General features: G+C 35.6%; 3 protein-coding genes, 1 non-coding gene and 1 pseudogene across 4 annotated transcripts; 2 read left to right on the top strand and 3 right to left on the bottom strand.

Moving 5' to 3' along the window:
- Nucleotides 1-4,094: 4,094 nt before the first annotated feature.
- LOC114376154 (pentatricopeptide repeat-containing protein At2g30100, chloroplastic-like) lies at nucleotides 4,095-7,362 on the top strand. The gene is made up of 2 exons (XM_028334119.1): nucleotides 4,095-5,289; nucleotides 6,157-7,362. Exons 1-2 carry the CDS (start codon nucleotides 4,531-4,533, stop codon nucleotides 6,928-6,930), a joined length of 1,533 nt encoding a protein of 510 aa, XP_028189920.1. The 5' UTR covers nucleotides 4,095-4,530; the 3' UTR covers nucleotides 6,931-7,362.
- Nucleotides 7,363-18,729: 11,367 nt separating this feature from the next.
- Nucleotides 18,730-23,222, top strand: LOC114376841 (ethylene-overproduction protein 1-like). Its single transcript, XM_028335135.1, has 4 exons — nucleotides 18,730-21,366; nucleotides 21,580-21,871; nucleotides 21,952-22,261; nucleotides 22,597-23,222. The coding sequence occupies exons 1-4, from the start codon at nucleotides 19,382-19,384 to the stop codon at nucleotides 22,815-22,817; spliced, it is 2,808 nt and encodes a 935-aa protein (XP_028190936.1). The 5' UTR covers nucleotides 18,730-19,381; the 3' UTR covers nucleotides 22,818-23,222.
- Nucleotides 23,223-23,306: 84 nt separating this feature from the next.
- LOC114376842 (inactive receptor-like serine/threonine-protein kinase At2g40270) lies at nucleotides 23,307-30,413 on the bottom strand. Its single transcript, XM_028335137.1, has 10 exons — nucleotides 30,280-30,413; nucleotides 30,022-30,163; nucleotides 29,211-29,349; nucleotides 27,029-27,100; nucleotides 26,787-26,933; nucleotides 26,558-26,698; nucleotides 25,429-25,979; nucleotides 25,053-25,243; nucleotides 24,837-24,969; nucleotides 23,307-24,472 (listed from the first exon to the last, which is right to left on the bottom strand). The coding sequence occupies exons 2-10, from the start codon at nucleotides 30,137-30,139 to the stop codon at nucleotides 23,862-23,864; spliced, it is 2,103 nt and encodes a 700-aa protein (XP_028190938.1). The 5' UTR covers nucleotides 30,140-30,163; nucleotides 30,280-30,413; the 3' UTR covers nucleotides 23,307-23,861.
- An 18,631-nt stretch (nucleotides 30,414-49,044) lies between these two features.
- LOC114377704 lies at nucleotides 49,045-49,151 on the bottom strand. Its single transcript, XR_003659143.1, has one exon. It is a non-coding gene; the product is annotated as a small nucleolar RNA R71 (small nucleolar RNA).
- An 11,467-nt stretch (nucleotides 49,152-60,618) lies between these two features.
- On the bottom strand, nucleotides 60,619-64,238 carry LOC114373065 (annotated as a pseudogene).
- Between the last annotated feature and the right edge of the window lie 7,851 nt (nucleotides 64,239-72,089).

Here is a 72,089-nt window from a genome sequence, read left to right as displayed (position 1 = left end):
TGCATATGGGTCTTCATTTGGTAATCCATGAAACGAATTATTCTGAATCAACTGAATCAATGATGGTGGATAAGTAATGGTTTGTGCTTGAACTTCTGGTCGTGCAATGCTGGTGAAAAATTGTGGCACATTAGAACTTGAATAATCTTCCAGAGTAACTCTTCTTGGCTCTTCAGCCATGATGTAGTCTTCACTAGGATCTAAATGAGAATGCTCTGCAATAGGAAAACTAGAAGATGCCTCAGAAGATTGAGGTTCTTCCTTTGGAATTGCTGCTGCCTCTAAGTCCTGCAAAAATTTTCTAATTCTCTCTTGATTACGCCTTCTACAAGTGGCGTTAATCTCCAAATCAATGGGGATCAAATTACCTGCAGAAGATCTTCTTTGCATACAAGAACAACACATCAGTTAATACTTTTGTTGACTCTCCATTGCAGTTACTTTTTGTTCATTTATGTCTCAAGGAAATTTCAATGGGGGTTTACCGGAAAGCGCACCGGATCGTCAAGTATTTAAAATTAAAACGGATGAATCCGAGTATCGAACACAGGGAACTAATGTTAGCCTGCATTAAGTTCAGAATCGAAGCATTGTTTGAGAGAACATGTATGAGTGATAATTTCAAATAGAATTTAAACTAAACTTTTATGCTAAAAACTATAAATGGCAAGGTAAATAAAATGACAGTAGTAGGTAGAAATGTTGGGTCTTTCTAACAAACAAGTTGATGCATAGAAATATATTTCTCTAATCAATCATGTTCTTGTATTCTATGTTGTAGCCTAAATTACTAAACCCTCGATCCCTCGTCAGACCGAATTAGTCCAACCTTCATCCTCAGATCCCTCTTGTTGGACTAGTCCCGATTTAGACAACCCTCTTAGGTTTAGACTAACTTAAACTGAGTTTCATCCGCAGATCCCTCATTTAAGACTCGACTCAGCTCAAGTAGCTTACGAAATTTTAGCCTAATTTAGCCTAAGCTTCATCTGCAGATCCCTCATTTAAGACTAGGCCTAAACTAAACAGCATTATTGTAACAACATAATTAAAACCAAAACTTAATCCACAGATCCCTCATTTAAGACTAAGTTTCGATCCTGCTTCAATCAAGTTCTAAGGCAACAATACATTTTCCAATGCTAAAGTCACCTAACTATGCACACAAATGGGTGATCAGACCAAAAGCATACACACATCAAGCATTGAATGAAGCATTGAACACAGAAAACACAATCAATTAGATATTATGTATTTACATCAGTTGTTCATTAGAAATCCCCAACTAGGGTGTTTAGCCAACCATTAAAAAGAAACCCTAACAATAAATGAGATTAAAAGCAGAGAATGATAGTTTCTTACACAAGAAGGGGGATTCCTCCTCTTCCTCTTCTCAGCATCTCACACTCACTCTCTACTTAATAATCTCTCTCAAATGACAAAACCTAGGCTTCAATGCACAAGTTGTTCCTCTTTGTTGCTTCTAGGGCTCTTTTCCCAAGATAGGCACTGTGGAATGTTGTGCACAAGTGCCTCCGAAAATTTTGTGCCCAGTCTCAAAAGGTGTGTACCCTAATTCTGCACAAAATAGACTTTAAAAAGGCTCAGAATTCGCAACCTTGCGCTTAACACCACCCTCGTGCTTAGTGCGAGTAAGTGAAATTGGGCTTAGCACCAGTCTTGAACTGAGCCTGGCTGAAGGCACCTACGGCGCTTTGCGCACTGATCTCGCGCTTAGCGCGCAGGTTTGATGCTGATGCTCGACCAGATATCTTTTGCACTAAGCGCGCTTACGATGGATATGCACTTAGCCCAACTGCTACTTTTTGCATTTCAAAACTTAGACTCTTTTTCACCTGAAAATACACAGATTTCATCATTAAATCCAATGGAAATGTTCTAGAGACAGCTTTAAACATAAAACAAGATTTATTTACAAAATTTACTCCAAAATAACCATAAATTGGGGAACTATACAAGCTTTGGAAAATGATTTCTATATAAAAGTTAGTCGTATAAAGCGACTAACAGATTGTCGTTAAACATAGATCAATACCAATTAGGTTATGCTAATTCTTACTCGATAATGTTGGTTATTTATATTAATTTGCCAAGACATTGGGATTTAATCTAAATAATTTAGGCTTTTTCACCTAAGACATTGGGGTTAGAATATATTTGTGTATTGAGGATAAATTGTATGAATAATTAAATTAATTGTGGTTACTACATTGAAATAAGGGAAACCAAGTTCAACCCTAGCTGTTGAAACCTCTCAATTCTCACAATAACACTATAATCAATTCTGCTACTTCATTTCACATTGCTTTTATTTATGCAATTGTTCTTTAGTTATTTATTTTACTGTTTGTTGGTCTTTAAATTGTTCCAAAAACCCTTTGAGAAAATACTTTTACAAAACCTTAGTTGTTTAATTAGAATTACCTAGATAAACATTGGTCCTTTGGGATATGACTTAGAAGAAAGTGTTGTTACTACTTCAAAACTTTTGGTTTCACTTGACCACACAAAAATTTCCTAACAACTCCCTAAGTTGAATCCTACACCCCTACTATTAAGTGAAAATATGATAATATCCTTAATAAAATTTCCACCTCCCATCTCTCAACCCTAACACCTCTTTTCTCCCTTCTATCAACTTGTGACGACATCTCCCTCGATGACACACCCACCATGATGACACTCCTCCCTCAACAACACCCATCCCTCCAGTGATGACTTCGGAATAGCCTTTTCAAAAATGCATTTTGTATCTTACAAAATGATCATTCTGAAAGCAATATTTTGCTTATAGAAAAAGTGTTACAGAAGGGTCATTCTGTAAGGGCATTTATACTATTTATACCCTTTCAGGATGCCTGTTCCGCAAACAGATCTAGAACTCAAAATAGGAATGCCTGTTTTGGGAAAAAGAGTTGAGTTGGAGAAAAAAAGAAGAATGGAAAAAGAGAGGGTTTGGACTTGCGCTGATTGCGGGAGAAAGAAGACGAAGATGGGAAGTAGAGGACGATGATAGAATAGGTAGGTTGGGGTTTTTAAAAAAAAAGGGAGGTGCATGATCAAATAAGGGAGGTGTAGAATTCAATTGCCAAATTTTAGTATTTGAATGAAAAGTTAAAAAATGATGGCCGCATAATAATAAGTTATTTATATATATATATATATATATATATATATATATATAGAGAGAGAGAGAGAGAGAGAGAGAGAGAGAGAGAGAGAGAGAGAGAGAGAGAGAGAATAAGAAGCTATTTTTAAACTCCTTTCTTTGTAGCATTTTATTTGACTATGATCAGTTTGTCCAACGATACGATTTTATGTTAATTTCAAAAAGTACTTATTATCTTAATTCCAAATATGAGTATCAATTGGAAGTAATCCTCTTCAAAATATTGAGAGATATTCGAATCTTAATATTAAATATAACAAAAAACTAAATTCATTGGCATCGTGAAAAATTAGTTATTCTCACTAAATTGAACTCTCCTTAGTTAAATACTCCTTTTCTTTATGTAGAGGAAAAGAAAGACAAAGCAGAAAGAGGAGACTAAATCCTAGTGTGAGCCACACCCATTTAAATACTCCTTTAACTGTTGCAAAATACAACTAGAACAATTAAAAGGATCCGAATGCAATCATGATAATAATTAAACTTAATTAAATAATATTAATGATCTACCTTAAAAAAATAGACATATGGTATCATTTTGTGTGTGTGAAGGATGGCAATGGCCCAACATATTGTATTATATAGTACTATTCTATCAAATCACTTTAATTCTTTTGGTCAATAATTCTACACTATCAACTAGCTTATAATTTATATAATCACACGTTAAATTTACATTATAATATAATAATGCAAACCAAAATAACATATTAGTAAGTAGTAACCAGTAACCACGTTATCCTAATCCTCTTTTATTTTTCTTTATTTTTATGTCCTATGGCTGTTCTATTTTGTTTTGTTTTGTTTAGTTTCTTAGACTGAAGGGTGGTGGTGAGAACTGTGTAGTAGCGGTTGGTACACGTATTATTCTAACCCTTATAAACCTCTAACCTTAGCAAACAAATTGCAACTCATGCTGTCTCTGTCTTTGTTTCAATTCCAAAACAGACACTTGACACCCCCTTTTTTTCTTCCTTTTTTTTTCTATTTTCTTTTTTCAGTTAATCTCTTTCGTTGAAATTTTATGGCAATGATATTGCCCTTTTGTTTTCTCTCTTGCCCCCGAAGTCACTTTCTTTCTTCTTAGTTGGATGGATTAAGTTTGAGAGCCATCTTGTTTGGATGCTGAGAAAATTCGTGAGAAAATCTCAAAATCAGGTTTTTTCTCTTTTCTATTTCTGGGGCTTAAATTTCACTTGAGAATTCACTGAACCCAGAAACAAAAATTCAATCTTTTCCCTCTTCCCATTATTTTTCTGTGTACATGGACACTTATCTGTACCACTGAATTGAATTTCTTGAACTAGAGAGAGAGAGAGAGAGAGAGAGAGAGAGGAAAAATGGCATATGCACACGGTTTTGCTCCAATTTTCAAATTGGGTTTTGTGTTTTCTTCTGTTTCACCATCACAAAAGAGACACCCTTTGGTGTTTCCTGCATCACACTGTGGATATTCCCTCAAATTCTATGATGGGGTGTTATCTGCCAGATCCTGCAAGTTCAAAAACCCTTCCTTTGTAAAACAAGGTTCAATAAGAGGTTTCAGGGCTCTGAAATCGGTTGAACTGGACCAGTATGTGACAAGTGATGATGAGGAGGATGAAATGAGTGATGGTTTCTTTGAGGCAATTGAGGAGCTTGAGAGGATGACAAGGGAGCCCTCTGATGTTCTGGAGGAGATGAATGACCGTTTGTCTGCAAGGGAACTGCAGCTTGTGTTGGTGTATTTCTCTCAGGATGGAAGGGACTCATGGTGTGCTTTGGAGGTGTTTGATTGGCTGAGGAAGGAGAATAGGGTGGACAAGGAGACCATGGAGCTTATGGTTGCCATCATGTGTGGTTGGGTGAAGAAGTTGATTCAGGAGCATCATGGTGTTGTGGGGGATGTGGTTGACTTGCTTGTGGACATGGATTGCGTTGGGTTGAGGCCTGGTTTTAGCATGATTGAGAAGGTGATTTCCTTGTATTGGGAAATGGGGGAGAAGGAAGGGGCTGTCTTGTTTGTGGAAGAGGTTTTGAGGCGTGGAATACCTTACCTTGAGGAGGACGAAGAAGGGCATAAAGGAGGACCAACTGGGTATCTTGCTTGGAAGATGATGGTAAGCAAGCAATTTGATGTTTGATGTCTAGCTTTTTTACTTGGTTGGATAGTTAGCTCTTGTTTGAAACTTTTAATCATTGATGGATGACTTAGTTAAATGAGGCATTGTAGGGGGTTTTTGTCATTTAGTTAGGTTCCCTTAAGTGTTTTGTTAATTGGAGCTTGGAATTTACATTTTTCTGGTTTGCATAACTTGGTTTGTATTGGTGGTCTTGTCTGACATTGCTCTGGTTTTAGTCAATTGATGACATTGTTTCTGGTGGGTTTGATTTATATAATTAGGTTGTTCTTTCAAGCAGGAGGAATGTGTCTGCTTCCACTTGTGTTTTTTATTTAGAATATCTAGTGATGAGTGGAATGGAATTGAATTAGATGGAAAAAAAACCAAACAATTTTCGGTTACTTTTCCCTTGCTTTCCCTTCTCTACTATTCCCCTTTCAAATGTAGAATTGGAGCTCCTAGTTTATTATCAAAAGACTTTTTGGTAACTAGAATAGCTTGTTTTTGGTTGTTGGGTCAATTTCATTCAGTCAAATATACTGCCTTGTTTTTAAAATTCAAATTTCTAAGTCATATTTGTGGCAAGAGAACCGTGTGACTTGTAGCTGAATTTGTTTTTAGTGTCTTAAGCCTATGATGTCCCATATGCACTTAATAGCAGTTTATTTTCCCAAGGGGCAAAAAAGTTCAGGGGATTTCTTTTCTAATTATCAGTTCTATTATTTAGCCTGGTTTGTGAAACAATATGAAGATGACTAAAATGTTTTTTCCCAATGTTTATTGCTCTTCTTGGATACTTGTTGCAGTTTCATTTCAAGACTATCTTCGCAAGTGTTAATGTGACAGTTTTTTTTTCTTTTGCAGGCTGAGGGTGACTATACAAGCGCAGTTAGATTAGTAATTCATTTTACAGAATCTGGTTTGAAGCCAGAGGTCTACAGTTACCTTGTTGCCATGACTGCTGTGGTTAAGGAGCTGAATGAATTAGCGAAAGCTCTGCGCAAGTTGAAAAGCTTTGCAAGGACTGGGTTGGTAGCTGAGTTAGACCTAGAAGATGTTGAGCTTACTGAGAAGTATCAATCTGATCTACTAGGTGATGGAGTGCGCTTGTCCAACTGGGCGATTCAAGATGGCAGCCCATCACTTCATGGAATCATTCACGAGAGGCTCCTTGCTATGTATATTTGTGCCGGTCATGGAATTGAGGCCGAGAAGCAGTTGTGGGAGATGAAGCTTGTGGGTAAGGAGGCTGATGGAGATCTGTATGACATTGTCCTCGCCATTTGCGCATCACAGAAGGAGTCCAATGCCACGGCAAGGCTGCTGACTCGGTTGGAGGTTGCGAGCTCCCCACAGAAGAAGAAAAGTCTGTCGTGGTTGTTAAGAGGCTACATCAAAGGCGGCCATTTTAACGAGGCGGCAGAGACGATCATGAAAATGCTTGATTTGGGATTCTATCCAGAGTACTTGGACAGGGCGGCTGTATTACAAGGTTTGAGGAAAAGAATCCAGCAATATGGGAATCTAGATACTTATGTCAGGCTCTGTAAGTCCCTCTCTGATGCAAACCTTATAGGACCTTGTCTTGTACATTTGTATATAAGAAAATATAAGCTTTGGGTTGTGAAAATGCTCTAAGGCCTATGTATGGATTGATAGAAAGGAATACAATAGTGTGAAATGAAAGGGGGATGATACATAGTTCCATTGTTTGAATTGCTTAAAATAGGATGAAATGGAATGGAACATTAAGGAATATACATTACATTCCACTAAATATCCCTTTTTCTTCCCTTCAATTTGGTGATTATAGGATGGAACCATCTATTCGTTTCACTCTATTATGTTCCATCGCATTCCACAATCCATACCATTAGATAGAAAATGAACTGATACTGTGCCACGTTTACAACCTTTGGTTTTGGAGGCATATTTTTATACCTCGAGCACTGATTTTCTTGGTGCTTGCTTACGTATATAATTTTGTATAGTTTTAATGTACAAAAATGGACCAATACTAGTAGAAGAACAATGTTCTAATGAATATGATGATTAGTATCTTCTCCAGAATGAGTTACTCGTGCATTAGGTGGATGGTGTCATAAGATTTTTGAGAGTGCTAGTAATACACTTTGTAACATAATTTTGTAATTTTCAACGAATTTCAATTTATACTGTAATTGAAAATATGTTAGCAAGAGTGTTTTAGAAAACATGTTGCTAGCATTTCTCTAGTGTCAATGCTTCAACTTGATGTTATGAAATAAGCAGATACACGTGTACTTTGATTTTATGAAATAAGTCTATAGGTGTTATGTATTAGAAATTTAGAATGACCTACCCTTCTATTAGCGAGAGCATGATTTTATCTTGAGAAATGCTTAATAATGATAAGAAATTATTAGTATTATTTTTAATGAAAAATATTGGCCGATGATGAATCTGTGGTGTATTGTCTAAAACAAGTTTGCTTTTACAGGAGGGTGAGGAGACATATATGTATGTGTAATTTATTAAAAATTAAAAATTTAAAAGTGTTTTTTCATTTCAAAGTTTGTTATTGTTACAATTGTCTTCTTTTTTTTTTTTTCTCCGAATAGGCTTTGAGCTTTGTTACTTGGGACACATCACACATGTACGTGCAAGAATTTCGCTATTCTCATTCCTCTTTTTTTATTTCTAAGTTTATCTTCAACTTTTTAATTAGTTTTGACAAAAACATATTTTTGTTGTGTAAAAAACTTCGTACCCCATTGTCCAGAGGCTCTTCGCTATGCGAAGGTATGGGGGAGGGATATTGTACGCAGCTTTACCCTTGCATATGCAAAGAGGCTGTTTCCGGATTCGAACCCATGACCAACAAGTCACCAAGGCACAACTTTACCGCTGCACCAGGGCTCGCCCTCAAAATAGGAATGTCAAAATAGGTTGAACTCAACATGTTTATCCATATAAATGGGTTGGGTTGCGTGATTGAATTCATCAATTCATGTAACTCAATCCAATGCAATTGAGTGACCTGGTGGGTTAACGACTGCTTGGGTTGGGTTAACTTGTCATGTTAATTTGTTTTTATAAATATTTTGTGATTTTAAAATTGAAACATTTAGATGACTATTATACTACTAGCATAATTATTTTTGTATTTGCCTTGTGGTTGATGTATATAATAGTGGTTCATGTTTGTAGTTTTCTAAATTTTTATTTATTTAGTGGGTTAACTAATTAGTTCTTTCTAACTAACTGACCATCAGTTGGGTTGGGTGGAAATTTCTAACTTCATGAAAGAATAAACATAATCCGAACTCATTTTTTAGCGGGTTAAGGGCGAATTGGGTTTGGTTGATTGATTTGGCATTCCTAAACAAAAAATATTTTTGTTGTGTATTTTGACAAAATTTTATTGATTTTATTGTGTATTTTGAAAAGATTTGGTGTGATATGCAATGAAATATACTTTCCTTATGCAATTGGATAAGATTTGTCTAGATGCAAAAATGAAACACATTTCTACCAAGGATATTTTTGGTAATCTGTTTTTGATTTTATATAAAATTGGAAGTGAACTTAGCAAAAAGAGGGTGAGAATACCAAAGCCCTATCTGTAATAGTAGCCTCATAATAGGTTTCGGATTTGTTAGGGACCGGGACACATGTTTGTGCGTGTTGTCTTTTTGTCTTATTCTCTCTTTTGTTTTTACCCCAATTGGTTTTGGGGCTATTAGGTGCCTGCTTGGTCATGAGGGTATTGGTGTTCAAGCAACATAAGCGTGTGTATTCTTAATTTAATTTAATTTTAAGAACGCTGTAATTTTAATTCATTAAAAATTAAATAATAATATTTTAAAATGATTTTCAATTTCAAAGTTTATTACTAGTGAGTTTTCTCTTGTCTTATTCTCTCTCGCACTCACGCACTCACTTTTTCTTTGTTTATTTTTTTATTTTTTCTGAATGGGCTTTGGAGACCAATAGCCAATAGATGTATGCTTGTTCACCGCTCACCAGGTAGTTGGTGTTCAAGCAAGATGAGGGGCTTTTTTTTTTAACCATGGTATATCTACAATGACAATTTTTTGTTAGGAACTTGAGTATAGATAAGGTGAGTATTCACCTTTCAATATGATTTATCTCATACACAAAGATCAATCAAGATTCAAATCTGTTTGGTATATTTTCTCTTATTCCCAGATTAAACTTGTGGTAACCTTGTACATTTTTTTAAGTCTAATAATTCATTTTATAGTAATTTTAATTGAACTCTGGTAACATTTTATAAGAGAAAGCAACGTTTATTCTAACATCCATTCATGAGACTTATGCATTCACGCCTTTTCTTTTTAACTTTTATATGATTGTTTTTATGTTTCTTACCATTTTAATTACTTAAATTAAAAATAAAAGGTAAAACAAATTTCCCCTTTGAATTATCTGTTTTGTAATATATATTTTTTTTTATTTACAAATATGTAAATATCACATTGTCAAATTGATTGTTGTTGTTAAGGGGTTTAACTTAGTTAGTTAAACAGAGTGTGTATATTATTGTAAATCTCCTAATACTTTTTTTATTTCTACGGATAAAAAAAATGATTAGTGTTTCCAAACTAATAAAAAAAGATTGATTTGAGGCTAAAGAAAGTAAGAAACTCTTGTTGGCCTTTTTGACATTGAAGCATTTTTTTTGGAAAGAAAGTCATGGCTTGATCTTCTTCATCAAGGTGGTGCTAGCACAACAATTCATTTTATAAAACAGATGTATATGACACGTGAACTTTTTTTTTTCTCTCATGCTCCTATCATTGCTTGTCTATTCATGCTTTAAAAAATGAGTTGCTCCATCAATTGTGTTTTCTTTTTATGAAGAAAGAAGAAATAAAAGCTAAACTTGTTGCACTTTCTAATAAAAGTCTTCTGAATTAGCAAATTTTAAGTTGCCGCAAAGTCATGTTAAATCAACTGTATCATACTATTTGATTCCATACCCGACTTGCATATAGTTTAACATTGATTTCTACCTTACTGCTCCAGTTTCATTATTTCAATGATACTTCTTTCATTTATTAGTTGTTTATCTTATCTCACATACAATATGCTAAAAAAATAAGAAGTGGGATTTCTTAAAAAGAAAAAAAGCAAGAAGAAATGGACGAAAGTAAATGGGAATTGGGAGACAAAATTAAGTTCCTTATATGTTTTAAGTGTCCTTCAATTAAAATTAAAGTCAGATAGAGTTGATTTTCAAGGTGCAATTTCAACATTCAAGAGTTTGGTCTTTGGATCCTTAATTTGCAACTGTCTTGCTTCTCCCGCAAAGATATGCACCTTTTATAACCAATTATAAAATATCCTATTCTAATCTTTTATAACTATATATATAAAATATACAATCTAACGTGAATATCTTTGCAGTAAAACTTCAATTATGATCGAATAACTATGACACTTTTATATATTAAATATTTTATCTACACCTATTATTTTTTTATCTTATTCTTTGAATCATATTAGGGTGAGTTTGTTTAAATATATTTTTAATTTTTCTTTTAATAAAATAAATACTTTTTTAATATATTAGTTTAAATTATTTCTACTTAAAAAAATTATTTTCTATTTATTTTAAGAAATAAATCTTATTTGCTTATTAAAAATGTATTTTTTTATAAAAAAAATTATTTTAAAATTACTTTTTTAAAGTTTAAACACTTCTCTCTCTTTTTTTTTATTTTTTCCTGCGTCCAAAAATTATTTCCCTATATACATCTAACATCTAACTTTAAAAGTACGGTTGCTACCAAACTTTCCCCCCTAAAGCTGGTACATCTAACTTTTGTCAATAAATGAAAACAGAGAAATATCCCATCGGGCCATTAGTACTCCGAAGCAAGCATGACCACATCAGAGGTCTGATGAAATTAATGAATTAATTGAAAGTTCATGTTCATACCAAGAAACTATCACCTGATTGATATCATGCACCCACTTGTGTATAACACGTGATCATGTACTACATTTTCTTAGCAAGACAAGACATATTACGGTTGGATACTCTCTTACAAAAGAAAGAAAAAAAGTGATAATTTGTTAGTTATTACTCTTTAAATTTGGCAGCTTCTGTTCCTGTCCACTGCACAGAGTTTGTTAGGTGCAGTATGTGACATTTTTTATCTTTACATCTATATAAATAAATAAAATATATATAAAAAAATTGATAAACAAATTCATGTCAATAAAAAATTCACAATTACTTTACTATTATTAATTAAAACTTATTAAAAATATATTAGGCTCAAAATAAGGTCGTCAAAATTTATAAAATGTTTTGTTAAATCAGTGAGATAAAATGAAATAGACTAATATCATGCAATTAATATAAACTTATGTCCCAATATCATATCCTATCAGAACATTGTGTCCCGATGTTCTTCAGCATAAGATTCCTTAAAGCGATTCACCTAGTCATGTGTTCCCCCGAACACGAACACAAAGTTCAAGATCATCACAGAATTCAAATACAAATAACACATAGGGAGTGAGTTATCACATTTCTAACTAATGGAGAAAAACAAGATAATTAGATATACATATCATATAAACAAAATAAAACTTACTTAAACATAACTTACGTAATTCCACCACTTTGTCATTCAAAATTCACTTTCTAATCATCAATCACACATTTCAACCATCAATCACAATACACACAAGAATCACACACTCCGATCAAGGCATAATAACACATCAATTTCATAATAAACAATTAGCAAGCGCATGAGACAGTTATGTTAAGACTCAAGCCTATATGCAATGTGGAACCATGTCAGTGAAAAACCACTCTGGGACGCTTAGGAGTACATAACAAGACACACCACACAATGTATATGTTAGGTCACTCTCACTAAGTAAAATCATAGGGAAACCAGTCAGGGTCACAGTGTTTTGTGAGAATGCTCCAACCATATGGAATCAACATAAGCTTAAAGGAGCGCTCAAACCGGGTGACCCCCAAGGCCTACACTCCGAAGAGTCCGTCAGGGCCTCTCCCACCTTATTCAGATCCAACCCCTAAAATTATTTTAGCACACAAACTCTATCTATGAACTGTACAAAACACACGACTCCTCAATTATTCTCAAAATAGTTTTAACTCGTCGCCCTTTAAGGGTCTTAGCATTAATTCGTCGCCCTTAAAGGGAATTAACATTAACTCATTGCCCAAAAAAGGACTTAGCATTAACTCGTCACCCTAAAAGAGACTTATAGTTGTGTTGTAACGACCTGTCTCGTCGCTACGATATCAACACTCTATTATGCGATAATTTCAATTTTTATAAAAAGAACTCCTTTAATTTTGCTTATGAAAGTATCAGTAATTTTGTCACAACATACATTCACCAATCAACACGCCATTACCTAAGTGAATATACATAATTATATAGAAACAGTAACTCGATACACGTCATACACATAACGAAAATTAAAGTTGTTCATAAATATAATTAAAATCCAAGTTTTACATCTTTGATTCAATAAAATAAAACTTGAAAACCAACTAAGGAGGAGTCGATTACAAAACACGACTCTCTCCCAAAATAATGTCGACGTCATCATGTCGGCTCAGTGGTTCCTCACCAGAATCTTACTCCCTTGCACCCTACTGCTGTCATTCTGCTCCCACGAAAAAGGTTCGTGATCATCACAGGTATCAACCACACGATACAAAATTACAAGGGTGAGTTTATTATAAAAAGAACCAATACCAAATCCAAATAACCACAATTAGAAAGAAACATAGGCAAACATTATGAGCTTACACAACATTCATTATTCAACGCTCACATCCAGCAATTATTCATCATTCACATTCAACATTTACTCATCATCCATATTCAACAATTTCTCATCATCCATCCATGGATCCAATCAAGACTACACAGAATGATGCATGCACCTGACTCAACACTTAGATGCAATGTGGTACATACCAACAACAACCATATCTCAATAAATAGCCTAAGTGTGTCCACGCGACACCCCCACTTAGGGAACCATGCAGAGTTCGCTAAGACCACCCGATTATGCCGTAACAGACCCCCTCCCATAGATGATCAGCCTGGGAGCCTAAAGGAGTTCCCTACCAGGTGACAAGCCCCCTCAGTACAAAGTACACTCTGCCACAGTTACTCTACTTCCTATGTCTATGAGCTGTGAACATGGTCGTAAGCAGTGCCAAAGACCATGGACCAATTAAAGGGCCTAAGCATCCCCTCAGAAATACTTAGATTCTTTAATCACGCTAGTCGCCCACGTTTGAGTCATCCAACAAGGTCAGTGCACTTATCCCCCCATGACATACGCTTCATTCGACATATGAATGTGGCCAAAGCTAGTGCCAAAGACAAGGTCAATGCACAGTGCCCCCATGAACATACACAACATCCAACGTATGAACGTGGCCAAAAGCTAGTGCCAAAGACAAGGTTAGTGCACAGTGCCCCCCACGAGCATACACAACATCTAACGTATGAACGTGGCCAAAAGCTAGTGCCAAAGACAAGGTCAGTGCATAGTGCCCCCCACGAACATACACAACATACACATGCCAATGCATATCCAACATCAATCAACATTCCATTTTCACATCATTATTAACATAGACATCACCTCATCTCAATGACGTTTTCAACAAGAACAACAACCTTATTTCATATTCACATAATCATCAACAAATCAACAATAACATCAATTCATGTTGACATGATCTTTATTAACAACGTCATCTCAAATCAATATCATCATAATTATCAATATCACCACATATCAATTAAAATCCTTACTAATGTGCAACAGGGACAGGCAATTATCCCCATAGCTAGGTTCCCTAACCCTAACTATGGTGTTAAAACGGTAAATTTTATAATAAACTTCCCTCATCTATTGTGAGCTACCCGCGGGTTCCTCGTGACGTCACTTAGAGATTTCTTTTTCTTCTCCGCTTGTCGGTTCCACGCAATCCTCTACCATGCCAAAACGAAGGAGACTTAATATGAATTTCAGAAAACAAAGCTAATAACAATGCTCTGGGTCAAACACCCACGTCACTACATAAAAGTGCTGAGAGCATTTCGGGTTTTATAAAGGAACAACATTTGGAAATTCCGACCATGCCAATGTGACCGGGGTTCAGTGTAGGTTACAAAAATAACATGCATTTCATGAAAAGATAATGTTTACAAGGTCTCTTTGCTCTAAGGTTTTTCAAAGGAAGCGTACAACATGCAATGACGGTTCCAAAGTCAGAAAAGATGCAAAGACAAGCTCAAACTAACAAGGAACAAGCATAGAACCATGGTTATTTTGAAGGAAAACGAAAGGTCAGGTTAGGGTTTCGTTCTCTACCAAAACTGCGAGCCAAGTTGGAAGATTCTGCTTCGGTTGAAGGGTTCCTCTCGATGTGGGGTTGCAACAGAGAACAACGGTGGTTTGTGGTGGCTAATGGTGGCTGTGGGTGATGGAGAAAGAGCTTGGGTCGTTGGAAATGGTTTTGGAAGAAAGAAAGAGAAGAAAATGGCGTTTTTCCTAAGCTACTTGGACTACAAGGCTCAAAACGCACAAGTGAGCAGTGCTCTCGGAAACGAAAACGTCACGCACATTCTAGATATCTTGTCAAAGATCCCAATGACCAGATAGTGAACAAGTGTCTTATGAAGCTGCAGACCAAATGTCGAGAAGATCCAATGGTTAACGAAGGCTGAGAAGCATTTTTACCGAGACAGCTTCATGTAGCTTCCTCGAGAAGCTTTCTCAAGAGGCTTCTTTGAGAAGCTAAAGCTTTACTACTAACACCCTTTTAATAACTAAACTCACCTCCTTGAAAATAATTACGGATAAAATAACACAACTAATATAATCAAACATCAAACATAATTATTAATAATATATAAATATATATATCAGGGTGTTACACGTGTGATTGCACAATTCATAATTCATAACTCAATGCACACAACATCTCAATCATGTGCATACTCAGTTTATCACATACACTTGATCTCAATCACAATGGTATAATCTCAATAACAATACTATAATCTTAAAGCAACATGTTATTCCACAATTCATCACATATTTCATTCATAGACACTGCTCATGAATTATACAATACTCACGACCTCACACTCGTGTTTTTCAAACACGTTTAACACATTGCGCTACAATTTAATAATGATTCCTAAATAGGAAACATATAATTTCTCTTTAACACTGCGCATTAACACTGGTCGGGTTATTGTACAATTCACAACTCACAACAGAATTATTGTCACATAAGTGTTAAACTCACACACTTATTTACAACCAAATATCATTCCCATAATTTAACATCTCATAACTCATATACACATCACACAATAATCATATTTGCATGATACAAAACACACACACACACACACACACACACACATATAGTAAATCAAGCTACATTATTTTTAATCAAAATAGTTTTTATAACAATTAATTTAATGTTACATAAAAAGAAATTACCACTAGACATTAACCTTACAACTTTATTTAATATTTTAGTATTACAATAAATATATACACACAACATGTTGATCATCGTCATGGAAAAATATAGAATAAGATAATAATTCATATAAAAAAAGTCATTAAAAATAATACTATTTAGAATATAATTCACATTAATAAAAAGAGCTCAATTTTTTAAGGATTCACACTCAACACAAGAACACATTAATTTCACAACAATTTCTCATTGGGACATCAAGTGGTTCATCAAACATATATAATTCATATATAATTCACAATTATAATTATAAGGATAAAATTAAAATTGCATAAACTCCCCAAAACTCATTCCAATTGATACTCTAAGGATCCGTACACATGTTCTCACTAGTCCCCAATTGTGAATAACTCATCCCTTACCTCTAAGCGGACTCACGTGTCTTCCGAAAGCAGTAGCGGCATCTCTAGCAATTTCGGGTTCCCAAACGTTAGAGAGAATGAGAAGGGATTAAAGCCTCCACTTGTACTGTCTTTGTGCGATTCTTTTATCTTCCTCCATAAATATTATCTCGCAAATTCCAACGACAAAGGTGTTGAGAATTGAGTCTTGAACAACATATCAAAATTTTACGACAATCTAACGGTTAACGAACTTGGGATCGTAGTTTTACCGAGACAGTTTTGGGTTTCTACGGAAAAAGAAAATGCTACGATACAAAGTGTATTTCTTCCAGCTCCGACATTATTTCGAAATTCCCAATGTTGAGAATACTCGGAATTGGGTTACGAACCTGGTGTTTAAATTTCACAATGATCCAACGGTGAATGAGTTTGAAATTGTCGTTTTTCTGAGACAGATTTGGTGGTCAGTGGGAGAAAGAGAGGGTTTTGGAAGGAAAAGGGGAAAATTGAAAATGAGGGAAAAAGGAGGAGGGAAAGAGGAGGCCTCGTCGATGTGAAAAGTGACCTAACATCGTTATTTATACCTAGGGTACTCACATCTTATTATTTACTCTATTTATTTATTTATTTTTATAATTTTATAAAAACAAACTATATTTTATTATCTATCAAATGAATAAATAAAATACACTCTTTATTTTTTCTAAAATCATTATTTTAATTAATAAAATTATTTCTCTTTATTTATTTATTTATAAAAAACCTTATCATTTTATAAAACTTTATTTATTTATAAATAATAATCCTCTTTAATTTAGTTTATGAAAAATGAGATTTTACATGGCCAAACATATGCTAGCTTCAGCAACATTTACTTCAAGTTCATGCTATCAGTATACATTTTTAGAAAATTTTAAACGTACACTTCATATCTAGAGTGAAAAAGAAAGAGATGGAAAAAACTAAAAGAAGATTTTTTTTTTGTAAATACGATAAATGATGTAATAATGAAAAATAAGAGGGAAATAAAATGTAAGAAAAAGCTTAGTGAATGATAATATATAACAATTCTATATAATCTCTCCGTTTAGAATAAAAAGAAATTATAAATTAAAAATAAAAATCCTTCTTGACTCAATTATGGGACTTCGATTAAAACAAGTTTAGTTGTATAATAAAAAAACAATAATATGAAAAAGATGGATAAAACTCACTCCAAATTTACTTTAGATAAAAAAATAAAATACGTAATTGATCAACCAAAAATATCCCTAGATATGCATGCCTAGCCTCTTTAACTCTGCTTTTATCTTCGTAATCTGAACACATGATCTTAAATTTTACCAGTTGTGTCAAAAGCTAAGATTCTCTCACTGGGAGCATTGACCAAGAGATGCTGCAAACAAACAGACTTGAGTTCTGTGTCACAAAAAAATGTTGTGCCATACAGGCTAGGAATTAGCAACTATCAAGATTTGCATAGATTCGAGGAACTATTTTCTTAAAGCCATTTGGGTTATTTTCCACAATTATGTTTTCCTTGTGGGACAGTACTAGAGAAGAACATGCTTCAGTTATGTCACATGGTGTTTGTAGTGATGTGTGATCATTTTTATTGTCATTTATCCTCTTGAGATTAGTATATATTGCCCCTTTGCTTTTGTTTCTTACATGAACTCCAACTTGTGTTGACGTGCAGATATTATTCTTTTGTACATGCATCATATACCTGCATCCAATTATTGCTAGAATCTCTATGCTGAAGAGCCATCATACATAATTATTTTAAGTTATAAAATAAATAAATAAATTTTACAAAAGGGTGTTGCTAAATCTACCATCTTCCTGACCCATGAATAATTAGAAGCCCGAAGACAAACATCATTGGCTTATATGTTCAGATTTGATGTTTTTTTACCACTTTATGTAGACGTGACCAATCACATCCTCGCAAATTCATGCGCCGTGGAGATGTAGTGGAGCATTTTTAATTATTTCATACATAATAATTATATGTTATACATCGTAATTGGATCATATGGATAATAGAATATTGAGGCCCCAAAAGAAAATGCCGTCCCACAATCACCTTATGGCTTTTCTTCCTCTAGAAAAAACAAATGAAGAACCACGAATGAATTGGACATTCAACCAAAATATAGTGATGATCGTCATTAGATTAGAAAATACATAGTAAATCGACTTTGTTGGAGAAAAGAGTAAACACAAGTGAAATTTCATAGTATTATTACTTACTAGTAGTATTATATTATTATTGTCTTTTGGGGATATTTTAAAAAGAAAAATGTGAATACATGTTTGGTGTTGATAAGGCAACCTAACATAAAAATAATATTTGGATTGGTTACACAGCTCACTCCACCTTATGCACTTTGCTTGACATGCAATTCCATCTCAATCCGAATATTTGAATAATAATTTAATTAAGGCCAAAGGTGCGAAGCTAATAAAGAGGAATTCGTTCATCATTAAGGTACGTTTCACTTTGGTGGTCGAACAATTAAATAATCTATGACTCTGTGTCCTACTTTTTTAATACAACAAAAAGAAAAGAAAAAGAAAAATGATCATGGAGCCAGTTGACCAGACTGGCATGCTTGTGTCCCAAATTGGAGTGGTTTCTTCTCAAGGATCTGAAATTGTATACTCATTTCTCTTTCTCTCTCCCTTGTGAAGTCACAAGTGGAGTCAGTTAATGGCACAGGTTGAGCATAGCATAGCAGCTTCACCTGATCACTCCAAGAAATTTAACTTCTAGTTGCTAACTTTGGTTTATTTACACCACAAACCTTTTACTAAAAACACAACATTATTCAAAGCCTGAATTTTCCACTCTTTTTTAGCAAAAAAAGAAGATGCCAAGTTCTGTTTAGGTCATTGGTCTTCATCATCATCCATCCACCATCAACAAGAACAATTCCTTTTTTATCTTCAAGCCTAAAACTCTATAGCCCTCCCTATAACTATATGCCTACACACTCACCTCACTTTTTCTCTCTTTATGTTGCTGCAAGTACAAAATAACAAAATGAAGTTCCTTTACTCAAAGGTTCACACCCCATGTTTATGTTTATTCAAAGTTCAGCCCTTATGCAGAAGGGGTTGAAATCAAAGTACTTATAATTATAATTCATCAGAGATGCGTGGTTTGAAGCTAACTGAACGTTTCAAGAGCACTCAAGTTCATGCTCTCAGTTCTTCTTCATCACAAACAAATGGCAGCAATAGCAGAAAAGCCTCAGTGGCTGCCACCACCAAACCTCACAACAACCTTAACAGAAACAAAACCATGTTACCATCATGGTCAAAAACCAAATCCAGAACTACCAACAACAAAAACTCGACCTCATCATTAGCAAACCTTGCTCCTCTTCGCCTCCCTTCGACCGACACCATTGAACCATCCATAGAACCTCACCTTAAGCCCATCAACCTTGTGGAGACCTTATCAGAACTCTATCATCGGTTGGAGTGTTGTTCACAGTCCAACAAAGCCTTAATGTGTGTGGAACAGTACTCTCTCTTGCGTGGCCTTGGTGATCAGAAAATACTCAGAAGATGTCTCAGGACAGCATGTCAAAATGCCGAGGATGTGCTCTCCAAGGTTGTGTTGTCTGCGTGGTTGAGGTTTGAGAGGAGGGATGATGAGCTTGTTGGTGTGTGTTCAATGGATTGTGGTGGTTTTGTTCTTGAGTGTCCAAAGAAGAATTTGGAACATGGGTTGAGTCCTTGTTCAGTTAGTGATCACTGCCAGTGTCAGAAAGAGCCAAATCAGAAAACCTGCACTGAGACTGAGAGTGTGTGTTTGTTAGATGAGGAAAGTGACATTTTGTTCTGTGTTGGGAGTGAAGAAATCAGTTGTGTTAGGTGCAGGATAGCTTCACTTTCAGACCCTTTTAATGCTATGCTCTATGGTGGCTTTGCTGAATCCAAAATCAACAAGATTGATTTCTCAGGAAATGGGATATGTCCAAAGGGGATGAGGGCAGTGGAGTTTTACAGCAGGAACAAAAGATTGGACCTTTTCTGTCCAATGACTGTTTTGGAGCTTCTGTCCTTTGCCAATAGGTTTTGTTGTGAGGATATGAAATCTGCTTGTGATGCACATTTGGCTTCAATTGTTGTGAACGTTGAAGATGCATTGGTGCTTATTGAGTATGGATTGGAAGAGAGAGCCACACTTCTTGTAGGGGCTTGCTTACAAGTGTTGCTTAGGGAGCTTCCAAATTCTCTGTACAATCCAAAGGTGGCAAAAATATTCTGTAGTTTTGAGGTAAAGGAAAGGTTGGCCAATGTGGGGTGTGCTTCTTTCTTATTGTACTACTTTTTGAGTCAGGTGGCAATTGAGGAAAACATGGTATCTAAAACCACAATGATGTTGGTGGAGAGAATGGGGGAGTGCGCTACAGAAAGATGGCAGAAGGCACTAGCATTCCATCAATTGGGGTGTGTGCTTCTTGAAAGGAATGAATACGTAGAAGCTCAACATTGTTTTGAGGCAGCACTTGAGGAAGGTCATGTTTATTCTTTGGCTGGTGTGGCCAGAACTAAGCACAAGCAGGGTCAGCCATATTCAGCCTATAAGTTAATTAGTTCTCTCATATTTGAGTATAAACCAGAAGGGTGGATGTATCAGGAGCGTGCACTGTACAACATGGGAAAGGAAAAGAGTTTTGATTTGGATGTTGCAACTGAATTGGATCCCTCCCTTTCATTTCCATATAAGTATAGAGCACTGGCAAAAGTGGAAGAGAAGCAGATAAAGGAAGGGATTATAGAGTTAGATAGGTTTATTGGATTCAAACCCTCCCCTGATTGCTTAGAATTGAGAGCTTGGTTGTATGTTGCACTTGAGGACTATGACAGTGCAATGAGAGATATTAGGGCACTGCTAACCATTGAACCAAATTACATAACTTCACATGGGAAGATCAAAGGGGAATACTTGCTCCAACTTCTAAACTGTGAAGTTCAGCAGAAGTGTCAGGCTGATTGCTGGATGCAGTTATACCAACAATGGTCGTGTGTTGATGATATTGGTTCTTTGGCTATTATACATCAGATGTTAGAGAATGAGCCTGGAAAGAGTGTGCTAGAGTTTCGTCAGTCTCTACTCCTATTGAGGTTAGTATATCTACAACTCAACTAAAAATATCTCCTCTTTAACTTTCAATTCTCACTGTGTTTATTGTCACATTGTCAAGGATCCTTAGGATTTGAGTATGAATGTTTGACAATGACCAGCTTGTTACACTTACAATGTAGCTATTTTATGTATTCAAATTTAGTTCTGTTTTACAATGTCATGATAATTCCTCACATTTGTGAAATTCACAGATTAAACTATCAAAAGGCTGCAATGCGCAGTTTGCGGTTGGCCAGAAACCATTCCAGCCCAATGCAAGAGAGGCTAATTTATGAAGGATGGATCCTATATGACACTGGCTATCGTGAAGAAGCAGTGGCACGGGCTGACAGATCCATTGCGATTCAGAGATCATTTGAAGCTTTTTTTCTAAAAGCATATGTGTTGGCAGATACCACTCTGGATCCTGAATCTTCTTCCTATGTTATTCAGCTTCTAAAAGAAGCACTTAAATGTCCTTCAGATGGTCTTCGAAAAGGACAGGTCAGTGTGATCTCTGATCCTTATTGCTAGTGAATTAAGTGTTTTGCAGTTATTTGATTGTCTTGTGCAATATTTTGCAGGCATTGAATAACTTAGGGAGTATTTATGTGGATTGTGGTAAGCTAGAGCTTGCAAAAGAATGCTACAAGAATGCTCTTGCAATTAGGCACACAAGAGCTCATCAAGGTCTAGCACGCGTTTATCATCAGAAAAATCAAAGAAAAGCTGCATATGATGAGATGACCAAGCTAATTGAGAAGGCAGAGAGCAATGCCTCAGCATATGAGAAAAGATCAGAATACTGTGATCGTGAGATGGCAAAGGCTGATCTTGATGTTGCAACTCAACTTGATCCTTTAAGGACCTATCCATATAGATACAGGGCAGCGGGTACTTTCCCTTATTGCTCACTCTCTTATCTTCCATTTGTGTATATTAATTAACCTTATATTCAATTTAACCATCTGTAGTTAGATCACCACTTAACAAGTTTGGTATCAGCATTAAAATTAATTAAATAGTAGTTTATAGGATCTGAGTTCCTAAGGTACAGTTATTTATTTTATCCATTGTCCTTGCTTTGGTATTTCAAAATCCATTACAAAGTTTCAATTCGTAATTTTAAGTGTCTTTGTATTTACCAAGTAGTAAATATAGGAGGTAGAAATTTCGGTTTCTTCCATTTTCCAACCTTATATTTTTCAAAACCTTACATGTATGACCAGTGATGATGGATGAGCAAAAGGAAACTGAAGCAGTGGAAGAACTCACTAAGGCCATAAAGTTCAAGCCTGACCTGCAGATGCTTCATCTAAGAGCAGCATTTTATGAGTCAACGGGGGACCTATCATCTGCTCTTCAAGATTGTCAGGCGGCTCTTTGCTTAGACCCGAACCATACAGGCACACTTGATGTATATCGAAGGATACAAAAATTGAACTTCTAATCTTAAAGTACATGTGCATTTGAAAGATAGAATGTGGAGATCTTGGTTGGACAATGGGGAGTTCCCAAATGACTGAGTTTTTACCTCAGAAATCTGACAACAATCATTTAAGAACAAAGGTCGAATGAGATGGAGAATATGTATTGTGGAAACAAAACCAAGAAGCAATACTTTTTGGATGATTGAAGAAAAAGGTGGATAGAAGAGATTAATTTATGTGTTATATTATCAAACAGGGAGGATGATTCAGGTGTAAAGCATAAGAAATACAGAATAGTAACTCCATTGATTTGATATGTATTCTCGTGAGCCATATTTATGGAATTTGTCTCACATTATTTAAACATCCTCTTGTACAGTTACAAGGTTATAAAGAGATTCATACCACTTGTTTCCTACAATTTATATTTCATTTTCCTGACTTTTTTGACAAATAAGGAAGAAAGCACAAATAATCACTTTTTCCTTCTTTGAAAGTAGTGGACCTTGCAACTAGAAATTCACATGTCCGTTTTGGAAAGAACATGACACACCAAGTGGGTGAGTGTAGACTATAGATTCCACTGAAACCATCTTCTTGGTTTGTTGCTGTTCTTGGTCCATAGTATTTAGACCTTAGTACATCTAGTACATTAAAAAATACCCTATGGAAAAGGTGAGAGGATATTTTAGAGAAAAAGAACACCTTGATGTCTTGTATTTGTCTTCATATCACAAAAAAATTGGGACTTGTTTCTTTCTCATCACAAAACTAACCTATCATAACCATTTTTCTTTCCCATGGCCATTTCCACACTAAAGAAAAGCAAAATTCATTTATAAAAGCACAAAAAACAAATTCATTCCTCAACTATTTACAAAATTAAATTGCTCTACTAAGACAACAGTTGTTTCTTCCATCCATCCTACTTCTGTTAGCTTAAAAAAAAGAAGAATCTAAAGCATAACTAAGAAGAATTTTTTTAAAAAAAAATGGCATCAAACTCCAAATTCAGAGTAGTTGCTCAGATTATTATCCCAAAAGATAGATTTTTTCACATGGAGTCATGGTTTAACCTCTGAACTTAAGTCACTGGGCATGATTTCTATTTCTGCCCACCAAAGAGGAGATGCTTTCGGAGTTGCTCCGTCCGGCCCCATGGCAGTGATTTCCTTCAACTTAGCAGTAACCTCTCTCATAGTAGGCCTTTTTTCAGGATCTTGATGTACACAGCTGTTGATCACTTCTTCCCATTTCTCAATTTCATTTGCTTGCAAAGAGTTGAGGCTTGTGTCCACCAAGTCTTTCAATGGTTGCCCCTTCATATATTCCGCTGCCCAATCTTCAAATAAGCCATTCTCCATAGCAAAGGGAATTCTTCCAGTAATCAATTCAAACAATAGTACTCCAAAGCTGTAAACATTGGCCTTTATATATGCTGAAGCTGTTTCCAACAGCTGTGGAGCTTCAGAGCCCTTCTTTGTGGAGACTATATCAGTCCACAAACTAAGGTCTGATAATTTAGCAGCATAGTCTTCAGTCAGGTACATAGAGGAAGATAGTATGTTTCTGTAGGCAATGGGTGGTGTCAGTTGATGCAAGTGCTCCAGACAATAGGCTATTCCCACAGCGATCCTCATTCTCATTCCCCAGTCTAGTTGTTCTGCTTCTCTAACTGCAAGACGTACATGAATGTTGTCAACACAAAACACTAATTGCCAAGAAAAATATTTTCAGCTACGTTTCTACAACATTCTATTGTGCTGAAGTCTCACCTCTTTGCTTAGTAAGAAATGGTTGATATCATATTATGAAACTGCTAAACCATTCAGTTAAAGATGTAAAGCAAAGGCGTAATAGTAGTTTTGCACACACACTTGGGAAATTGCTTATCAAAGCCATGTTGATAACTTTTGTTAAAGTATCAAGTAACATGAGAAGGATACACCAAGAAAACTGCATTTTAGGCTGCAATGATTCTTAAAGAACATGCGTGTGATGCAATCTTGCAAGTGAATTTTGAACAAAACAGCACTTACTGTGTAGATGCTCAAATAGCGTTCCATTTGGAGCATACTCAAAAACCATCATCCTTGTGAATGGCTTATTCTCTTCACAATATCCAATAAGATTCACAAAATTCTTGTGGTTCACTCTTGACAACATCTCTATCTGGAATAATGAAAAGGAAAAAGCTTAGAACAAAAACCAGATCGTAAACAGTGGTGCATTTTCTACATTTGTTGTCTGCGTACCTTCTTTCGGAACTGAGTTTCCATCTTTTTGGACCAGTCTTGGGATGAAGTCACTGCAGAGGATGCTACAGCAATCTCAACTCCACTGGAGAGAGTCCCCTTATAAATAGTCCCCTCAGGTAGTGAGCCAATAATATTGCTGAAATCTTCGCAAGCGACTTCAAGTTCTGTTCGCTTCAGACTCGGAACACCTAAATCATACATGTCCAATGAGTATGCAAATTTCTAATAAAGAACCACTTGTAAAAGATGGAAAGACTAGAACATAAACTTTATTCTAGGTAGTTAATTAATAATTTAATATGCATTTTGCAGTTTGAAATCTATAGCTGAGCATGTCAATGATGTAAACAATGTAAATATGAGCATTAATTACCTGATACAAATGCTTTCTGCAGCTGGCCACTCAACCCTGTGGCCCAAGGTTTTACAGTTACAACCTTATTACTTCTGAAGCAAGCAAAAACAATGGCAGAAACCAAAATCAAGAAGGAGAAGCCCCCAACTGTAGACCAAATAATCACAGTATGTTGCTTTGTATTTGAACTGTATGCATTCCCTTGGTTTGAAGATGAAGCAGGAGAAGGCATTGAACCCCAATTGGACTGTGGTGGTGTGAACACAACCATTGGTGGATTTGCTGGAGGTGATAAGTCTGGAGTTGGTGCTACCTCAGGTGAAGGTGAGGGTGAGAGAATGAAAAAGAAAGTGGAGAGAGATGGAGATGGTGAATGGGAAATTTCTGGAGATGATATTGGTGAATCTGAGGGACTCTCGGATGATGAGAAAGGCTCAAGAACTGGTGATAGTGTAGAGGGAAATGGTGATGGTGAAAGAGTTTCTTTTTCATCATCACCTCTCTTAGAACGATTTGCTGCTTGGAGAAGTTTCCTTCTGGATGCTATATCCCCATGTTGACCAATGTGCCTGTCACAAGCAGGCAATTTTAAACATAATCTGATGTATCAAGTTTTATTTTTTTCATTGAGAAATGTTAATTTGTTAGTTTTGTTTGAAATGCCACTTGGAGGGATTCAATCCCGCGACCTCTCCCCCTGGCTTCTCCCTTCATCGTTCCCTAAATACTAGGCCAACCTTAGGTCAAGTACCCCACAGTTAATGAAGACACTTAAGCATCACTATTATGGACTATAGGAAAAAAAAATCATATATAAATTATTGTTGTGGATAGAAGCTATGTAAAGCAAAAGAAAAATTTAATTTGCCCATTGACATAGGACATCTCAAGCGTAAGGTTTGCAGAATTAGACATATACTAGTGGTCCAATAATATCCAAATAACCAGTAAACTACTAGACCTAACAATGTTTACTATGACAAACTCTCATACTATATTAGAATTTGAGTTTAAGACTAACTCAATCTCAAAAACTATTTATAAGGTAAAATTGTCATCAACTTATCATATATACTATTTTAGTTATAATTGTTAGTGGACGTGGAATCTCCAACATCTTTTGATAGATGAATGATTGTTTGCTTACCAGTTATTAGTTATGCTAGCACATGCTTCTCTAGTGGTGGCACCAGTTAGTTGTTCTTCATCTACATGCAATTCAGAAAATGTCTTGAGCTCATAAACTTCTGGAGTTAAGCTAGCAAGATTGTCATTGTTGTCCAATAAACTGAAATACAAATTTGATTATTAATCAACAAAAGTTCAGAAAAGAAATGAATATAAAATATAGTTTTTGCATGAATGTTTCAACTTACAGGGTAGTCAGGGATGGATAACTTGCAAGGTCATGAAATGGAAATTGCCCACTAAAGTTGTTAAATCCTAAGTCAAGAACTTCCAGGTCCTCTAATTGTAGTATCTCCTTAGGGATGTCTCCGTAGAAATAATTGTTACGGAAAATGCTGCAGAATGATTACAAAGATTGTTGAAAGTTTCCGAATAAAATTCGTCATAACTCATATCAATTATGGCAACAGTGGCATGTACATGTTCTTACATTGATTTAACGTGAACCAGCTTCCCAATTTCAGGTGCTAGTGTTCCATGGAGACATAGATCTTTCAAGTTCCTGCGAGAAGAACAACTCTTAATTCATGTACATGTTTGTATATTGAATAAACAATGTTCAATGGAAACTTCAGGCAATTAATTAACAACGTACTCTACTGGCAAGATGTTATGTTAGCATAGTTCATTCAACTTTCCAAAAGCAGACTTACAGAGATTAGAAGCAAAACAAGTACAGTTAACATGTAAGAAATTTATAATCGCAAACAAAAATGAAATAAATAACTCTTTGAAGGATCTATAAATATTTTATGAACTGTGGCGTATGTACCTTGCAAAGACATGGGCTATATATTTCTGGGCATTTGGCCCCATTATATTTTTTTAAAAATAAAAAAAGAAAAACACTAAAAATTGTAGGCTATATTTCAATTGTGAACTGAATTTTAATTTACTTAAATTTGGATTGTCAAACTTATAGAAAGTGAATTTTGAGTCTAACTTAATTATGTTTTTAATTAAAGTGAAGATTACACTCATTTATATATCATTATGTAGAACACAATCATGCAACATTAATTCCGCTTGGTGCATGTCTTGTCAATAAATATTTTAAATATACTTAATAATTAATCAGAGTCGAATTGGAATGGTACCCAGCTAATAATTTGAATAATTTTTTAATACGTTCCTTTTTTCTTTGCTATATATTCTATACTTTTAATCCAATTGTTTCACTGTTTTTTATATTATTATAATTTTTTAATTTGTATATTATCCTTTATTTATCTTACTAAAAAAATGCAACGGTTTTTTCTATTGATAAAAATGTAATGTTTTTGTCATGAATATGCACCTTGTATCCAGGTAAATGTAACAAATAAAATATTTCTGACTTTTTATTTTTGGAGCGAAGCTGTAGTATGTATATTTGAAAATAAAAGCAAACACTAAATTTTACATTAACATAAACCTAAAAAATAATTAACATAACCAATAATATCCTTGACTGGAACACCGACAAAGAAAGTATTCCATGAACAATATTAAAACAGGATTTATAAAAAAATTGTCTCCTCTAAGTTTAGAATATATTTTTAAGAGGTGTATTTAATAAAAAAGGAAAAAGAAATAAAAGATAAAGATAATTATATACCATCTTTGTATTCTTTATTATATTCAAACAATAGAATTTTCCAATAATAAATTGCTGCTAAACATATATAGATATATACAATTTTGTATATTTTATTATATTCAAATAATATATATAATGTTTCCAATAACAAAATGCTACCAGATATTAAACCCATTATTGGACCCACAGAATTGGAGGATTTGCTCATGCTTCTTGCTTTTTAAAAGTCCTTAAAGTAAGGTGATTTTTTTTATATATATAAAATAAGTTTACATATAAACACTACAAACAATCCTAAATTAACCATGTTGAGACATGGGCCGAAATACTCTAAAATTGTAGGTTGACTGACATAAAAAGACTTAAATCAACTTCATATTTTTTTTCATAATTTTTTCTATAAAAATGAAATAATTAGTGTATATATTTATAATGTTATTCAACCCCAAACTGTCATGTATGTTATTTTTATTATTTTTTACTATAGTTGCTTTAAAAGCCATGGTATCATAATTTTTTATTAGCTGACAATATAAAAACAAAAATAGACATTTCATGAAAATTAAATTCAAATTCTCTGTCGTTGTTGAATTTAAAAACATGATAAATGAAATACAAAAAAAAATATCAGTAGAAATACAAAAGACAAAGAGAAACAAGACTACAATTTCATGTTGCAAGAGATACTAAGAGCATAAGCCAAAAAATACACGGAATTTAAAATAAGTTCACGATCTTAACAAAAATAAACAATTACAGTACTTCTCTAAACCTTAAGTTGAACTAAAGACAATATTTAAATTCCTTAAATGTTTTTAATACTATTTTCCAATTAACATTAGAGTTTTATTAAGTTATAAAAAATAAAACCTTAATTTAATTAGAGACAAATAACAAAAGCACCTAAAAAGTAGTGTGACTAAGACTTATACATGAATCTTGTAGATGAATAGAGTTTGGAAGCGGTGAAAAGCAATATGATATAAGGAGAATTAACGTGAAAAAAGAAGAGGAAAAGTAAGAGGTTGCTTACAAGGATACAACATTGCCGTGGGAGCACTCAACTCCGAACCAGGAACAGGGATCAATCTCTCCCTCTTTGCTATTCCAACTTGATAAACCACCCAATCGATCTATCACCACCCTCTCCCTCATCTTTTGTAGAGCCAACCCTGCAATTCCCAAATCACAACCACACCTTAATTATGAGTTTACTTTTCCTCAATTTCAACTAAAGCAGATCTAGAAAACTAAAAAGCTAGCCGTTTATGTTGTTACTATCTAATCCAAATTAAAATTTTATAGCTATGTACTATATAACAATGTTAGGTAAACTAATTAGAAATCACATCACATATAACTTTTAAGATTAATACAGTTTTTATAAAAGTTAACAAATTTTCTAATGAGTAATATATATTTCATCTCTTCAACACATTATCAACACTTCTAAATCATTTATCTCAATTTCTATACATTTTCTTATCACGCTATATTGTTTATCATTCTTATATTTTTTTTTATTTCTTATGCTTAATAGATGTTAAATGATATTAAGGGTGTATAATTTTTTTTAATTGATTAATAATGTAGAAACTCTTTATACTGTTTTATTTAACTCTTAACTCACACCAATCTTTAGTATAAATCTTATTGTAATGCAAATTATCAAAGTCAAATTTATTTTTAACAAAAAAATAATATAATAAACTGAATCTAATTTTTATCATCATCTAAAAAACCCATCTCATAAATCTATGAAACAACCTCAAAAAAACAAACACGTGCAAAAACCAACAACAACAACGTTAATAATAATAATGATCATTAAGACTTAGTGTCACCTTCATTGTTGAGAGTCGTACACCAAATAGGTTGCATGCTGAAGGGGGACAGAGACACAACCGCCACAAACACGCGGAAGAGCTTCAACCAAGTGATGAATCTCCACCGTTCTTCCATTGTGAGATGATATAACAAGAAATTCTGAAACAACATATATGATCTTTTAAGTCTATACTTAATTATATAAAAGAGATATATAGAGGGGATGGAAAGAGAAAGTGGTGGAGAACAAAATGATTGGAGAAGATAAAACTCACCTTCACCGACACAAAATGCGTTTCGATGATGGAGTTAACAAAATGATGAAAAATGGAGGAAATGGGGAATGTTTGGGGGGAAAGAGAGACAGAGTCCGATAAAACGGCTTTTTCTTCTTTTTTTTCCCTTATTTTTTTGAGTTAATTAGTGTTTTGCTTTTTGCGGCGAACAAGTAGTGTGTGACGGCACGGTGGATTTGTTCACCGTTTCAGAGTTGGATTATGTCATGAATGGAGGAGTTGGATAAGTCGTAAACGCATCTATTCTACCTTTGTCCTCACCTCGTATATATACATACATGTGTTTTTTTTATGTTTTTTTTTTATCTCAAGGTTTCCACAAATTTGGGTCGTTTGAGTTGGTAATGAAAATACTTTTCAATTCAAGAGTAGTTTAGAGGAGAAAAATATAAGAATTTTTTTTGAATTAAAATAAAATACAAAAAAGATGTGAGTCTCACATAATATAATATAATTTTTTTTTTATATATTATTTCCCTCCTTTGAAACCAAACGACACAGCCTTAAAGTTGAGCAGTTCTCCCAAGAGTTTAGCCGTATATATAATATTTTTTTTCTTTTTATAAATGCATTTGGCCGTATTTTTAATGTTTTTAACAAGTGTCGATGTCCCTAGGCATACATTATAAAATTGATATGTACGATTGCCAATGAATTTTTCAACAGCCTACACCCTTCAGAAGAAGAAAGAAAGAAAAGTATTATATACAATAAGTAATACTCCATATAATAGTAAAAAATAACTAATGCTAAGAAAGATTGCTCACTTTACTGCTAGAAGAGTCAACCTAATTGGAATCAAAAGATTTTAAGCAATCGACTTAGTTGATTAATTACAAAACAGGTATAAGTTTGATGTCCAGCCATGCATTTTACTTCTTTTTTTTCTCTCCATTTTCCGTTTTTTTGCGCCTCTTATAAAACGAGTCTCCCTTATAAAAGATCATATATATATATATATATATATATATATATATATATATATATATATATATATATATATATATATATATATTCATATATATATTCAATTCTAATATATCATATTTGCTTGAATACGTATAACAAAAAAATTATTAAATAGATCATTTTTAACTTATGGTAATATATTAAATATTTTTTATTTATTACTTCAATTCATTTTTCACTATTAATTTTATTAATAAATTTTTGAATTTTTAATTTGAACATCCAAATTTGTAATTATTTTATAAAAGAAAATAATTTATACAAATATTAAATTGTAAAATAAATATTTTATAAAATAAAATAAAATATACTCTAATATAATATAAATAATCATTAATTTAATCTATTTGTATAGTTGTATTCTTTCAATCTCATTCTTGTAAGTTTCAATAAAAAAATATTCAAATAATATCTTTAATTTAATTTATGTGTATTTAATAAATAAAATTTTAGTTTATTTATAAATATATGTAACATTAAGAGGTTTGATAAAAAAAATGTTGCATAGGATAAATAAATGTATTATTTAAACTTAAAATTTAAAATAGGTTAAATTATTTTATTAAAATAATTATTTTTTAACAGAACAACATATATAAAAGTAATGATGAAATTTGACAGTGAAAAGTTAATTAAGCTAAATTTTGTAGCCTCTAAAAAACAATATAAAATTCGTAGATATTTAGGTTAACTTAACTATCAAGATTTAAAAATAAATTTTAATAATATATTACATAGAAAATGTAAACAAGTAAAATAGATTGGGAAATAAAATTAAATTGACTTTATTCAAATTGAAAATCATGTAAGAGTATGGAAAAAAATTAATTTTGAACATTTCATCTTAAATTGATGGAAAATATTATATGTCAATAAATATATAATGATTTAAATGCATATGAGGCAAAAGGTATTTGTAAATATCATTACCAATTTTTATTACTGTATAAGTCATGTTATAATTATATTTTAAATGAGTCTTTTTGTTATAATTTATAACATATTTACTAAATTTTTCTTAAGAAAATATTTTATTTCAAATAGTTTTTTATATATAAATTGTTCTCAATTCCCAATTAAGTTATGTAAAACATTTACGGATTCAGACCAATATAATTAAAAATATTCAGTGTTTGAATTATTGTTTGTTTGAAGTTTTAAAAGCTGCCAAATCAATATTAAGCTAAAGATAAACAAAATACATAGCATTTGACTTTTGCTCAATTTTTCATCTCACCGCGTCTTTTTGTTTTCCTAGCCTAGCTAGTTCCGTTGCACCAAGTCTTACTTTTCTTATAATTGTAGTTAAAGGTATTATATTATGCAGCAAAAACCATGCATACATACTATACGAAAATTTCTACGTGTGTTTTGGCGTACGAATATTGACTGGTTATACGTCACTCATACATGGGCCAATATTCATGATCGATCTGAAACATTTATAAACAAGCATACCAAAGATGTTAAGCCTAACTTTTACGGCGATGGCTAACTTGATAACTAATTTTTCAACTTTGAATGGGAGATATTTGAAGAGGTCCACACCTCCACAAATGTATCATTTGATTGGAGTATCAAGAGCCTTATTCTATATGCTTTCTTGATCTAGCTACCTAAAAATCCTCCAAGAGGCATAACCTTTCAACTTATAAAATTTTAGACTATTCCTAAATTCACATAATTAATGGGTGGTTTTTTTCCTCAATAACCAACTTTATTTATTCCATGAAAATTAATTATTAAACTCAAGGACTTGTATGAGACCTAATGAGTATAGTTTAATTGACAACCTACATTAAGTTTGTGGAGAAGGATCCATGTTTCATTCTCACAAAATTCGTTCTTGAGAAAAGATAAAGAATCTTAAGTGTGATTAAACTTTAAATTGAGTGATTATATTTGTTGTTAATAAAAAAAAAATTGTATGGGTAACATGCATACTTGAATAATCAGTGGATTAATATTTTTTTTTTATGCAAATCAGTTAAGGATATGATTTTTCTTAATAATAAAAAGGACTAGGTAGCTGTAGTTAATTAATTTTACGCCTAAACAAAATGTTGTCTCCATCATCCACGAGTGGAACATGGTGAATTAGGGGAAAATAAATTAAAGTCTTGGCGTGAAAGACAAGTACGAACAAGATGTTGGGGTTGGGTGCTTGAGTGTAACATTCCATTAAGGAAAATGAATAAGAATAGCGAGAACGAAATCCAACTGAATGTGACGCCAGAAAATGGTGACTTATATTCATCACTCCCTCTTGGTCTCTTTCAACATGTTTTTGTCCAAATATAAGAAGATATTGTAGGCAAAAGAAGAAATTAGCTAAGAAAAGGAAATAGAGAAAATTTTACAATTTAAATTGAAGGAAAAGTGAAAATAAATAATCGTGGAGGTCGATTTTTCTCTCTTTTCTATTTTCTTTCCAACCAAACAGAAAAAAGTACATCATCTTTTGTATTTTCATGCTCCCCTATTTTAATTTTTATTTCCATCCAACTAAAATACCATAGGTGAATTAACTATAATAAGAGAACAAAACTTGGGGATCACACTCATACTAACACCCTAAAACTGAATAAATAAATAACAACAACCCAGAAAATAAAATAAAACTTTCGTCAAGAAACTTTGGTGTATATTGAAGTTTGATCTTTAATATTTTCGTTTTAGGTTTACACATTGTGTCAAAATTAGCAAATGGTCAAGTTTTATGAAATTGTTTAATTCAATACAAAAGATTAAATCACCTTAATACTTTATCTCACATTAAGTATAAGCTTTTAATTACAAAGACTGTTCTTTCAAAAAAAGGGAAAAGAAATTACTAGTTTACTAATTTTAAAAAGTATGTATATAACTAATTTGTCATTTTCTCTTGAGAACATATTAATTTGTTTTAAGAAAATAAAATTGATTTTAATAGGGTTAATTTAAAATTATTGAATGTTGTAACATCCTGGAAATTTCTACCCGGAATTTTTGGAAACGATGTATTTTGAATGATTATATATATATATATATATATATATATATATATATATATATATATATAAGTATTATTCAGTGTATATGTATAGATATGTTCTTGGTAGAAATAGGAATAGTGGGGGCAAGATATGCGGGTTGGACTAATTAAGGGAGAGAAATCCATAACTGGGAGGTTATGGGTTAATTCCTAATTAATTAGTTAAAAATCATCGTTTTGCGTGCGACTTAGAATTTAACGAAACCAACCTCTGAACCACGCTCGGGGTTTTATTCCGAGCGTTTTGATATATATATTGCTTGCTTTCGAAAACTGGCCCCGACGGACGCAGAGAAACGCGAGAAACTGGAATTAGAGAAACGGCACGCAAACCGAGGCAGGATTTTAGCGTTTCAAAGGTCAGATTTTTCCCCACTTTTGTGACTGAGTATGGGTCACAGTCAAAAAGAGAAAGTGGACCCTTTTTGCTCCAATCAAATAGGGACATGTGGCAGAGCTTGAATAAAATAATAGAAAAAGAGGAAAACCTTTTATTTAAGACCAAAAAGCTTTTCTCTCTCCTCACTCAGCAAAACAGAAATTTCAGACAACCCTCTCTCTCCCTCACGTTGCCATTCTCTTCTTCTTCATTCTCCATTGAAGCTCCACACAAAGCTTCAACCTTTGGCCATCATTTCTGTCCCAAATCGCGAAAGGAGAGCATTTTCGGGGTCGTGAAGTGCGTGGCTACGAGTGGGACTTCGAAAAATCAGGTTTGGGTGGACTTCTTTCTCCTTTGATTTTCGTGGGTATGGGGTTTTGGGAGATATGATGGGTAGTCTTGCAAGGTTTATGCTGTGTGATGATTATTTGTGAAGACATTTGCTGAAAACTTGTTGAAATTGCCATGTTTGGATGAGTTAAACATACCCATACTGTTTTAGGGTTTTTGTGATGATGTTTGTGATGTTTATATGCTGAAATTGCCCATGGAAAACTGTTAGAGATGAAATGTAGAGTTAACCTAGGGTTGGAAAGTGAGAATGTGGTGTTATGAGTGGAAAAAGAGTGAGGCTTTGAGAGTTGGAAAACTAAGTCTGAATTCTGTGGTAAATGGAGGTTAAAGTGAGTTAATACTAGCTTGAAATGTCATTTAGGACTTGGGAGAAAGCTTGGACTGTGCTAGGGAGAAAAACAAATGACCAAGTGAACAAAGAGCCATTTCTAGGGCAAATTTGGGTGTTGAAGAGTCAAATTTTGATTTGGTGGAATTTTAGGTGTAAATCCAGTTTGGGCAAGTTTAGATTGATGTTATGGATTGGTGTGAGGTGAGAGTTTGCTTCAAATTTACCTCATTCTAAACTTCACCTTTCAAACCTAGAAAAGCCATTGAATTGAGGGGTTTTGGACACCTAGATTTTGTGTTGCTGTGGTTTGAAGCTTGGCTTTGGTTTAGACATGTTTGATACATGATTTGGGACTTGTAGGATTTGATTTGAGCAAGATTGGATGAGGGGAAGTGTGATTTTCGAAATCTGCACTTATGCAGAATTTTGCTGTCAAAATAGGTGCAGCAGGATTTTGGCTTTGTGCAGAAAAATGCTTGTGTGTGGTTGGCTGTGGAAAGAGTAGTACAGAATGAGTTCTGGATGTTTGCTAGTAGATCCCAACGGTCACAATGTAGGCTTATGCACTATAGACTTCCAGTAAAATTTTGGAGTCGATCCAACGGTTAACGAATTGGATCGAAGGAATTGTTACTATGGTCTTTAAGTGAGAAAAGCTGTGATTTTGGTTGATGTGTTAAGCAGAGTTTTCTGCCTTTGCTCTGTTTTGCTTGGCTATGATAGCTTGTGCTGTTTGAATGTTGTTTTGCTTGGATGTTGTGGAAGCTTGGGAGGATTGATGGGGACCCGGTGTTGAGAGAAACGAGGATATGGGCTACGTGGGAGTACGTGAGCTCAGTTGGAGGTGGGCAACAGGGGATGGTGGGTTTATGCGCGCATTGTGGATGTGGAAAACTTGTTGTGCACCATCGCCCGACCGCCACCTAGTACCACATGTGATGGGTACCCCATAATCCTACAAGCTTGAGATGAGGAAGTGTTGAAGGGTGAACTTCCTGCTTTTATTGTTGACCACAGAGTGGTACCTGGAGATATGTCGCGGGGGTCAGGAGACCTTGGGGACGTCAGGTGGGGTGCTATTGCCCAAAACCAAGCTTGACCAATCCCGACCCAACCCGGGCATAGTCGGTCAGTGAGAACCTGTGATGTACCTAAGCAGGCGAGCTCCTGGCAGTCAACAGATAAAAGGAACAAAGACCACAAAGCAAGGAGGCTTGTGGTGGCTGGCCAGCTGTGAAACTTGACTGATATGTGAGATATGGTCTCTGGTAATCGATTACAAGGCTTAAAAATGAAGACAGGAGGCTAAGATGGTCTCTGGTAATCGATTACCAAGGGGTGTAATCGATTACCAGGCTTGAAAACGAAGTCAGGAAACTTAGGGAGCCTCTGGTAATCGATTACCAGCCTGTGTAATCGATTACACAGAGGGATGGGTCACTGGTAATCGATTACCAGGCATGTGTAATCGATTACACAGTGCATTATTGCATATTTCATGTCCTGAGGCTGTGTAATTCACGTTTAGCCTCTGGTAATCGATTACCAAGGCTGTGTAATCGATTACCAGAGATGGAAAGCCTTAAAATACCCCTTTTACTTGCATGTAGTGGTTATGAGACAAAATGTGTGTAGCGCAGTTAGATTCTTGTGAAAGAGTCTACCCCTTTCCCTTCTTTCTTGTAGATCGTGATGGCGGCGCAGCTAATCCGTGATCGAGTAGAGATGGAGTGCCTAGAGGGAGCTTGGGAGACCCTCGAAGGCAACACGAGGTGCCGATTTCGGGGCACCATTCGACTCACGACTACTTCTTTGGTGCATCCAGATGAACCTGCACGGACGCTTCAGCGCACGGTGGAGTGGATACTACCCACGCCTACACCATATCGTCTAGTGGAGCCCGTCCAAGTGATCGAGGTAACGTCATCCGAGGAAGACCCCGAGGAGGATCTGGAAGAGCTACCTCTTGAGCCTGCTGTGGATGCCCTTGACTTTCTAGAGGGTGATGAGGATCCACTTCTTGAGGTGGATTCTCCCAAGGAAGTCATGTCGGCATCTGAGGCAGACTCTACGGAGGATAGTGGCCCGGGGGAGATGGCGATCAGCGGAGGCTCTTCATCCTAGTGGACAACTTTTTGGATTCGTTTTGTATATTTTTGAGGGTGGGTGTATCTAGGACTAACTGTTAGGTTTACTCTTTTGTTTTTGTATGGGTAGACCTGATGTATAGGCATTTGATGATTGTATACATGTGGCTGAAGCCACCACTATGGACACCTTTGCTCTGGATGACACTATGTATTTTGTAAAACTCCCATATTTTGGACAGCTTTAAAACGATGAATGCATTTATAATCGATCTTGTTATTTGAAAAGAAAGCATTAGCAACTTTATTTGTAAAAGAGTTTATCGACCGTATTTTATTCTTTTATTTTCATGTGACGACCTAAAGTAATGGCTGGTACATTCTTCCTTTTGGAACAGCAAAATAATTTAGAGAATTATGAGCGGTAAGAAAGAAATGACTCCGAATAGAGTTGTGAACTGGCCATTCAGGACTTTATAGTGAGGATTTTCCTTCTAAACCTAGTTATGGTGAAAAGAGAAAGAAATGAAAAAGAAAAAGAAGAAAAAAAATAAATTTACCATGGTTTTTGTTATTTAAATTATTTCTATTAAACCAGTCATTAATTTAGGGACGCCACAAATGGTGGTATCAGAGCAAAAGTTGGATTCTAGTGAACCTGTTATGGTCTTGCTGTGTGAATGCTGTGTATCTCTGAAACTTGGGAGTAGGTTTCGGGGAGTGACGTTAAGTCACACATTGTGTGTATTTCTGCTTTCTTGTCTTGAGCATGGATGTGTGATTGATTCACAGGATTGTTGTGTGTATAAGTATGTATAAAGAGAAGGATGTTGTTATAACTGTCATAACCTGTGTGGTACACTCTCTCTTTAGGATTTCTTGGGTGCTAATAGTTTCCCTACAGGATAGGTATGGCAGGACGTGGTAGGGATCAGAACCGTGATGTCCTTGACCGCATCACAGCTGTATTGGAAACTCTAGTGCAGGAACGTGATGTGGAACCGGCGGAGTATCGGGGACTCATGGCTTTCCGTAAGAACCACCCGCCAAAGTTCAGTGGAGACTATGATCCGGAAGGTGCTAGGTTGTGGTTAGCTGAGACAAAAAAGATTTTTGAGGCGATGGGTTGCCTTGAGGAGCATAAGGTCCTTATGCGACATTTATGCTCCAAGGAGAGGCCGAGAATTGGTGGAAGTTCGTGAAGCCTTCATTTGTTGCACCTGGAGGCGTGATTCCTTGGAATGCCTTCAAGGACAAATTCCTGGAGAATTACTTTCCACGAGATCTCAGGAAGAGGAAGGCGAGGGAATTTCTGGATTTGAAGCAAGGAAACATGTCTGTTGGGGAGTACACGGCTAAGTTTAATGAGCTTCTGCAGTATTGGCCTCAATACCAAGATGCTCGGGAATGTAGGGTGACAGGGAGACCGACGGTAACAGCCAATTCCAACACCGTCAATCGTGGACCCACTAATTCCACAAGGAGTGGTAATGTTAGCAACAACAACACTAGTGGTGGAAGACCAAAAGTACCCTCTCGGGTATTTGCTATGAGTGGCTCAGAAGTGGCTGCCTCCGACGATTTGATATGGGGTAAGTGTTTGATTGCTGATAAACTACTAGATGTACTTTATGATTCAGGTGCCACGCATTCTTTCATATCTCATGCATGTGTGGAGAGGTTGGGGTTATGTGCGACGGAGTTACCATATGATATGGTGGTGTCCACTCCGACGAGCGAGCCTGTAACCACCTCTCGGGTGTGCTTGAAGTGTCCTATAATTGTTTAGGGTCGATCTTTTATGGCGGACTTGATTTGCCTACCTTTAACTCATCTAGATGTGATCTTGGGGATGGATTGGTTATCTACTAACCATATCTTTCTAGACTGTAAGGAGAAGATGCTAGTGTTTGGTGGAGATGTAGTTCCAAGTGAATCTTCGAAAGGGGATGCGGCCAACGAAGGAACGGGTGATGTTCGAACTTACATGGTTTTGTTCTCTATGTATGTGGAAGAGGACGTTGAAGTTAGTAGTATACCGGTGGTGTTGGAATTTCCAGAAGTTTTTCCTGATGACATTTGTGAATTGCCACCAGAGAGAGAAGTGGAATTCATTATTGACTTGGTGCCTGGGGCGAATCCAGTGTCGATTGCGCCTTATAGAATGTCTCCGGTAGAACTAGCAGAGGTGAAGGCACAAGTGCAGGACCTTTTGAGCAAACAATTTGTTCGTCCAAGCGCATCACCGTGGGGAGCGCCGGTCTTGTTGGTTAAAAAGAAGGATGGCAGTATGAGGATGTGTGTAGACTACCGGCAGTTAAACAAGGTCACTATCAAGAACAAATATCCTCTACCAAGGATATATGATTTGATTGACCAATTGAGGGGAGCGACGGTATTTTCAAAGATCGATTTGCGATCGGGGTATCATCAAATCCGAGTTAAGAAGGAAGATATCCCAAAAACTGCGTTTCGGACTCGGTATGGGCACTACGAGTATTTAGTCATGCCATTTGGAGTGACTAATGCTCCGGCTATTTTCATGGATTATATGAATCATATATTCCATGATTACTTGGATCAGTTCGTGGTTGTGTTCATTGATGATATCCTAGTGTATTCGAGGAATAAGGAGGAGCATGAGAAGCACTTGAGAATTGTATTGCATATCCTGAGGGACAGGAAGTTGTTCGCCAAACTGTCAAAATGTGACTTTTGGTTGGAGAAAGTGCAGTTCTTAGGGCACGTGATTTCTAAAGACGGGGTTGCGGTAGATCCGAACAAGGTGGAGTCGGTTATGGAGTGGCAACAACCGACAACTCCAACGGAGGTTCGAAGCTTCTTGGGGTTGGCCGGCTATTATAGAAAATTTATTGAGGGATTTTCTAAATTGGCATTACCCCTAACTAAGTTGACTCGTAAGAATGAGAAGTTTGTCTGGGATGAGAAGTGTGATCAAAGTTTCCAAGAGTTGAAGAGGCGGTTGACGACAGCTCCAGTGTTAATTTTGCCCGACCCTAAGAGGACATTTGAAGTGTATTGCGATGCAAGCGGGCGAGGCTTGGGATGTGTGTTGATGCAAGAGGGAAGAGTAGTGGCTTATGCTTCGCGTCAATTACGTCCTCATGAAGTTAACTATCCGACTCATGACTTGGAACTAGCAGCGGTGGTCTTTGCTTTAAAGATTTGGAGGCATTATTTGTACGGTACTCGTTTTGAAGTTTTCAGTGATCACAAGAGTCTCAAATACTTGTTCGATCAGAAGGAACTCAATATGAGACAACGAAGATGGATGGAGTTCCTTAAGGATTATGATTTTGGACTTTCCTACCATCCGGGAAAGGCTAATGTAGTAGCCGATGCGCTAAGCCGGAAATCCTTACATGTTGCGACTATGATGAGTTTGGAGCAGAGATTGATAGAGGAGTTCCGGGATTTGAATCTAGCAATCGAGGTGCAACCCAAGAGCTTATTTGTGGGAGCATTGCAGATTACCAATGAATTCGTAGATCACATACGCGAGGCTCAAGAGGATGACCCGTTTTTGCAAGGCAAGGTGTTAGAAGTAATGGGGGATAAGGGTGTGGAGTTTGAGAAGGACACAACCGGGTTAATTAGATTCAAGGGGAGGATATGTGTGCCATCTTTAGATGATTTGAGAGTTAAGATCTTGGAAGAAGCTCATAAAAGTCGTCTTAGTTTCCATCCGGGAATGACTAAGATGTACCAAGATTTGAAGAGAAGTTTTTGGTGGCATGGCATGAAGAAAGATGTAGCCGAATATGTAGCAAGATGTTTGACATGTCAAAAGGCTAAGGTTGAGCACCAACGACCATCGGGAGAATTGAAGCCATTGGAGATTCCGGAATGGAAATGGGAGAGCATATCTATGGATTTTGTATCTAGTTTACCCAAGACTAGTCGTGGACATGATGCTGTGTGGGTCATAGTAGATCGACTCACCAAATCTGCTCGTTTTATCCCAGTGAATATGAAGTATAGAATGGAGAAACTCGTGGAGTTGTACATCAAGGAAGTAGTAAGGTTGCATGGAATTCCTTCTAGTATTGTATCTGACAGGGATCCGAGGTTCACTTCGCGATTTTGGACGAGTCTACATGAAGCCTTGGGGACAAAGCTGAAGCTTAGTTCAGCTTATCATCCTCAAACAGATGGTCAGACTGAACGAACCATTCAGACTCTAGAGGATCTACTTCGGGCGTGTATTATAGAGCAACAAGGTAGCTGGATGGATTGTTTGCCATTGATTGAGTTTACTTACAACAATAGCTATCAAGCCAGCATTGGTATGGCTCCTTTTGAAGCTTTATATGGACGAAAGTGCAAAACTCCTATTTGTTGGTATGATGATGGAGAAGCAGTACTTCTTGGACCTGAAATGCTACAACAGATTAACGAACAAGTGAAGTTGATTCGAGAGAAGATAAAAGCATCTCAGGATAGGCAGAAGAGCTATTATGATAGAAGGAGGAAACCACTAGATTTTCAGGAAGGAGAACATGTGTTTTTGAAGGTTTCTCCCGTAACCGGAGTTGGAAGAGCTCTCAAGGCTAGGAAGTTGACACCCAAGTATCTAGGTCCATATCAGATTTTGAAGAAGATTGGGCCTGTAGCTTATCATATCGCCTTACCTCCGAGTTTATCGAATTTGCACCCTGTGTTCCATGTCTCTCAACTGAGACGGTACAACCCAGATCCATCACATATACTTGCAGTGGACGAGGTACAGGTGAAGGATAACCTCACCTATAGAGCACAACCTCAGAAGATCACTGACCGAAGGATGAAGTCGTTGAGAGGAAAGGAGATCACGTTGGTGAAGGTGCAGTGGGGAACCGATGAGGGTGATTCTACATGGGAGTTGAAGGATAGGATGAGAGAATTGTACCCAAGTTTGTTCATAGAGTAGTTAATTTCGGGGACGAAATTCCTAAAAGGGTGGGAGTATTGTAACATCCTGGAAATTTCTACCCGGAATTTTTGGAAACGATGTATTTTGAATGATTTTATATATATATATATATATATATAAGTATTATTCAGTGTATATGTATAGATATGTTCTTGGTAGAAATAGGAATAGTGGGGGCAAGATATGCGGGTTGGACTAATTAAGGGAGAGAAATCCATAACTGGGAGGTTATGGGTTAATTCCTAATTAATTAGTTAAAAATCATCGTTTTGCGTGCGACTTAGAATTTAACGAAACCAACCTCTGAACCACGCTCGGGGTTTTATTCCGAGCGTTTTGATATATATATTGCTTGCTTTCGAAAACTGGCCCCGACGGACGCAGAGAAACGCGAGAAACTGGAATTAGAGAAACGGCACGCAAACCGAGGCAGGATTTTAGCGTTTCAAAGGTCAGATTTTTCCCCACTTTTGTGACTGAGTATGGGTCACAGTCAAAAAGAGAAAGTGGACCCTTTTTGCTCCAATCAAATAGGGACATGTGGCAGAGCTTGAATAAAATAATAGAAAAAGAGGAAAACCTTTTATTTAAGACCAAAAAGCTTTTCTCTCTCCTCACTCAGCAAAACAGAAATTTCAGACAGCCCTCTCTCTCCCTCACGTTGCCATTCTCTTCTTCTTCATTCTCCATTGAAGCTCCACACAAAGCTTCAACCTTTGGCCATCATTTCTGTCCCAAATCGCGAAAGGAGAGCATTTTCGGGGTCGTGAAGTGCGTGGCTACGAGTGGGACTTCGAAAAATCAGGTTTGGGTGGACTTCTTTCTCCTTTGATTTTCGTGGGTATGGGGTTTTGGGAGATATGATGGGTAGTCTTGCAAGGTTTATGCTGTGTGATGATTATTTGTGAAGACATTTGCTGAAAACTTGTTGAAATTGCCATGTTTGGATGAGTTAAACATACCCATACTGTTTTAGGGTTTTTGTGATGATGTTTGTGATGTTTATATGCTGAAATTGCCCATGGAAAACTGTTAGAGATGAAATGTAGAGTTAACCTAGGGTTGGAAAGTGAGAATGTGGTGTTATGAGTGGAAAAAGAGTGAGGCTTTGAGAGTTGGAAAGCTAAGTCTGAATTCTGTGGTAAATGGAGGTTAAAGTGAGTTAATACTAGCTTGAAATGTCATTTAGGACTTGGGAGAAAGCTTGGACTGTGCTAGGGAGAAAAACAAATGACCAAGTGAACAAAGAGCCATTTCTAGGGCAAATTTGGGTGTTGAAGAGTCAAATTTTGATTTGGTGGAATTTTAGGTGTAAATCCAGTTTGGGCAAGTTTAGATTGATGTTATGGATTGGTGTGAGGTGAGAGTTTGCTTCAAATTTACCTCATTCTAAACTTCACCTTTCAAACCTAGAAAAGCCATTGAATTGAGGGGTTTTGGACACCTAGATTTTGTGTTGCTGTGGTTTGAAGCTTGGCTTTGATTTAGACATGTTTGATACATGATTTGGGACTTGTAGGATTTGATTTGAGCAAGATTGGATGAGGGGAAGTGTGATTTTCGAAATCTGCACTTATGCAGAATTTTGCTGTCAAAATAGGTGCAGCAGGATTTTGGCTTTGTGCAGAAAAATGCTTGTGTGTGGTTGGCTGTGGAAAGAGTAGTACAGAATGAGTTCTGGATGTTTGCTAGTAGATCCCAACGGTCACAATGTAGGCTTATGCACTATAGACTTCCAGTAAAATTTTGGAGTCGATCCAACGGTTAACGAATTGGATCGAAGGAATTGTTACTGTGGTCTTTAAGTGAGAAAAGCTGTGATTTTGGTTGATGTGTTGAGGAGAGTTTTCTGCCTTTGCTCTATTTTGCTTGGCTATGATAGCTTGTGCTGTTTGAATGTTGTTTTGCTTGGATGTTGTGGAAGCTTGGGAGGATTGATGGGGACCCGGTGTTGAGAGAAACGAGGATATGGGCTACGTGGGAGTACGTGAGCTCAGTTGGAGGTGGGCAACAGGGGATGGTGGGTTTATGCGCGCATTGTGGATGTGGAAAACTTGTTGTGCACCATCGCCCGACCGCCACCTAGTACCACATGTGATGGGTATCCCATAATCCTACAAGCTTGAGATGAGGAAGTGTTGAAGGGTGAACTTCCTGCTTTTATTGTTGACCACAGAGTGGTACCTGGAGATATGTCGCGGGGGTCAGGAGACCTTGGGGACGTCAGGTGGGGTGCTATTGCCCAAAACCAAGCTTGACCAATCCCGACCCAACCCGGGCATAGTCGGTCAGTGAGAACCTGTGATGTACCTAAGCAGGCGAGCTCCTGGCAGTCAACAGATAAAAGGAACAAAGACCACAAAGCAAGGAGGCTTGTGGTGGCTGGCCAGCTGTGAAACTTGACTGATATGTGAGATATGGTCTCTGGTAATCGATTACCAAGGGTGGGTAATCGATTACAAGGCTTAAAAATGAAGACAGGAGGCTAAGATGGTCTCTGGTAATCGATTACCAAGGGGTGTAATCGATTACCAGGCTTGAAAACGAAGTCAGGAAACTTAGGGAGCCTCTGGTAATCGATTTCCAGCCTGTGTAATCGATTACACAGAGGGATGGGTCACTGGTAATCGATTACCAGGCATGTGTAATCGATTACACAGTGCATTATTGCATATTTCATGTCCTGAGGCTGTGTAATTCACGTTTAGCCTCTGGTAATCGATTACCAAGGCTGTGTAATCGATTACCAGAGATGGAAAGCCTTAAAATACCCCTTTTACTTGCATGTAGTGGTTATGAGACAAATTGTGTGTAGCGCAGTTAGATTCTTGTGAAAGAGTCTACCCCTTTCCCTTCTTTCTTGTAGATCGTGATGGCGGCGCATCTAATCCGTGATCGAGTAGAGATGGAGTGCCTAGAGGGAGCTTGGGAGACCCTCGAAGGCAACACGAGGTGCCAATTTCGGGGCACCATTCGACTCACGGCTACTTCTTTGGTGCATCCAGATGAACCTGCACGGACGCTTCAGCGCACGGTGGAGTGGATACTACCCATGCCTACACCATATCGTCTAGTGGAGCCCGTCCAAGTGATCGAGGTAACGTCATCCGAGGAAGACCCCGAGGAGGATCTGGAAGAGCTACCTCTTGAGCCTGCTGTGGATGCCCTTGACTTTCTAGAGGGTGATGAGGATCCACTTCTTGAGGTGGATTCTCCCAAGGAAGTCATGTCGGCATCTGAGGCAGACTCTACGGAGGATAGTGGCCCGGGGGAGATGGCGATCAGCGGAGGCTCTTCATCCTAGTGGACAACTTTTTGGATTCGTTTTGTATATTTTTGAGGGTGGGTGTATCTAGGACTAACTGTTAGGTTTACTCTTTTGTTTTTGTATGGGTAGACCTGATGTATAGGCATTTGATGATTGTATACATGTGGCTGAAGTCACCACTATGGACACCTTTGCTCTGGATGACACTATGTATTTTGTAAAACTCCCATATTTTGGACAGCTTTAAAACGATGAATGCATTTATAATCGATCTTGTTATTTGAAAAGAAAGCATTAGCAACTTTATTTGTAAAAGAGTTTATCGACCGTATTTTATTCTTTTATTTTCATGTGACGACCTAAAGTAATGGCTGGTACATTCTTCCTTTTGGAACAGCAAAATAATTTAGAGAATTATGAGCGGTAAGAAAGAAATGACTCCGAATAGAGTTGTGAACTGGCCATTCAGGACTTTATAGTGAGGATTTTCCTTCTAAACCTAGTTATGGTGAAAAGAGAAAGAAATGAAAAAGAAAAAGAAGAAAAAAAATAAATTTACCATGGTTTTTGTTATTTAAATTATTTCTATTAAACCAGTCATTAATTTAGGGACGCCACAAATGGAATTGAAAAAATGTGTTTCTAAATTAATTAATATAATTATAAAGTTTATATTAATTAGGTGTATAAGAAGTAGGCTCTAAATGGTTAAGAGGAATTCATATTTAAGCTGATATTATATATATATATATATATATATATATATATATATATATATATATATATATATATATATTATTCAGTTTTTAGAAGGTTTTGAAGAAGTTACTACATGATTTACATTTTTAAAAAAAAATTATTAAAATATAAAATTATTCTATATTGTAAATATATATAATTATTTTTCTCTTAATCTTCACCATCCCTATCTTTTATTCCTTGTTTTTCAGAAGATTTTGAAATGAATAAAAGTATAAAATTGTAGTTACTAGTTGATGTGTTATTATTTTTTTCTTATTTGTTAACCCTTTTTGTCACCATTTTAATTATTGATTAACCTTAATTGTCAAATTAATTATGCAATTTTATCATTTGGGTCTACTTGACTAATTTTGTGTTTTTAATTTAATTTCAAGAGAAATATAAGCAATTGGACTTAGATCCGAAATTGGGCTGAACCGACTTGGACTTGAAGAGAGCAGACAATTTTATTTTATTTGGGCCAGTTTTATTTTATTTTGTTTTTGGGCTTGGACTTTAAAGCAGAATTGTAAACTTTGGGGCTGAGGACATACATAACAGCACCAGGGTTTTAGTGAGAGCAGACTGTTTTGGAGAGGAGAATAATTTTAGGGTTTTGCAATTCTAGTTTTTACTGTTCATGCGCACTGTTCACGTAGCAATAAAATTCGTTTTCTACAATTTCGTTTTCTGCTTCAATCTGTAATTTCGTTTTCCGTTTCCAATTGCAATTTCGTTTTCTGCTAATTAATGGAAGGTTAAGTCTCCAGCGTTGTTTTCTCTTGAGGATCAAACACAACTTTCTTTGAGGTTTTGTTATTACTATTGAATTCTGATAAATTTTTCCTCTTCACCAATTGCTCTGTATTTGTTGCTATTAATCCATGCATGCTTAGTGCTTGATTAATTGTCTTTGCGCTTAATTTACGTTCATGCTTAATGATCAGTTTCATTCATGATTAATTGGTGTATGTGTTGCTTAATCACATAATAACAGCCTTATGTTAATTTCCGCTTAGTAATTTAATTTAGGGTTGGATTAAGTGGTTGAACTGATTAGGGATAAATTCTCATAACCAAGGATAAGAGACTTGCTTGTGAATCAAGGGGAAACAACATATTTTAATTTTGTTATTTCTTTAATTCGAATTTGCTTGCGATTTAATTTATAAAAACAAACAACCCCCCCCCCCAATTTGTTACTGCTTTATTACTATCTGTTATGAACGTTTGATTGACCATTGCTCGTTGGGAGACAACCTAGGATCACTTCCTAGATACTGCATTTTTAATGTTTATTTGATTTGGGTACGGCTTCGATCAAATTTGGCGCTGTTGCCGGGGAGCAGTGGGCCAAAGGTTCATAATAGTGTTTAGTTGTTTTGTGTGTAGCTGTATCGTTTAGGTTGTGAGTTTGTGTTGTTTTGTTTTGTGTAGCGTTCTGTTTTGCATTTCAGTCGCATCCCCTGTTTAGCAGCTGTTTTTAGCAACTGTTTCAGTTTTGTGTTTTGCTGTGAACAGTGTTTAGCGACTGAGAACTAGCTATTGATTTTGCAATTTAATTAGCGATTTTTGTTTTGATAGTTAGAGTTGTTATTTTTGGCTGATTTTTTGTGTGGTAGTTTCCTTTAATCCATATTTTGTGTGAAAAATACCAGGAGCACCTGGTGTGGCTGAATTTGAGAGAGACAAAATTTGAGAACTTGTTATTAGCAAAACTTAAAACGGCCATAACTTTTGCTCCGGGTATCAGAATGACTATTATTATATATGCATTTGGGGTAGAAAAAAATTTCCCATTTAGGGTGGGGTCCCCCAAACTCCAAAAATCATCCCTTTACTAAGTTTTTTATTTTTTATTTTTCAAGTATTATTGTCCTATTTTTCTAAACTTTGCTTAGGTAGTTTTCATAGTTAGCCTTTGAATTTTTGTTTGAAATTTTTTGTGCTATCCTTTCATGATTTTAGGGTGTTTCTCACAAAATTTCAACTCATTTGGATATCGTTTGACTATAGTTGTAGTTTTAACCCTCCCCTGGTGCTTGTTTGAGAAACACATGATTTGCTGCATATAGTGCATGACTAGGGGCAATCCAGGTGATTTACAATCCTTTGGTCCTGAAATAGATAGAACCTTTCATAGATTAGTTAGCCATAGTGTGCATCCTGATCATTCTATGCATTTTGAGCATTTTGAGCATTTTGTTGCTGGTGATTCTGAATATTCTGATTTTGAGCATTCGACTGTTAATTTTCATACTGAGAACATGGCTCAACCCCCACCTCGTGAGAGGACTCTTAGGGAGATGGCTGCACCTGATTTCACTTATGAAAGCTTGTGCATTCAATATCCTGATGAGGGTGTTCCATATGTTCTCAAGACTGGACTAATACATTTGCTGCCCAAGTTTCATGTTCTTGCCGGTGAAGATCCTCATAAGCATCTTAAGGAGTTCCATATTGTTTGATGCACCATGAAGCCCCCTGATGTCTAGGAAGATCATATCTTTCTAAAGGCTTTTCCTCATTCTCTGGAGGGAGTGGCAAAAGATTGGTTGTACTACCTTGCTCCCAGATCCATCTCCAGCTGGGATGACTTTCAGAGGGTGTTCTTGGAGAAATTCTTCCCTGCATCTAGGGCCACTGCCATCAGAAAAGACATTTCAGGCATCAAGCAACTTAGTGGAGAGAGCTTGTATGAGTATTGAGAAAGATTCAAGAAATTGTGTGCAAGTTGTCCTCACCACCAGATTTCTGAGCAACTCATTCTGCAATATTTCTATTAGGGATTTAGCAACATGGAGAGAAGTATGATTGATGCTGTCAGTGGTTGAGCTCTTGGTGATATGACCCCTGCTGAGGCTAGGAATTTGATTGAGAAGATGACTTCCAACTCTCAACAATTCAGTGCAAGAAAAGATGCTATTATCCTTAGAGGAGTCAATGAGGTGGCCACAGATTCATCTTCATATGCTGAAAATAAAAAGCTTGAAGGAAAACTTGATGCCTTGGTCAACCTAGTAACTCAGCTTGCCATGAATCAGAGATCTGCACTTATTGCAAGAGTTTGTGGTCTATGTTCTTCTGCAGATCACCATACAGATCTTTGTCCTTCTTTGCAGCAATCTGGAGTCAATGAGCAACCTGAAGCTTATGCTGCAAACATTTATAACAGACCCCCTCATCAGCAAAACCAACAACAATAGAATAATTATGACCTTTCAAGAAACATATACAATCCAGGTTGGAGGAATCATCCAAATCTGAGATAGGCAAGTCCTCCACAACAACAACAATCTGTCATTCCCTTCCAGAATGCTGCTGGTCCAAGCAAGCCATATGTTCCTCTTCCAATGCAGCAACAACAGCAGCAACAACAACAACAACAAAGACAACAAGCAATTGAGGCCCCTCCTCAACCTTCCTTAGAAGAGTTAGTGAGGCAAATAACCATCCAAAATATGCAATTTCAGCAAGAGACAAGAGCCTCCATTCAGAGTCTGACAAATTAGATAGGGCAGATGGGGCAGATGGCTACTCAGTTGAACCAAGCTCAGTCCCAAAATTCTAACAAATTGTCTTCACAAACTGTGCAGAATCCGAAAAATGTGAGTGCCATCACCTTGAGGTCTGGCAAGCAAATTGAAGTGCCTCCACCAGTAGCAGCACCTGCACCTGAACCTGTCAAGCTTCATTCTGCACCTGAAAAAGAGGATGAGATAGTTGCACAAAAGAGAAAGCTTCCTAACAAAAATTTTCATGCAGGTGGACCTTCTTCTAGTAATTCTGACTTGCAGCAGCCTCCTATCCCTCTTCCATTCCCACCTAGAGAAATTCCAAACAAAAAGATATAAGAAGTGGAAAAGGAGATCTTGGAGACCTTCAGGAAAGTAGAGGTGAACATACCTCTGCTAGATGCCATCAAGCAGATTCCAAGATATGCCAAGTTTCTAAAGGAGTTGTGCACCCACAAAAGGAAGCTCAAAGGCAATGAAAGGATTAACATGGGCAGAAATGTGTTAGCATTGATAGGTAAATTTGTTCCTCACATTCCTGAGAAATGTAAGGACCCAGGTACTTTTTGTATACCTTGCATTATTGGGAACAATAAATTTGAGAATGCCATGCTAGATCTAGGAGCATCAGTTAGTGTCATGCCTCTGTCCATTTTCAATTCTTTATCTCTTGGACCTTTGCAATCTACAGATGTAGTGATTCATTTGGCAAATAGAAGTGTTGCTTACCTCGCAGGTTTCATAGAGGATGTGTTGGTTCGGGTTGGTGAACTTATTTTTCCTGTTGATTTTTATGTTCTTAATATGGAAGAGGGATTTTCCCATGGTTCAGTTCCAATTATTTTAGGCAGGCCATTTATGAAAACAGCTCGAACCAAGATAGATGTTTATGTTGGCACATTGTCTATGGAATTTGGTGATATTGTTGTTCATTTTAACGTCCTTGATGCCATGAAACATCCATCTGAGGATCATTCTATTTTTCGTGCTGAGATAATTGATCAGATTATTGATGATTATATGTTTGATTTTGATTCTCTTCATGGTAGGAAACATCCATTTTTATCTAATCTGCATACTTGTCATTCCTTATGCATTGAATATGAATCTGAGTTTGAATTTGATCCAGTATCTGATTTTTATGCTGAGAGTGAATTTGAATTTGATTCTGGTTCTGATTTTCTGGGTGTTGTACCTCTTAATGTTGATTTTTTAGAGTCAGAATGCACTAACCATGTTGCAGGAAGTACATATACTTTTGACTTGCTTTATGAGGTGCAAGCTGAGGAACTTTCCTCTTCTCCTACCCTGGTTCCTCCCACTGTTCAGCCACCACCCACACCAGAGTTGAAGCCTTTACCAACAACCCTCAAGTATGCTTACTTGAAGGACAAGGAAAAATTTCCAGTGATCATCTCTGCCTCCCTTGCTGCTGAGCAAGAGGAGAAGTTGTTGCTACTGCTCAAGAAGTACAAAAAAGCCATTGGATGGACTTTAGCAGATATTTATGGTATTAGCCCATCTACCTGTGAATGTATGTATACATGATTTTGATGATGTCAAAAGAAGAATCAAACAAGGCTCATTTTGCTTCAATATTAATACAAGATTGTTTCAACAAACAAAGCCTTGATTCAAGATTTCTTCAAGATCAAGCCTTGCCTCACAATGAAAGGTTTCAAGTCATTCAAGGCACATGTAATCGATTACCAATACATGTAATCGATTACCAATGGTTTGAAAGTGTGTAATCAATTGCACATCATATGTAATCGATTACTAGAGACTTTGAACGTTGGAAATTCAAATTTTAAATGAAGGGTCACAACTGTTCAAGAAAAACAACTGTGTAATCGATTACACTAATTCTGTAATCGATTACTAGAGAGGATTTTCAAGGAATATCGCCAACAATCACATCTTATCATTTGGATTTTGAATGGCCATCAAAGGCCTATGTATATGTGTGACTTGGGACGAAATTGATGAGAGAGTTTTGATTGATCAAAATGTCTTATCCTTTCAAAAGACAATGAGAGAGATTCCAAAAGAACTCCATTGTCAAATGCTCAATCCTTGACCAAACACTTGCCAAATCTATAAGGATTCTTACATGGATCTTCATTGTAATATTATTCTCTTGAAGAGAGAATTCTTCTTCCATTCTTCTTACTCAATGAAATTAATTAAGGGACCGAGGATCTCTTGAGTTGTAAGGATTCCTGAACACAAGGGATGAGTTGTCCCTGTGTGGTTCAGAAGTTGTAAAGGATTTTACAAAGATAGTGGAAATCTCAAGTGGGTTGCTTGAGTACTGGACGTAGGCACGGGTTGTGGTCGAACCAGTATAAAATTGTGTTTGCATTCTCTTTTCCCTTATCTTATTTATTTTGTTGCAATCAATTGTGTCTTGCATGTTTAAAGAACATTGTTAAATTGATTGTTGTTGCTTCTTCTAAATTCTAAGTCTATCCCTCTTAAGATTATTGAGGCCACAAGGTCCAACACTACCTGCTTGCATAGGATACTTTTAGAGGATGAAGCTATGCCAGTGAGGTAGCCACAGCGGCGACTCAACCCCGTCATTCTAGATGTGGTGAAAAATGAAGTGACCAAGCTCTTACAAGCTGGAATCATCTACCCCATTTTTGACAGCCAATGGGTGAGTCCAGCCCAAGTGGTTCCTAAGAAGACTGGCCTCACAGTGATTAAGAATGAAAGGGATGAGCTTATCCCCACAAGAGTGCAGAATAGCTGGCGAGTCTGCATTGATTATAGGAGGCTAAACCAAGTAACCAGAAAAGATCATTTTCCCCTGCCATTCATTGATCAAATGCTTGAGCGCTTGGCAGGTAAGTCTCATTACTGTTTTCTTGATGGTTTTTCTGGTTATTTACAAATTCATGTTGCTCCTAAGGATTAAGAAAAGACAGCATTCACCTATCCCTTTGGCACTTTTGCCTATAGGAGGATGCCCTTTGGCCTATGCAATGCCCCTGGTACCTTCTAACAGTGTATGCTTAGCATTTTCAGTGATTTTTTAGAGAGTTGCATAGAGGTGTTTATGGATGATTTTACTGTTTATGGATCCTCTTTTGATGCATGTTTGGATAGTCTGGATAGAGTTCTTAATAGATCCATTGAAACTAACCTTGTGCTGAATTTTGAAAAATGTCACTTCATGGTAGAACAAGGTATAGTTTTAGGGCATATCATTTTCAGTAGGGGCATAGAGGTAGACCCTGCAAAAATAGAAGTTATTTCACAATTGCCTTACCCCTCTTGCGTGCGAGAGGTTCGTTCTTTTCTTGGTCATGCAGGGTTTTATAGGCGCTTTATCAAGGACTTTAGCAAAGTGGCCCTTCCATTATCCAATTTGCTGCAAAAGGAGGTGGAGTTTGATTTTGATGACCGGTGCAAATAGGCTTTTGATTGCCTCAAGCGTGCGGTGACTACCACCCCTATTATTCAAGCACCTGATTGGACAGTCCCATTTGAGCTAATGTGCGATGCATCCAATTATTCATTGGGGGCTGTCCTTGCTCAAAAGATTGATAAGCTACCTCGAGTGATCTACTACACTTCCAGAACTTTGGATGTTGCTCAAGCAAATTACACTACCACAGAGAAGGAGCTATTAGCGATAATTTTTGCTCTTGAGAAATTTCGTTCATATTTACTTGGTACTCGCTTTATTGTTTATACTGACCATGCAGCTCTAAAGTACTTGTTGAAGAATGCTGAACCAAAGCCTAGATTGATCAGGTGGATGCTTTGGCTCCAAGAGTTTGATTTGGAGATCCGTGATCGGAGTGGTGCACAGAACCTCGTGGCTGACCACCTGAGTAGGATTAAGCGTGCATCTGAGGACTCACCTATTCGGGATGATTTTTTGGATGATCATTTGTACATTCTGTATAGTATTTCTGATTCTTTCCCTACTCCTTGGTTTGCTAATATTGTAAATTATTTGGTTGCTTCTGTTTTTCCTCTCTTAGCATCCAAAGCTCAAACTGATTAAATTAAGAGCGATGCTAAGCATTATATTTGAGATGTCCCCTATTTGTGGAAATTGTGCAGTGACCAGGTTATTAGGAGATGCATTCCAGACCATGAGATTGACTCTGTCCTGCAATTCTGTCATTCTTCTGCACCAGGTGGCCATTTTGGCATACAGAGGACAGCTCGCAAGGTGCTTGACTGCGGTTTCTATTGGCCCACCATCTTCAAGGATGCGTGGAGAATATGTAGCACTTATGAGCCTTGTCAGAGAGCAGGCGGCTCACTTTCATGGAGACAGCAAATGCCTCAAAAACCCATGTTGTTCTGGGAGGTGTTTGATATCTGGGGTATAGACTTTATGGGGCATTTCCCTGTCTCTTTTGGTTTTGTTTATATTCTCCTTGCTGTTGATTATGTTTCAAAATGGGTGGAAGCCAAACCCACCAGAACTAATGATGATAAGGTTGTTGTGGATTTTGTTAAATCTAATCTGTTTTGCAGGTTTGGAGTCCCTAGAGCCATCGCTAGTGATGAAGGCACCCATTTTTGTAATAGATCCATGAATGCCTTGCTCAAAAAGTATGGGGTCATGAACATAATTTCCACACCTTACCACCCCCAAACTAATGGGCAGGCTGAGATTTCAATCAGGGAGATAAAAAAGATCTTGGAGAAGATTGTGCAGCCGAACAGAAAGGATTGGAGCACCAAGCTGGATGATGCTCTTTGGGCGCATAGGACTGCCTACAAAGCACCCATAGGAATGTCTCTTTATCGGGTTGTCTTTGGCAAGACATGTCATCTTCCTGTAGAGATAGAGCACAAAGCCTACTAGGCTGTAAAGACCTGCAACTTCTCTATTGATCAGGCTGGAGAGGAAAGGAAGTCGCAACTAAGTGAGCTAGATGAGATCCATTTGGAAGCCTATGAGAATTCTAAATTCTACAAGGAGAAGACCAAGAAGTTCCATGACAGCTTGATAGCTAAGAAGAACTTTGTGGTTGGACAGAAAGTTCTACTATATAACTCTAGGCTCGGACTCATGAGTGGTAAGTTGAGGTCATAGTGGATTGGTCCTTTTGTGGTGACTAATGTTTTTCCTTATGGTACAGTTGAGATAAAAAGTGAATCCACAGATAAGAGCTTCAAGGTCAATGGACATCGGCTTAAACCATTCCTCACAAATCCCTCCTTAGTGGATGTAGTGGTGGAGGAGACCTCCTTACTTCACCCTACTTCTCTTCCGCCATGACTTAGGGAGTTTTCTTTTTCTGTCTCCTTTACTTTTATTTCACTTGTCCAATTTTATTGATTGTTTTGATTGCTCTTGATCTTATGATTGTGCTACATTGAGGACAATGTGTTGTTTAAGTGTGGGGGGGGGGGGGGAGATTGTTCTTTATTTGGGGTTTTCTAGGTTAATTTTGTTATTTTGGTTTTATAATTTTGTTATTTTGGTTTTATGTTTTGTGTACAATATTGCATGTTTCTCTTTGAATTTTGGGTTATGTACAGGTAATGGGTAATTGTTTTTGAAATAGGAGTTTCTTGGCATTTTGTGAATTTAAATCCTTGTTTTTCTCTAAATGTCAAGTTAGTTTTGAAAGTTCGAATTGAAAGTGATAGATTTACCCTTGGTGAGAATTTGAGCCATCATCATCTATTTTATTCGGTGTGTTTTGCCCCATTGATTGCTTGCACAATAGCCTTGGCTTGACTCTTGGTGATACTTCTTGCTTCACATGCATGTTGGGAGATGATTTAGGCATTTTGTTCTTATAAGCCTCTAGCTAAATGAGCCTACCTTGAATTAATTCCTTTGATAGCCCCTTTGAGCCTATGTTCCCCTTCCTTTGTTTTGAAGCTCATTACAAGCCTTAAGTGAAAAACCATGATCTCACCCTACCCTTAGAGTGCGTTTGGATAGAGAATTTTAACTGAGGAAAGTAATTTATCAGAGAATTTGAATTTCTGTAATTTAGAATTCATTGTTTGGATGCTTTTTATGAAGAATTTAAAATTTTGGAATTTTAAAACAGAATTTTAAATAACTAAAAAACTGGAATTTCAATTTCCTTCTAAAAGGTGAGAAATTAAAATTCTTTTCTTACAATCTTCTCCGTCTAAGCTCCTAAAATATCGATCGGGTGTGAGCATAGAGGAACACGTATAACTAGCCCATCAACCATATTTTCTTTTTTTTTCATTCATTTTTTTCATTCTCATAATTTTAATTTTTTTTATCCAATCACAAAATTTTGAAAATATAAGAATTTCAATTGAAGTATTTGAAATTCTTAGAATTTAAAATTTCTCAAAATTTTAAATTTCTCCATCCAAACACATTCTTAAAGAATTTTGGAGCTTTGGAATTGTTTTGGGAATAAGTGTGGGGGGGGGGGTATGTTTCATTTGATGATATGTTTTTGTTGGCCATGCTTGATGATGTATTTTGGCCATGCTTGATGTATATACATATATTGCCTAATTGTTGCTTTATTTTTCAAATGCTTTCAAATGCTACTGTTCAAGTTAAAAAAAATGAAAAAGAAAAAAAAACAGAAAAAGAATGAAGTTGAATAAATGAGTTCTTGGCTTGAAGACTTGGATTGGTTTGAGGACTTGGTTGATTTTGTTTTGGGTTTACTTTTTATGCTTAATTTTTAATTTTGGTTTTGGGGTTTACTACTTTTTCTTAGTTCCCACTTATTCCCCATTGCTCCTCTATTCCTTTGGGTTTTAGCTACTTATCCCATACTTTCCTCTACCTTGTCCTTGGTCCCATTACAACCTTAAAAGAGCTTTTGATCCTCATGTGCATGTGTTTTTGGTGTGGTTGTCAATTTTAGAGTCTTGCCAAGTCTATGTGGTGTTTGTTTTCATGGGTGCTCTGAGAGTAAACAGTAGCCTAGACATTTGAGAGATAGAGTGCATATCTTGTGAGGTTTTATCATTTAACATTCAATTCTTGAGCTGATTGACTATCTTGCCATGTTTGAGATGCTTGGATGATTTTCATGACTGTCTAGATTCTTTAACTCTTTACGTGTTGGATGTTACCCATTCCTTTCATTCCTTGGGATTCATTGAGAAATATGTAAATGTTTTTGTGTTTGTTTGTCTCTCTTTAATGTCTCTGGATTTGTTCCTTGCTCTGCTTTTTGATTTTGCCCAGGAGTGCAAAAGGCTAAGTGTGGGGGGGGATTTGATGTGTCATTATTTCCTCCTATTTCTTAACCCTTTTTGTCACTATTTTAATTACTGGTTAGCCTTAATTGTCAAATTAATTATGCAGTTTTATCATTTGGGCCTACTTGACTAATTTTGTGTTTTTAATTTAATTTTAGGAGAATTATAAGCTATTGGGCTTGGATCCGGAATTGGACTGAACCGGCTTGGACTTGATGAGAGTAGACAATTTTATTTTATTTGGGCCAGTTTTATTTTATTTCATTTTTGGGCTTCGACTTTAAAGCAGAATTGTAAACTTTGGGGTTGAGGACATATATAACAGCACCAGGGTTTTAGTGAGAGCAGATTGTTTTGGAGAGGAGAATAATTTTAGGGTTTTGCAACTCCTGTTTTTACTGTTCATGCGCACTGTTCATGTAGCAATAAAATTCGTTTTCTGCAATTTCGTTTTCTGCTTCAATCTGCAATTTCATTTTCTGTTTCCAATTGCAATTTCATTTTCTGCTGATTAATGGAAGGCTAAGTCTCCAGCGTTGTTTTCTCTTAAGGATCAAGCACAACTCTCTTTGAGGTCTTGTTATTACTATTGAATTCTAATAAGTTTTTCCTCTTCATCAATTGCTCTGTATTTGTTGCTATTAATCCATGCATGCTTAGTGCTTGATTAATTGTCTCTGCGCTTAATTTACGTTCATGCTTAATGATCAATTTCATTCATGATTAATTGGTGTGTGTGTTGCTTAATCACATAATGACAGTCTTATGTTAATTTTCGCTTAGTAATTTAATTTAGGGTTGGATTAAGTGGTTGAACTGATTAGGGATAAATCCTCGTAACCTAGGATAAGAGACTTGCTTGTGAATCAAGGGGAAACAACATGTTTTAAATCTCTTATTTCTTTAATTCGAATTTGCTTGCGGTTTAATTTTCAAAAACAAACAACTCCCCCAATTCGTTATTGTTTTATTATTATCTGTTATGAACGTTTGGTTGACCATTACTCGTTGGGAGACGACCTAGAATCACTTCCTAGATACTGCATTTTTAATGTTTATTTGATTTGGGTACGGCCTCAATCACTAGTTACATTATACTTTTTTTTATGCAAGTAGTTACACTCAAAACTAACCCAAAAATAAAACAGTTAAAGCTTACACTTTAGGTCTATCATAAAAAATATGTTATTAATATTTATCAAGGAAAAAAGATCTCATATATTGATAAAATTATTACATATATCAATAAAAATACCCAATATATTTAAAACAAAATAGTTTAAAATTTCATTTATAACTCGTTTATCGTTAGATGGGACCTGATTACACTGTACTGATTCGGTAAAGTGTAAACTATATGACAAAATGCAATATTATATGTAAAAGGTGAACATGATACCGATTGATTAACACAATTTAACTTTATTTATTGCCGAAGAGCTAGCTTCACAATCACAATGACATCAGAATTACCAAGAAATCGATGCTCCACCATATACATTAACTTTGAGTAATTAAGCACTGGAATCTGTTAAGGTGTTGATGTCAAATTTTAAAAACCATAAATTAAGTCTGTTATATATGTTGTACGTACATAGGGCCTACGATGAATTTTTGAGACTTGAGCTTGACCTATAGCTTATCAAAGACTTTTATTTTAGCTCGGTCTGACCTTTTTTAAAGCCTAGCCTAGCCTGATAGCCTTTTCAAAAGCCTTCTTCACATTAAATCTTTAATATTCCTTCATTGAAAAGGCGGAGAAGAGCTAGTAGGCTTTCACCACGAAGAAAGAATATATGCATGGAAAAGAGAACATAAAAAGAAGATGAAATAAAAAATGTTAAAGGAATAAGAAGATACAAGAAAAAATGGTAAGGTTTTGAAGTTTTACCTCTATCAAAGCTTGAAGTGAGAAGGATATGATTTTTGTTTACTCTGGTATAGGAACGTAATAGGAAAGTTAAAAGGAAAAGAAAACCTAATAGGAAAAGGAAACGTTAACAGGTATTGGAAAGCCAATAAAAATAACGAGAAATATAAAGGGGCACATGACTCACACCTAAATTGTAATTAAAGTCTTACTTGATTATAGGAATGAAAGTTATGGAGTAGTAACGTGTAACCAAAGTCTGCTAGTTTAAAAAAAAAATATTAATTGTATCCAAAAAATAATATAAGTGTATATATATATATATAGGCCGGCCTATCAGGCTTATAAGGCTTTTTAATAAGTCTAAGCCTGGTTTATTTAATTTAATAGACTTTTAAAAAAGTCTGAGCCTAACCTTTTAATTAAATAGACCAGTCTAGGTCAGGCTTTATGTAGGTCAGGTCGTAGGCCCCTATAGGCCGGTCTGACCTATTCTCACCCTTATATGTACATACTGTCCCCCTGAAAGTTTAAATGTGTGGTATTTCACAAATGTTTCAAGATATATAACTTAATAACGTATAACATGTGTACTTTATCAATAATGATTCGTGAGTGATTCATGATTAAATTTTGAAGGATCCTTAATTATAAAATAAATTATGTTTGAAAGAAGAAAAATATTTTATCTTGTGCATGTTTATAATCTCTCTAGCAAAATTTAGTCAAGACAATTTCATACCAATATTATAATAAAAAAAAGGTGTACACTTTAAAATGTCACCAGGTGAGAGCAACAAAATACAATAACTTACTCATGTGATGAACCTTTGCAGGTGAAGCATGGTTTAGTTAATTAATTTATTTATAGGAGTCAAGTTCATGACCTAAAGTGCGCCTAATTTCGTATCCTGATCCATAAATAGACAAGACAACCTCCTTGTTTTTAGCAGAAACTGGTATGCAACCTGTTTTTTGAATGCGACTCGCTGAGTTATCTCCACACCATACCCAAACTTCAAGTGCTTCTATTTCTTCTTCCGTGGCTGGGGGATTTATGTTTCCATCACATCAAATTGTAATCTCAATTGAGTTTAGTTTAGATTTATTGCTAACTAGAGGAATAATATGTAACCTTAACAAACCTTAATTTCCTAACTAACACATAGTTCAAAGCTATGCTTTAATTTAAGATTACTATAATTTTATGAGTAACACATTAATGCAAGATTGACAACATATTGTAATAACCAAATTAAATCACAAAAAGAATTAGCTACTTGTTTTTTTTAACTTCCAAAATAATTATATATATATATATATATATATATATATATATATATATATATATATATATATATGCTTAAGAAAGGGCATAAGATATGATCTAGCTCCCAGAAGCCGAAAATACAAGTGGGTAAGGTATATCCTCCAAAGTTAGATACACCCTTATCAGATAATTGCCCCCTATTAATTACAATATAACATAGTAGAGTCAAATTAACAACAAATTTTCCATGCCTTCAATTAGAAAACACACTCACACATATATATACATAGATACGAGTGTTGAGAAAGAGATGAATTTCATTATGACAAGATAATGAAAGCAGAAGTTGCGGTTCCTCGAGCTTTGAACTCTTTTAGAACCCTAATTCATAACAATCTTCAATCTCTAACAAAAAATTAAAATTCTGAACTATATCCACAAGTGATGTGTAACTACCTATAAGAACCCCCATTATTGTTCTTGAATAGTTGATGATCACTTCCGACCCGAATCTCTTGTAATTAAGCTCCTGAAATCTTCAAGTAGCACATTGATGGTACTAAAAGTTGAAGCCGAGACACTTATAGAAATTCTCCAACAAATGACATAAGAGATCCAATTAAGGGAATGGCCACAGCTACAATAAGAGTACTTGTGAGCAAAGAGGTACCAACAAGCACATGTGTGAACCTTTTGTTGTAATGCCATGAAACCTTTCTTTTTACAGCATTTTATGACTGGAGTAAGCATCAATGTATATTTGGTTATATGATTGACCATGGTAGTGTATATTGCTACAGGTGAACTGAACTTGCTACTTGGGAGGTTCAAAGTCACTTCTGATTCCACATCTTCTCTAAACATTAAGTAACCTAAAACAGCCACCGCTGCATATATAAACAAGGGTGGATGCTAAAAAACATACAAATAGGACCTGCCAAAACAAAGGAATTCGAATCATGAAATGAGAGAATAACTTGGATTTTAATATGTTTCACTATAAACTGCCAAATTAAGTTGCATTGCATACTTACTTTAGAGAATTGATTTTTGTTTCTCTTGGAAATGTAGACTCGGGATGAAAGGATGAGCACTATAACAAAAGGCATATAAACTGACACTAGTAGGTATTCCACTCCATCTAAAAAGTGTTCCCTTTGCATTAAATCCTGTGCCCTCAATTGTACCTTTCCATAATAGAGAGAGGAGGAAAATGGAAGAAGCTTAAACCCCTCTAGCAAAAACATAAGGTAATAATAGGCTTAATTAGTTCTCTAACAAAACACTAGGAAAAATAATAAGGGCAGCAATTATGGTTAAAATTGTGGTACCACCAATTGTTAACCCTGCAAAGTCAAGTTGCATATGTTTGGTAGTAGTTTGTTCAAATTGTCCCCCTCTAAAATAAGAAAACCTGTTACAACTAGGTTGAGTTCACAATTCACGACAATTGATACTATTAGCCTTCCTATGTCTCCAAATGCACGTTGACCTATGTCAAGAAAAGTCATGATATCAAGGACCATATCTATTGGGTAATCAACACTCCTTCAAACAAATTTACCCATACCTACAAAGGATCGTAAGAACACAATAAAGATCACACAATAAGAAAAATAATAACGAACAAAAGAATTTAGTGTGATTCGGCATCTCTTGCCTACGTCCACGAAACCGTCTCAAAAGTATTTTATTATCACAAAAATGATTACAAGATTGTAACCACTTTAAATTGTATATCACTCTACAAACCCGAGTACCTTACTCAATGGTTTCAAGAAATGCTAACACTCTCACACAATAAAGACATTTTTCTCTCAACAAAGTGACCTTATTTCACAATTTCTCTTCTCACACACTCTCTCTTCATGTGTCTTCTCCACTAATTCTCTTATCTATTTATAGTGAAGATTACACCAACTATAATAAATAAGTTCTCTTGGAAGTTGAAACAAAAACAACTTTCAATGCATTTATTCAAATAGGCTTCATCTAGTAAAATACAATCTTTCACTTTACATTTAAATCACCTAAACATTGCATGTTACTCATATCTCATTGTAGACGCGATTGCGATTTTGATCTTCTCTTGGCCTATGATGTCTCCTTGAATGATTCCTCCCTTGCTCAGACTCCACCATAGCTAGTGTCTAATGCTCATCATCAACATTTTCAGTTCTCATCATTTTCTCATTTATTCTAAGAGCGACGATCACCTCATCTAACTTCAAAGTTGATCTTTCCACAAGTAACATTTGAACCAAAGCTTTGAAGGACCTTGGTAGTAAGGCCAACAACAACAACGCCTACTCCTCATCAGAGAGTTTATCATTTGGATTCAACAATTGGCTTACTAGTTGGTTCAACTTGTTGATGTGGTCATGGAGATCTCCTCCCATCTCCATTTTGAGTTGAAACAACTCCATCTTCAAACAAAGGTGATTGGTTAGCGACTTTGACACATAAATATTCTCGAGCTTCTACCACAAGGCCTTCAATGTTGTCTTCTTCAACATGTTGTGTTTTATCTTGGGAGCAAGGGCTGATCGAATCATGCTCACAGTCCTCCTTTGGATCTTAGTCCACTGGATTTCATTTATAGAAGCCAACCTTTCATCTTATAATGCCTAATCAAGACTTTGTTGCACCAAAAGGACTTGAATAGTGCTCTGCCAAATCATAAAATTTATTTTTCCATCAAACAACCGTATCTCGAGCCATTGTATGCTTCTGGCCATAGCTCTGTTACCACTATTGGGTAATCAACACTCCTTCAAACAAAATTATCCAGATCCACAAAGGATTGTGAGAAATCAAGATAGATTACACCGTAAGAAAAATAATAACGAACACAAGAATTTAGCGTGGTTTGACACTTCTTGCTTATGTCCACGAAACCGTCTCAAAAGTATTTCATTATCACAAAAATGATTACAAGATTATAACTCACCCTAAATTTTGTATCACTTTACAAACCCAAGTACCCCACTCAATGATTACAAGAAATGATAATTTTCTCACACAAAGACACATTTCTCTCAACAAAGTGACTTTGCTTAACAATCTCTCTTCTCACACTCTCACTTTTCATGTATGTCTTCTCCACCAATTCTCTTGTGTATTTCTCGTGAAGATTGCCACCAACTATAATAAATAAGTTCTCTTGTTGAAACCAAAACAACTTTCAATGCATCCATTCAAATAGGCTTCATCTAGTAAAATACAATCTTCCACTTCGCATTTAAACCACCAAAACCTTAGTGGTAAAAATTGAATTCCCAATATGCATTAAATGCAACTTATCTTTTTACTTTAAACTCTACAATATCCATGCTTCTTTTGACCAATATATGTCGGTGTAATAGCAAGCAATGGCATTCACAAATAGCAGCAATATGCGTAACCATCCCCTAAAAGAGAGTGCATAATATAAGATATTGATACTATACCAACTATTGAAATCATAGAGGCAATAATTTGAGTAATGTAATTTTTGAATAACTCACAATAGTAATTGATATATCTTTCTTGCTTTTATCTTGTAATTTAAAGTTTTCTTACTTTCTCCCATTTGATTAAATTTATTATAAACTTAGCATAGAAATGTTAGGATTTGTATTTAAACCATTAATTGTTATGTTTCTCAATCATTTAATCATGTGTTGCATGTCTTATGCGTGTGAAATCATTCAAGAACCTTGATTGTCTTTTGGGTATGCAACAAATCTTGTTGGGAGGAGATTGATATTCACCTTATGTATGTTTACGGTTCTTGAAGAAAATCAATCGATGCTTCTAATAGAACCCAATTTCATACCAATATCATAGTCAAGAAAAAAAACCCAAACCTAAATTTATAAGAGAACCTCGTGAAGGATGTGGATGCAATTTACAACCCATAAAGGCATAAATAATAAAGTCAGGAACATGATCAAACGTTCTAAATTTATCAACTAATGACAGACCAAATTTCGCTAATCTGTCTGCCACCATATTAGCTTCGTGAGCAACATAGAAGTTGGGAGGAGATTGATATTCACCTTATGTATGTTTACGGTTGTTGAAGAAAATCAGTCGATGCTTCTAACAGAACCCAATTTCATACCAATATCATAGTCAGGAAAAAAAACCCAAACCTAAATTTATAAGAGAACCTCGTGAGGGATGTGGATGCAATTTACAACCCATAAAGGCATAAACAATAAAGTCAGGAACATGATCAAACGTTCTAAATTTATCAACTAATGAAAGACCAAATTTTGCTAATCTGTCTGCCACCATATTAGCTTCGTGAGCAACATAGAAGTTGGGAGGAGATTGATATTCACCTTATGTATGTTTACGGTTCTTGAAGAAAATCAATCGATGCTTCTAACAGAACCCAATTTCATACCAATATCATAGTCAGGAAAAAAAACCCAAACCTAAATTTATAAGAGAACCTCATGAGGGATGTGGATGCAATTTACAACCCATAAAGGCATGAACAATAAAGTCAGGACCATGATCAAACGTTCTAAATTTATCAACTAATGAAAGACCAAATTTTGCTAATCTGTCTGCCACCATATTAGCTTCGTGAGCAACATAGAAGACTTGACACTGTTGGGTTTTTCCACTAAGGATGCTATCAAATGTTCAAATATTTTTGTTGTTAGCACTTTATTCTTTCTTGCTTTACGTTGGTGCCTATATAACAACTGAACCTCCATATTTTTCTTCTTGTTAAGTTATAGGTTATAATTTATTTATTTATTTAGTTGAAAAATATATTTCTGTGACACCCTCTACCCCATACATATATGTACTAATAATAAAAGAAACAAGAATTTAGAATTAATTTTTTTAAAAACACATTTAAATACAAGCCTTTCAAAAGGGTAAAAGACTCACATTCACTTTTCTAACATCAAAATAAAACTTGTTCAAATAAATAATAAATCATCTTGGCTCAAAACAAGGCATTCCAAGACATCATGCAATTAATATGGAAACCTATACCCCATGAACACAAGGTTTGAGATCATCATGAGATCGAAACACAAATAGCACACAGGAAGTGATTTATCACAATTCTAACTAATAGAGAAACAAGACAACTAGATATACATATCATATAAAGGAGATACAACTTGCTTAAACGTAACTCACATAATTGCACCACTTTGTCATTTAAATTCACTTTTTAATCATTACATTACACATGAATCACACAATTCGATCAATACATAATAACACATCAATTTCATAATAAACATTAGCAAACGTTATGCAACAGTTATACTAAGACTCAAGCCTATATGCAATGTGGTACCATGTCAATGAAAAACCACCCTGGGGTGTTAGGAGTACATAACAAGACACACCACAACATGGGTATGTCAGGTTACTCTCACTAAGTAAAATCATAGGGAGACCAGTCAGGGTCATGCTATTTTGTGAGAATGCTTCATGTGGGATCGACACAGGCTTAAAAGAGCACTCAAACTGAGTGTACCCCCAAGGCCTACACTCTGAAGAGTCCATCAGGGCCTCTCCCTCCTGATTCAGGTCCAACCCCTAAATGTTTTTTGCATGTAGACACTGCTCATGAATTATACAATACTCATGATCTCACACTCGTGTTTTAAACACGTTCAACACAATTGCGCTACAATTTAACACTGATTCCTAAATAGGAAACCTACATTTTTCCTTTAACACTGCACATAAACACTTTTCTCAAGATAAACACTGGTCGAGTTATTGTACAATTCATAGCTCACAACACAAGTAATGTCACATTAAGTGTTAACCACACTTATTCACAAATAAAATTCATGTTCACAATTTCACATCTCATAATATCACAATTCACCATCACATGTTTACATGTATATCACAGATTAACACATGTTCAACTTCACACTTGTACTAAATTTCAATAACACTATTATAATCCCAAAGCAACATGTTATTCCATAATTCATCACAAATTCAATTTATAGACACTGATCATGAATTATACAATACCCACGACCTCACACTCGTGTTTCAAACACGTTTAACACATTGCGCTACTATTTAACACTTACTCCTAAGTAGGAAACCTACACATTTCCTTCAACACTGCGCATCAACATTTTTTTCAAGATAAACACTGGTCGGATTATTGTATAATTCACAACTCACAACTCAATACACACATCTCAATAGACATGTATTTCATCATTCATCACATGTTCTATTTATCACATGATCACAATTTGAATCACTATTTCATAATCTCAATATAACAATTTATTCAAAAGGTTTATCGTAACATGGGGAGTAAAACCCCTCAGATAATTTCACACAATTATATCAAAATCATAGGTATAAAAAAAATGAAAACACCAAGAACACTCTATTTTATCAACCAATTTGTATCAGGACATCAATATTGTATTTATAATCATAAAGGAAAAATTATAATTCAATAAACATCCCAAAATAAACCCCAATTTAACCCTCTAAGAATCCTTACACATGTTCATTCTAACCCCAATTGTGATAAACTCATCCCTTACCTCTAAGCGGGCTCACGTGTGTATTGTAACAGCAATAGCGGCATCTCTAACAGTTTCTTGAGATTCCTCAAGTTCCTCTGACTGTTCTAATAGGGCTCCCAAATGTTAGAGAGAAGGAGAAGGGATTGAAGTCTTCATTCCATGATCCTATGTGCGATGCATCTTTCTCCATCCATAGACATTACTTTGAAAATCCCAACGGTGAAGAAGTGTGGAAGTGAATCTTGAACTACGTATCAAAATGTCACGATAATCTAACGGTTAACGAATCCGAGTTCATAGTTTTACTGAGATAGTTTTGGGTTTATGTGGGAAAAGAAAAAACTACGATGCAAATAGTATTTCTCTCAGATTCGACAACTTTTCGTAATTCCCAACGGTGAGAATACTCAAAATTGAGTTTTGAACTTGGTGCTTAAATATTATGACGATCCAACGATGAATGAGTTCGAGATCATCATTTTTCTGGGATAAGATTGGTGGTATGCGGGAAGAGAAAGGGTTTTAGGAGGAGGAGAAAGGAAAACCAAAATGAGAGGGAGAGAAAGTTAAAAATGACCTAGCATGTCTCTATTTATAGTTAGATACTCTTAGTCTATTGTTTACTCTATTTTTTTATTACTTTATAAACAAACACTCTATTTTATTTCCTATCAAATGTATCCTTTTTATTTTCTCTCAAACCATTATTTTAATAAAATTATTTCTTCTTATTCATTTAATTACAAAAATCTCATCATTTTTCTAAAACTCTATTTATTTATAAATAACATTTTTTTAAAATTAGTTTTAAGAAAATGAGATGTTACAATTTCAATTGTTATATCTTTATTTCAATGTTGAAAGCTAGATTCAATAGGTTCATGCACAATTAGTTGTTTTGAGTGACAAGCTTTAATTTATCGTGGCTGAAATTGAGTTTACAATCCAAAGTACTAAGTATTAACAAAGGAAATTGTGGCCAATAAATTTAAGGGATAAATGATCATTTGATTCTAGATGTATAAATTGGTGACATTTGAATTCTTATAAAAAATGAAAATTGTGATTTTCATCCTTATGTAAAAAAATGTGACAATTATATTTTGTCATACAACTTAATTAATAACAAATTATATTAATATTTTAATTTTATAATTTAATGTCAAATTAATCATAAAAAATATAACTTAATCTCAAACTTGTCCCATAAAATTTAGCTACAGGACATTTGTTAAAAATTTTATACATTTAAGGATTAAATCAATTTTTGTTTTCTTTCAACACCTAATGGTTACCAATTTACACTTTCAAGAATCAAATCGTTTATCCTAATTATAAGTATAAGTATAACAATAAAAATAATTAATACGTATATTAGGCACCCATGATAAATTTAATACTTTTATAATGTTAATTAACTTCACTTAAAAAATGAAAAAAAAAAATGTAGACATGCACATCAAGCAACCATGATAAAAAAAAGTGTCACTTTGGGATAACGATAATACTAGAAATGAAAAGTTATAATTTATTTTGTTTCATTTTCTTTCCAAATGATGGAACAAAATATTTGTTCCATTCTTTTATAAATTACCCAAACATATAGAATAATATTTTAATCCATTTCATCGATCTACAAACTACGAGAGAGACTTTTATTTTACCTAGTCTTAATGGATACTAATTATAGAGTTGGTAGCTATGGGAAGAGAGGTATCTATCTAAATGTGCATCATTACACAATATATATCTGTGATGTAACTCATGCTTGCTAACTTGTACACTCCTTGTGCTACAGTTGCCTATCTTTTAATAAAATCTTAATTTGCCTATAAAAAATGTACTAGCCAGAGAAGTTGTTGGCTTCAACGAGGACTCCACCGGATAATCCACTTCTCTTAGGTTATGTTTGGATTGATGTGGTAGAGAATGGAGACAAAAGGATGAGAATATAATAAAACGGAATAGATTGGAATGACATGATTAAAAATACCAGGCCATTCCATTGTTTGAGAAAGTAGGTAACTTAGAATGGTATAAAAATAGAATAATGAAACAAATATTTCACTCCATCATTTGAAAATAGAGCGGAGCAGTTTTTTTTAGATCAGCAAAAGCATTATATTAAAGGGGTACTAGAGGTACCTTAAAAATAGAACACGTGACAAGCTTAGAAGGGATCCAACACAACACCCCAAGGTTAGAAAACATTAAAATTCCAATGTAGAAGATGAATATAGACTAACCAAGGGAGAGACACGGTGTTGGCACTATTAGAAAATATGCTTTCTAGATCGGTTATTTATGATTTTCAACATCGGTTTTTGAACCGATGTTGAAAGTACCGACGTTGATAGTATTATTGTTAACATCGGTTTTTTAAAAATCGATGTTAACGTAATATGAATTACACCCAAAAAATGTATATTAATGTTGAAAATTAACATCGGTTTTTACAAAAAACCGATGTTAACGAATGTGTTAATGTTGACAGTTAACATCAGTTTTCTGTAAAAAAAACCGATGTTAACGAATGTGTTACTATTGACAGTTAACATCGGTTTTCTGTAAAAAAACCGATGTTAACAAATTTGTTAATGTTGACAGTTAACATCGGTTGTTTGTAAAAAACCGATTTTAACGAATGTGTTACTATTGACAGTTAACATCGGTTTTCTGTAAAAAAAAAAAAACCGATGTTAACGAATGTGTTACTATTGACAGTTAACATCGATTTTCTGTAAAAAACCGATGTTAACGAATGTGTTCCTATTGACAGTTAACATCGATTTTTTATAAAAAAAAAACCGATGTTAACGAATGTGTTACTATTGACAGTTAACATTGGTTTTTTCAAAAAAACCGATGTTAACTAACGTTAACATTGATTTTTTTTTTTATAAAAAACCGATGTTGTTTTCAGGAATTTTTTTAAATATAATGTCTCTGTTTTTATAAAAAAAAACCAAAATTTAACCTGTAAATTTAAAATCAAACCACACATCACACAACATATATCATTTGCATTCTGTTTTCAAATAGGTTTTAGCAAAAAACTAGCTATCAACAAAGGTTATTCAATGTTAAGATGAAACAACAATTATAAAAAATGTAATGCAAAGTATGTAAACTAATTAAGTAACCTAAAGTTACATAGTTGCCTAACATCTTATGTTTGATTTCTAACTTTTAGATAATACTGTGCCCACTGAATGTGAAGCGCCTTGAATCTCTTTGCTTCCAATGGTCTAACTTCATTAAAATACTGCATGATCAAATAAAAAAAATAAATTAATAATGTAATAACAATTATAAGAAAACTAACTTTGTTTGAAATAAACAATTGTCGTCTCTCAATTATTTCTGAAAGATCCTAAGATTATCGTGGACATCCAGTGCATCACGTAGTAGCCACATTCAGTGATTCCTTTTTGTCTATTACACTAAATACATAATGAAATTTGGATATTAATTAAACGTTAACTACAATTAGTGTACACACACATAAAATATATATAAGTAGAACTTTTATTTAAAACGCATACCTTAACAACAATCCACCTAGCAGCAGCCTTGGATTTCGGTTGTGGAGTATCATCAAGTCCTTTCAAAGCACTAGTGTTGAATATGAGGAACATTAAAATATTGATGTTGTTGAGTTATGCCAATGAAAATGTATTGAAAACAATACTGATCTGTTAATTATTCTCTTAAGGTAGTTGTCTGGCCTGTTATGTAAAGAACAAAACCAGACAACTAGGTTTTCCTTAGGCAGAATGACGACCATTTGCCAGTGTCCGCTGCAATAGAGACGAATATGGGTTATTGTAGTAGTATAGATTATTTAAATTCAATTATTGTGTTTGACTTACCTATTCAGGTAGACTCCAAGGTAAACATCTCGTTTTGAACTCTGTATCCAACTCTTGATGTAACTTTCGGATTCAAATTGTGATTGCCCAGATCTCTGAATGGACTGTGGCTCGAGGAATCCATACACATCAGAATTCCCCGCTCGCACACTTGTCTCAGTCAGATGGTTGTGTTGTTAAGTCAAAGTTAATTATGTATGAATTTAAAACAATTACTTTGGTAATTAATAGTAATCTAAAATGACTTACAGAATCCACAACTGTATAATAGATATGCTGAGACATTGACCACCATGTGCAATTTCAGAGAGATCTTCGTGCTTTATATACAACGGGAAGTTTTGATTAAACACCCCAAATATGGTAGCATCCCACATAACCTGGAGAAGCTTCAAAAACAGTTGTGGGATGGTCAATGTCATCAGGTACAGGGGATCATCGACCTCTTCATCCAGGCTTTTTGGAGGTTTTGCTGGAGACACAACTGCCTGTTGATAAAACATAGTTAATTAGCAAGTTTTGATTACAGTGAACAAATTAATTGAAAAAAATAAACATATAATCAGAGTAAAATACATATTCTGATAAACGCTTCACAAGATGTGTTGGCCAAGCAAGGAAGGTGTTAAGTGCCTGCCCCACTAAGGTAACCTCGTCAGTGGGTACAGGAACGAGAGCCTCTGCATCTTTAACCTCCTCAACACCAACCTTGACTTGGCCATGCAACAAAGGGATGTTGTGAACTGTTGTGGATCCCTCATAAAGTATTCATAGGGCAACCAGGCGGGAAGGATTTTCTTCAATGTATAGCCCGCATTTGTTTGAGTCACCCGTCCCTGGATCGTTCCTTGAGGGAGCAACACAACTCTCCTTTGTGCTGACACGAGGACCTGAGGGACCAACCTCTGGCTCTGGAGGTAGTGGAAGTCCCTGTGATTGCATCTGAGATTGAAACTGGGACTGCATCTGGCTGAAGGATGCCATCATCTTTCGATTCACTTTTTCTGTGATTGACTCCTCCAGTTGGTCTCTGATTTGTTGGGTCAGCTATTCTAGGTCTTCAGGAGGCATGGAGGAAGAACTGCGGGACGTTCGTGAAGCCGATCCAAAGTATTGCTTTATGGTGACACCGGCTCCAATAGACGAACACGGCCAGGGTGCTCTGGTCGCCCAATGGCAGCAGTCAGGATATCCTGACGTCCATGGGGGACGAATGATCCCTGTGACGCCTGCTCGTCCAAAGAATCCTATACCGAACACATATTTGTCCAAGGAATTCACAAAGATAATTACAATTATTAATTAAAAATGACTTCCAATCCTGTCAGCTATTTCCTTTAATGCCTCAGATGTCATCTGTCCAGTTTTCTTCGTGCGAGCCATCTTCCATTTCACGTGGCGTCTGATGGGAGATGGAGGGTCAATGATGCCCTCAGTGCTTC

Source organism: Glycine soja, chromosome 11 (assembly GCF_004193775.1).
Source record: "Glycine soja cultivar W05 chromosome 11, ASM419377v2, whole genome shotgun sequence".
In the NCBI taxonomy this organism is placed as follows: domain Eukaryota; kingdom Viridiplantae; phylum Streptophyta; class Magnoliopsida; order Fabales; family Fabaceae; genus Glycine; species Glycine soja.
The sequence above is the reverse complement of the archived record's forward strand: the minus strand, read 5'-3'. Positions and strand labels throughout refer to the sequence as shown.

Bases quoted from the DNA above. Each gene is read 5' to 3' on its own strand.
- LOC114376154 (XM_028334119.1), top strand. From the start codon at position 4,531: ATGGCATATGCACACGGTTTTGCTCCAATTTTCAAATTGGGTTTTGTG. The intron at 5,290-6,156 runs GTAAGCAAGCAA...TTTCTTTTGCAG, and splicing joins ATCTTGCTTGGAAGATGATG to GCTGAGGGTGACTATACAAG.
- LOC114376841 (XM_028335135.1), top strand. From the start codon at position 19,382: ATGCGTGGTTTGAAGCTAACTGAACGTTTCAAGAGCACTCAAGTTCAT. The intron at 21,367-21,579 runs GTTAGTATATCT...TGAAATTCACAG, and splicing joins CAGTCTCTACTCCTATTGAG to ATTAAACTATCAAAAGGCTG. The intron at 22,262-22,596 runs GTACTTTCCCTT...ATGTATGACCAG, and splicing joins ATATAGATACAGGGCAGCGG to TGATGATGGATGAGCAAAAG.
- LOC114376842 (XM_028335137.1), bottom strand. From the start codon at position 30,139: ATGGAAGAACGGTGGAGATTCATCACTTGGTTGAAGCTCTTCCGCGTG. The intron at 26,699-26,786 runs GTAAGTTGAAAC...TTTGTATTTCAG, and splicing joins TATCCATCCCTGACTACCCT to TTTATTGGACAACAATGACA. The intron at 25,980-26,557 runs GTAAGCAAACAA...TGCTTGTGACAG, and splicing joins GCTAGCATAACTAATAACTG to GCACATTGGTCAACATGGGG.